The sequence below is a fragment of the Mercenaria mercenaria genome, chromosome 17, assembly GCF_021730395.1.
Source record: "Mercenaria mercenaria strain notata chromosome 17, MADL_Memer_1, whole genome shotgun sequence".
In the NCBI taxonomy this organism is placed as follows: Eukaryota; Metazoa; Mollusca; class Bivalvia; order Venerida; family Veneridae; genus Mercenaria; species Mercenaria mercenaria.
The window spans coordinates 26,957,888-27,029,976 of record NC_069377.1 but is presented as its reverse complement, the minus strand read 5'-3'; the positions used below and the strand labels follow the sequence as shown (position 1 = coordinate 27,029,976).

Sequence of the window (72,089 nt, the reverse complement as noted above, 5' to 3'; positions counted from 1 at the left end):
GACCACAAACTGTCATCTGAAATAGTTCACTCATCCATGGCAGTGCCGCCTGAAATGTGAAAAAAATGCATATATTAGTATTATCAACTGACACATAAATTAACTACATCTGAAAGATGTACATGTACTTGTTGACTGTAATGTCGAGATGATTTGCAAATATACTTTGCATTGTGTTACTGTTGTTTCTAAAACAGTTAAACAAGACTAAATGAACTAAGTTTACTATTCAGAAAAAAAACCTGATATGAATTCCTACATTCACATGAAAATTAGTTATTGATAATTTTTATTTCTCAGAAGATTTCTCTGATATGCATATATGATTATAATGTTTTCATTGTACAACATATTTTTTCTTGTACTGATAAGTAACTTATATAGAACAGAAAAAAAACAACATAAACTTATTAGTAGTTATATTTGTATTTTTCATGGATTAAGGTGATTTTTGTCAGGTGCCATTATTCTACTGTCTGCCTCGCCTATTTCAATTTTGAGGTATATGGTAAAACAAATTGTCATCAACGTACGTTATAGGTATTGGGCCCATACTAACAATCGGCAATTTACGTAAGTTCCGTATGCTATTTCGGCATTCTTCAGGTTTTTTTATGAAATCCCTTGTGCACTTTGAGCTACATTTACCGAACACGTTATCACAGGGAGATTGCCAAGTGGCATTACTGGTCCACGGAATTCCACGTTACAACCGTATCTTTCATGGATGGCCAAAACTGCATTATTCTTACTTTCCATCGCGTTACTTATAATCAGGTATCTCTTTTTTCTTCATTTCATTATACAACTAGTTTGTTTCAATTATCGCAAATTATCCGATATACCGGTATTAAACTTTCTAATCAACACAAAAGAGACTCTCTAAGTATACGACAGGCAATACGCCAAACAACTGTCGGAAACTCCCTTATGGGAAATGAGGGGCCTCCGTGGCCGAGTGGTTAGAGTCGTTGACTTCAAACCATTTGCCCCTCATCGATGTGGGTTCGAAACCTCATTTGGGGCGTAGCATTCTTCACGTGAGGAAGCCATCCAGCTGGCTTACGGAAGGTCGGTGGTTCTACCCAGGTGCCCGCTCGTGATGAAATAGTGCACGGAGGGGCACCTGGGGTCTTCCTCCACCATTAAAGCTGGAAAGTCGCCATATGACCTAAAATTGTGTCGGTGCGACGTTAAACCCAACAAAATAAAATAAACTTATGGTAATGTTATTTAGATATGTTAACATTTTGCCTTTGATGGATGGGCGGGAATAATCATCAGTTTCTAATACCTTTTAACAATGGCTACCGCCAAGAGAAGAAATTTCCTCTTCGTAAAAACTCTATTAGTTAATCAATACAATTGTCATCCTTGTCTTCTAGAAGATTTACTGACGGATTGAAGTATTCGCCAATGTATCTCTTCCTTAGACAATATGCAAACACTTGCAAAAAGTTGAGGTAACGGTTTGCTAACTGGTCTTTATACCAGTACTCGTCCAAGGGTGAAATTTCACACAACTATAAAACTGTTGTCTGAGAAAATGCAGATAATACCAATGATAAAAATGATAATAAGTAGAGATTGTTCTTCACGAAACACGTATGTTTCCCACTACTTAACACGCAGATAATGTAAAATGCCACAAATTACGGGCCTTAAGTCCTAGGAAAATCACTAAACCATAACATTCCAACGATATACACAACTAGGCTTGGCAGTTGTTACTCCTGTGACGTTTGATGGAATTTCAACAAGTGGTATATGAGAAGTATCACAGATATCAAAGAATCTGAAAAATCAAGGGTCATGACGAAAATCATTAAATCAGAACAGAACGATGCTGTTTCACAACTATGCTTCACACTAATCACTCGTGAGGTTTAGTAACAGCAAGAAGTGTAAACTCTGCCAAAAATCCCTGAACCGGAACAATATGCCAATGTTATGAAAAACTCAGAATTGATGTTTCCTGTAAGGTTTTGTGGTAATCTGCCATATGATGTAAGAAAAGTTGCCAAACTATAATAAGATTTGACAAATTAAGGGTCATAACTCCCTTGAAAATCACTGAACCAGAACATGCTCCGACAATACGCATGATACCATTTGACATAGATCATTCCTGTAAGGCTTGGAAATCCTCCCTATTATGTAAGAGATGTGGTCAAAACATTTGGCGAATCAAGGGCCACAACTTCTCGAAACTGAACATGTCGACGATATTCTCAACAAGGCTTTGCAATGATCACTATGTTATGTTTGGTGTAATTCCTCCTGATGGTATCGGAACAAATGTGAAGAAAAGGTAAAATATGACATATGAACGGCAAGAACTCCACTGAACCAGAAAATACTGACAATAAACACAATGAGGCTTCACACTGGATACTCCTGAATCCGCCAAATAATAATTATTATGAGAGAAGCAGCCAAAACATAAATTGATAATAAAGGCTGGTGAATCAAGGGCCATAAGTCCGCTGAAAATCATCAAATCTGAAAACATCTATGAAATGCACAAATAGGCTTGACAATAATAACTCTTGGGAAGTTTGGTGTATATCCGCATAGTGGTGTCGAAGAAGTTGCGTTGACAAACTTTGTGACATACAAACGGGCGGACGGACTGACAGACACATGAACAGCACTAAACTTGTATGCCTCCCTACTACATGAGGGAGACATAATGATAAAACATGAATGAACTAAAGCAGAAATTGAATCAGAGAGTGTCCTAAAGTTATCATTAAAATGGTATTACAAGAAAAAGTAAAGATAACACCCGCGTTCTCGGGACATTCAGAATGAAAATTAAATATTTAAATCAATTGACAATTTAAATTCAAAAGGTATGGTGAAAGGCCTTTCAGGCCGTTTGCTGACTTTGACTGCCACTGTGTTAATTTCTTTTTCATTATTCTAAGACATGCCTTTCTCCAGGTTTCATTACCATCAATGTCTCCAAGTATTTCGTATTCACAGTTTGCAAATGATATTTTCCAGTACATGTTAGCCTTCAGTACTAGATATATCGGCTGACAAGCAACTCGGTCTATCTTCTCTTCCGACAACCATCTTCTTGTATCGTACCTTGGCCACGAGAAATCCGTGACACTAAGTGTTTCACTTGGCATGGTAAGTTTGAGTGTAATATCTACTGAAATACTTGGTCCACCATTCTGTGTGATAGTCAGTGTTATAGCTGGACCTCTTGCTGCCTTGTTCAAAGTCACACCATTACGTCCTGCAAACAGAAATAGTACTAAAATGAATAACAAAGTAATGAATCACTTTCTAAATGAAAATTAGAAAGCATAAAGATGAATTTTTCTTCATTAGTTGGTGCTCTTTCCTACTTGGATGACGGTGGATAAGAGTTAATAGTTGACAATGTTTCGATTTGATTGTCTAAAGCGAAGTAACACATCCATGTTTCTTCTAATTTCTGCTGATGAAGCTAAATGTACTTGTACAGGTGCCACATTACGTATTAATCCAAAGAACGATTTTATGTGTTTATATTTACCAATAAAAAGAAAACGTGTAAACTTATCTTAGAATAGAACTGACAGCAGAGTGTATCTTGTACCCCAATTAAAACAGTTCAAACAAATAAAATGGTGATACGTAATACACTGCATAACATACCATTCACTGCATTACCGACAAAATGATGAAACTCCGAAAGAAGCGGATATGGTAAAAGCCACTTGCGACCTCTTGCAGTGATGTAACATTTTCGAAATCTGGAATAATTGTGTTTTTCCAATACAAACAGCTATGAACCCTTTCTGAATTTCAGGCGGTTCGCGTGTCTTAATTAACTCTCTATCTTCATCTGGGAAATATCGTTTTCCTGTGTCAATCAATGTCGTTAGTTCCTAGAATTTAACATAGATGTGTGTTGGTGATATGCTCCCCGGACTCATTTTGGATGTTTATTTGTTAAGTAAAAGATAAAGTTGCAAAAGCAGTATCAAATTTTGATAAAGAATACAGCGAAGGTAAAATTGGATGTAATAAATGAATTTTATCTACAACAACAAAAACACGACATTTTCATTCTATGAAATATATTACGATGGCTTAGAACGTGTCTATTCTACTAGGTAATCCATTAATAAATCTAAACGCCATTAAATTCTCTCCATTTTATCCTACAAACTATATAAGGTCCCCCATATCTATGGAAATATCTCGTATTTTGACGATATACCGAAATGTGAAACTGAATTAAACATACAGATAGCATAAACACCATTAAATATATATTTCTAGTTCATTTTACAAAACATGTATATCAATTCATTATTGCATAAAACTGCTTTTCTTGTCACTTTTTTTTGGAAAGGAGTGGGATGGGGGTGTTTTAACACGACAGAAAACTCGTGATAACAGAAAGATTCTCGCACTCACGTGCTGTTAAAACGCCTTTTTATATATGATAGTTCCATGGCAAAACGTAAACGAATAATGAAAAAGGAAATTACGTCAACGTAAAAAAACAACTATACAGACATTCCCGCGCGTTTCGGGGACCTTTAATGACGTTGAAAGATAATTTATTCGTTTATTAGATTTTTATGCGTTTTATGCTAGGATAGCTTTAACGCATGTTCTTTTTGTGTTATAACATCTTCAGAATGGCTTGAGCACCAACCAATCCCTCGGGATTCTGTAGATGTTATAACACGAAAATAAAACATGTTAACATTCATGCATCAGTTTGTGTCGTCTCTATAACTTAAAATTAAAATGAAATCACAATGTATCTGGCCATTGATTTAAAACTTTAGTTACATCCCCTTAGAATCAGCACATCTATTTATCTCTATAACATAGCTGTCAATGTCATCATCCATGTACTCACATTTGAAGGGCTCATCTGACAAATGTATTAGTAGAGTATTGACTAGGATTTCAACACTATGATCCGACACGCAACAGAACCTTCTTAATGAGCTTAGGCATCAAATCGTTTTCCATTTCCCCTATCATCAAGAATGCTTTTTTACAGTTTATTTATACGATACTGGGTTTCATTTTTTTGAATAGTGTCTACCTTTACACTCTCGTTGTAAAACTGAAGAACTGTTATAGGTGTTCCGAATTCAACTTTGTCCTTTTATATATTCGAAGTCGAGAAGTGTTGTATTTAGGTTTTTTTAGTTGTGTAATGTCTTTTAGTTGAGCAATTTGTATCATAAGTTGGTTTCCAGTGTATTTCGGTGTAGTTCCTTTTCTAGGTTTCGTATTTGTAGTAGTTATTTGAACTATTTCTTTGTCTAGCAGGTGCAGAATTTTGAGTTTCCGCACGGAGTACATCTGATTGTGACTTTAAGGCAGATTTGTAAATACCTGATGTACATGTCTTGTTATAACAGGAAGAATCTGGACTACTAGACACAGCCGTCGTTGAATTAAACACGCTTGAACTTCTTATTTTCCAGTACTTTTTGTCTTTTTCGGAGTCAGACGAGGATGTTACGTCGTAAATATGACTATCATAAGTAGAATATCTAGTTGTAAAAACTTGCATATCATGCTGTAATAAATGTGTGACAGGGGTTGTATTGTTAGGAGAAGGTTGAAGTTTTCTGATATTGCTTTTAGTTTCTGTTTTTTTTCTCTCTGGTGCTCATAATCATTGTTGATATTTGATTGTGCTTGTACATGTTGTTTAGTGTATTTTTTAGGAGATACAGTGACTTGATTAGGGCTGCTTGATATATTTTTTGAAAATAAAACGCCTTTCTTCTCTTCCGACGTGTTTGTTCGTCTGCTTGTCAAAGCACCAGTGAATATATCATCTTTACATATATGTTTGATAATTTGTGTTTCCTGTGCTTCCATCCGGACTGGTTCACTCAGGTATGACCTAGATGTAGTGACAGATACACTGTCAGTATTACTTTTCTTCTTCGAAGTTTTCCAAGGTAAACTATGATTATCTTCGTTTAATGATTTTCTGGTCACACGCTCAAAAGCCGGTGTCGATTGCTCGTATACGCATGTTCGATTATCCGTCGAGTCATCTGAACTGAGAAGAGAAAAAATTGAAAAAAATGGATTGAAAGTAAGCAGAACTTCATTTTCTAGGAAGTGAAGGCTTCTTCGATAATGAAACGACAAATAAGAGAAGTGTCTCTTTCATGTATATTTTAAAAGATTATTTTTCTTATTAGCAGAATGAAACTAAACATCACATGAAAATCTATGTACAATTGCTTTAAATGTCATTGTTTTCTAATTACGTAAATAATTTACCTATATAATTTAGTATATAGGATATGTCTGTCTGTTTTAACACAATAGACCCGCCCGCTTAGCTCAGTAGGTAGAGCGTTGGTCTACGGATCGCGGGGTCGCGAGTTTGATCCTCGGGCGGAGCGTATGTTCTCCGTGACTATTTGATAAACGACATTGTGTCTGAAATCATTAGTCCTCCACCTCTGATTCATGTGGGGAAGTTGGCAGTTACTTGCGGAGAACAGGTTTGTACTGGTACAGAATCCAGGAACACTGGTTAGGTTAACTGCTCGCCGTTATATGACTTAAATACTGTTGAAAAACGACGTTAAACCCAAATCAAACAAACAAACAATTTAACACAATGGTGTATTATTCAACTGTTTTTGAATCAGAAACCAGGTATTGATATAAGTATGAACTGAGTGTTGATGAATATCCTTTGCAGATGGACTATATGCATACATAAACTATAAGAACTTAGAATATGTTCTTTTTTGTTGCTTTTTTTGGTACAAAGGTAACTTTCCTCACACTGTTATTTCAATTTTATATCTAAATACATACACGTTTCAAGTGTTCATTGGAAAGAATAATTTCTAATAACTGATATTAAAAATATGGAAAAATAATAAATCAATATTATTTGGAATGATATTTTAATGATATAGATTAAAGCGTAATTCTATTTATTTTGTGTTAGATGTCTGCTGCGTGAATAACGCTTTTGCGAGTTTTTCTACATGTTTACCGATTGCAAGAGCACAGTGTATAGACTCGCTGTACGCCCAACCGGAAGTCGCTAAAAACTAGGCGTTCATTTTCATTTTACAAATTTTCGGAAGCTGTCAGTAGTAAGTATTTTTATGTTTTTCTCTAGCTTTTTGAAATAAATATTCTTGTTGTATATATTTTTCAGCGTATGATAAATGTCTCTGCAACGGACAGTCGTTAGATAGACATTACAACTTGAAATTAAAACGTATTTTCACCAAAAACACAGCTGATCAAAGCAAATGACGAAATATTCAGGCTAAAATGCCCGTTATTTTGGAAATGCGTAGGAAATCCGTGTAAAAGCCGCTTCTGAATGTTTCATTATCAATCCATGCGCATGAGTTTATACGTGCAATTATGCATTTACAATTAGTTGTAATGTTGTTTAATCCAGCATGCAAATGAATTGTGCACTGACCGCCTTGTCGCAAAACTTGATATAAAAACTGTCCAACTATTAGAGATTTTCAACTTACTTTGACGCGGACTGCGGACAGCGGACTGCGTACTTACAGTAGGGGTTTTCTCAAAATATTTAAAGTTTCGCAAAAAAGAAAACATAATTAGAGTACATATGATTCTTTTACCTATATGTGTAGTAACTTTTGCCTTCACTGTACAAATTAGTGTATTGTGATATAATTATCTGCTATGAAATATCTACGTTTGACATTTAAAACACATAATCGCAATATTCAGATGTCATCTAAATACTCCGTCGCATTTTACTTGCGCTAAGCAGGCTCTTCAATTATCCGTATGCTTTAACATTTCGTTTTATATTTTGAGACATTTCTGGCGTTACTTAACCTCTGCGCGAATCTAACGACATGTCATGCGAAGTTTCGAACTCACTTTACTATAATACCTTACCTTAATATGTTCATGCATTAAAAATATTACTTGAAACATGGATTTGAAGATAACGGCGATTCCTGGTTTTAATATGTGCCCGTCAATACAATTCCTAGACTATTTTTTCTTAAAAACAAAATAAGAGAGGAGGGATAAGAAAAAATGCGGTACAAAATATTATTGTGAAAAAAAAAAAAAAAAAAAAAAAAAAAACATTCTGAATAAAATGAAAGTCCGTTTAAAGACTTCTGTACGAAAAAGTTTTTCATTAATTTTGATAATTGTATCTACTGTTCGATAAAATAGAAGTTTTATTGAAATATCTTGAATGATTTAGTTCAATACTTTGTCTAAACATACAGGAAGTTCCGTTACATGTATCTTTCAATCCCGTCGATACGAGACCCAGTAAACAACCTTATTTTAGCTAAAACATCACGAATGAGTCGTGTATCAGCATGTTTGGAAATAAACAAAGGAAATACCCTCTTCGTATTTTCATAATCTGATATCAGAATTGCATGTTAAAAGCTGTTTTAAATTTACTATCTTAAAGTGACTACTCAGTATGGATTATCAGTTTCTACAGGAATTTAATCTTCAAGTACTATTAAAACTGGCTGTCAAAATGTCGATCTAAAACTCAGTGGAGACCGAAAATAGTTTTGTGAACATTAGGCATGGGACGTGTCCAAGGTCAAATTCAGATCATATTCAAAAACTGTTTTATGGCCAGTGCATGCATAGAATTGTCAACGAAATTATATTTTTGACACCATTTGAGCAATTCTGTGTGGTCATTTGATACAATCAGCTTAGTAGTCGAGACTACCCTTTATCATTATTGACAAAGCCTTTTTAGTCGAGTACCTTTTCGAACACATGCATACATACATGGTATGTGTGGATACCCGGTGTAACGGTCAGTTTTTTCCCCAGTCAGTTTTTTTCCCCGGGGAAAAAACTGACTAGTTAGTTTCTTCCCCGGGGGAAAGAATTGACTAGTGAGTTTTTTCCTCGGGGAAATAACTGACTGGTCAGTTCTTCCCCCCCCCCCTTCTAGTCAATTCCCCCCCCCCCCCAATCGCAACTGGTTACTCTTGATCATTCTTATGGGGGGAAAAACTAACTAGTCAATTCTTTCCCCCCTCATCAATTTTCCTGGCTAGTCAATTATTTCCACTGTTAGTGAATTGGAACTGGTTATTCTTGGTTATTCTTAACTAGACTGTGTTTTATTTCCGATAGTCAGTTTTCATTTAAATTTCATATAAAATAAGAAATATGTTTCATATTTTGTGTAAATTAAAGAGATGTTTTTAAATGAACTTATTTTAATTTCAGTTGTATTTTTTTATTTGCCTTTTTCCTGTTTCAATTTCTTCTAAGGTAAGGAAATTACTGCTGGTCAGTTCTTTTCCCACGTAGCCAGTACTTGACCAGTAAGGTGGGGGAAGTAAATTGACCAGTCAGTTCGTTTCCACTTAGCCTGTACTTGCTCTGTTAGGTTGGTGAAGAAACTGACCGGTCAGTTCTTTTCCCCCTAGCCAGTACTTGACCTGTCGGGTGGGGAAATGAAATTGAGCAGTCAGTTCTTTCCCCAGCCAGTACTTGCTCTGTTAAGTGGGAAAAATTGACCGGTCAGTTCTTTCGCCCCTAGCCAGAACTTGACCTTTCAGGTGGGAAAAAGAAATTGACCGTCAGTTCTTTCCCCCCTATCATATACTTGACCTGTCAGGTGGGGGAAGAAATTGACCAGTCAGTTCTTTCCACCCAGCCGGTACTTGCTCTGTTAAGTGGGAAGAAATTGACCGGTCAGTTCTTTCCCCCCTAGTCAGAACTTGACCTTCCAGGTGGGAAGAAGAAATTGACCGGTCAGTTTTTTCCCCCTATCATATACTTGACCTGTCAGGTGGGGGAAGAATTTTACCAGTCAGTTCCTTCCCCTCCTAAGCCAGTACTTGCTAGAAAGAACTGACCAGTCAATTTCTTCCCCCTCTAGCCAGAACTTGCTCTGTTGGGTTGTCGAAGAAAATGGCTGGTCAATTCTTACCCCCCAGCCAGTACTTGACCTGTCGGGTGGGGAGAAGAAATTGACCGGTCAGTTCTTTCACCGCTAGCCAGTACTTGCTCTGTTAGGTGGGAGAAGAAATTGACTGATCAGCTCTTTCCCCCCAGCAAGTACTTGACCTGTCGGGGGGGGGGGGGGGGGCGAAGAAATTAACCAGTCAGTTCTTTCCCTACTAGCCAGTACTTGACCTGTCGGGTGTGGAAATGAATTTGACCAGTTAGTTCTTTCTCCCCTAGCCAATACTTGACCTATCAGGAGGAAGAAAAAACTGACAAGTTAGTTATTTCCCCTTAGCCAGTACTTGACCTGTCAGGTGGGGGAAGAAATTGACTAGTCAGTTCTTTCCCCCCCTAGCCAGTTCTTGACCTGTCGGGTGGGGAGAAGAAATTGACCAGTCAGTTCTTTCCCCGCTAGCCAGTACTTGACCTGTAAGTTGGGGAAAGAAATTGACTGGTCAGTTCTTTCCCCCCTAGCTAGTACCTGACCTGTGGTGTGGGAAGAAAGAAATTGACCTGTCAGTTCTTTTCCCCCTAGCATATATTTGACCTGTCGGGTGGGGAGAAGAAAATGACCGGTCAGTTCTTTCCCCCCTATCATATACTTGACCTGTCAGGTGGGGGAAGAAATTGACCAGTCATTCCTTTCCCCTCCTAAGCCAGTACTTGCTCTGTTAGGTGGGGGAAAGAACTGACTGGTCAATTTCTTCCCCAACCTAACAGAGCAAGTAATGACTAGGGGGAAAGATTACTGACTAGTCAATTTCTTCCCCCACCTGACAGGTCAAGTATATGCTATGGGGGAAAGAACTGATCGGTCAATTTCTTCCCCCACCTGATAGGTCAAGTATATGCAAGGATGAAAGAACTGACTAGTCAATTTCTTCCCCCACCGTACAGGTCAAGTATATGCCAGGGAGGGGGGGGGGGCGGAAGAACTGACCGGTCAATTTCTTCCCCCACCTGATAGGTCAAGTATATGCAAGGGGGGAAAGAACTGACTAGTCAGTTTCTTCCCCCACCTATATGCTGGGGGGGGGGAAGAACTCACTAGTCAATTTCTTCCCCCACCTGATAGGTCAAATATATGCTAGGGGGAAAAGAACTGACTGGTCAATTTCTTTCCCCACCTGATAGGTCAAGTATATGCTAGGGGGGAAAGAATTGACCGGTCAATTTCTTCTCCCCATCCGACAGGTCAAGTACTGGCTGGAGGGAAATAACTGACCGGCCAATTTCTTCCCAACCTGACAGTTCAAGTACTGGCTTGGGGGGAAAGAACTGACTAGTCAATTTCCTCCCCCACCAGACAGTTCAAGTATAATGCTAGGGGAGAAAGAACTGACCGGTCAATTTTTTCCCCTACCTTATAGGTCAAGTATAATTATGCTAGTGGGGAAAGAACTGACTAGTCAATTTCTTCTCCCCATCCGACAGGTCAAGTACTGGCTGGGGGGAAAGAACTGACCGGCCAATTTCTTCCCCCACCTGACAGGTCAAGTACTGGCTTGGGGGGAAAGAACTGACTTGTCAATTTCTTCCCCCACCTGACAGTTCAAGTATAATGCTAGGGGAGAAAGAACTGACCGGTCAATTTTTTCCCCTACCTGATAGGTCAAGTATAATTATGCTAGGGGGGAAAGAACTGACTAGTCAATTTCTTCTCCCCATCCGACAGGTCAAGTACTGGCTGGGGGGAAAGAACTGACGGGTTAATTTTTTCCCCCACCTGATAGGTCAAGTTTATGCTAGGGGGTAAAGAACTGACTAGTCAATTTCTTCCCCCACCTATATGCTAGGGGGGAAAGAACTGACTGGTCAATTTCTTCCCCCACCTGATAGGTCAAGTATATGCTAGGGGGGAAAGAACTGACTGGTCAATTTCTTCCCCCACCTGATAGGTCAAGTTTATGCAAGGCGGGAAAAAACTGACCGGTCAATTTCTTCCCCCACCTGACAGGTAAAGTATATGCTAGCGGGGACAGAACTGACTGGTCAATTTTTTCCCCCAACCGATATGACAAGTATGTTCAAGGGGGAAAGAACTGACCAGTCAATTTCGTTCCCGCACCTGACAGATATTAAATAGTATCTTCTTCTCAATTTCTTCCCCCACCTATATGCTGAGGGAATGGAGGGGGGCGGGTGGAGGGGGGAGAACTGACTGGTCAATTTCTTCCCCCACCTGATAGGTCAAAAATATGCTAGGGGGGAAAGAACTGACCGGTCAATTTCTTCTCCCCACCCGACAGGTCAAGTACTGGCTACGGGGAAAGAACCGACCGGCCAATTTCTTCCCCCACCTGACAGGTCAAGTACTGGCTTGGGGGAAAAGAACTGACTGGTCAATTTTTTCCCCCCAACCGATATGACAAGTATATTCAAGGGGGAAAGAACTGACCAGTCAATTTCGTTCCCGCACCTGACAGATATTAAATAGTAATGGCAATCAAACAGAAGTTAAAAAATTTGACAAAAAAAAACATTGTTTAAAGTTACAAAAAAAAGAAATATATAGGTTTATTCAAATGAAAAACAATACCTGTTTCATCTGAAATTTAAATGGAAAATGAATAGACACTTGTATCCCAAATAACAATACTGAAAGAATCCAGTACTTGAAGGGAAAACTTGACAAGGGGGAAAGAACTGACTAGTCAGTTTTTCCCCGGGTAAAAATCTGACTAACTAGTCAGTTTCTTCCCCTATCAGAAAACTAATTCCAAGGGGGGAAAAACTGACTGGCGGGGGAAGAAACTGACTAGTCAGTTTTTTCCCCGGGGGAAAGAATTGACTAGTCAGTTTTTTTCCCCGGGGAAAGAACTGACTGGGGGAAAAACTGGGCTGTTACACCGGCTTTGGGGAACTTGGACAAATATTTAAACTTACGCCGGAAAACTCACGGTATATATTGGTTTAAAAAATTACAATGTAGCCATCTTTTATATCCTGATAACGTGACCGGGAAAACTGAATTAATTCAGTACCGTATTGAAATGAATTTATAGGGTTTGAAATAGTTCAGAATATACATGTATAATACCAAATAAGACACTTTTCACCGAGGTGCATTAAACTGTCACGCTTTGTATCGTGCATATTCAAAATTGTGCGTCGTACAATAGCATTTCAACGACCCGAGTGCAATATTACGAAACTATGTTTCCAAAATCACTATATACATTCTTTGATACCAAATATTCAAATAACTTGTAACATATGTTGTTCTGATTCGCTGATTTTAAAAAAGGCGAACCTCTTGCGGCACAGGGGAAGCGGGTCTGTCTCCTCACCAGGTGGTCATTGGTTCAAATCCTTAAATAAAAGATATGTTGATCGTTGAATAATCAGCCGTTTTCACTGCTAGCGAATACTGGCTAGAACCTGACGAAATTGACTATAAAAGATAAACGGATATTTTTTTAATGCGCCCACGCTGTTAAGAATGCTTGTAAGACAAAATACATATAAATCGGTAATTCAAATATACATTAGAAAGGATATTAATAAATCTTATAACTGTCTTTACTCGGATAGTATTACATGCTAAATATGCCGCTGTTCAGTTTTGCATAAAAATGTATATACAGTTTGAGAAAACCCCTATAGTAAGTTCGCAGTCTGTGGTCAGCAGTACGCGTCGGAGTAAGCTGAAAATCTCTATTTGCAAAACAACTGTACGCCTATTCAATAAAGAAATTACGAAATGTTTGTGCTTATAAGCTCTATACACGGTACTCGTTGAATTGATAAATACTAGTATTAGTTTTGCGTAGTATTTTACTTGCGACAATCAAACAGTATTTATTCGTCTATTTCACCAACGATGTCCTTCTTATGCATCTATATATGCGTGTTTCCGTTAAAATAATACGAGAAAAATATATATTTAGTCCACTCAGTTTGACAGGAAACATTGTTGTTGTTTTTTTCTCTGTACTTTTAGCTCCATTATTTGGAGATTACGGGCGCTATTCTACTCGCCCGGCTTCAGCGTTGGCTTTCTTGGTCTAAGTGTTTCTGTCACATCTTTTTTAGTATTGTTTATATCTTATTGAAACTTCACATAGGGGAACGTTGTGCAGCATACAAACAAAGTGTTTGCAGGGTCTGTGTCCATTATACCAAAGGTCATTTTCAGTTTAAGGGTTTTCGGCTACCTGTGTTTTTCTGTCATATCTGTCATTGATCTTGGTCTTGAACTATTGACCCATTTTCTCGTTTCTTAAGCTAGAACTACTAAATTTGAACCATTTTACGGTATTGCACACAGATTTCAGAACAACCTGTCAATGACCTTTATTTACTTCCTTGTTTTTCAAGTTTAAGCCATGTGATTTGGACAATAGATACAGTTTTGTATACATATCTCAAAACGAACATTTAATGAGCATGACCTTGACTTACTGACCTTATTTGCTTACACTGACCTACAAGTACTTCGGGTAGCATCCATCGGTTTACAGATATCTTGTGTAACTTTAGTGATACTTTTATATTTTGCAGATGGATGACTCCTTCGTCGTCGAGGCTTTAGACACCAGTGTAGAAGTTCACAGCGAGGAGTCTGTTATAAGTCAACAACCCACTGAGCCTAGTACAAGTACATTTACCTGTGACCATTGTTGGAGACCGTATAGAACAAAGCATGGGCTCAAACTGCACATTAAGTCGAAACACAACCAAGAGTTTTGTTTTACAAGTCCTTTGTGTTCAAAAGGATATAACGTTCTGTATAACTACAGAGGGCACTTAGCTTCACACGACAGAGCATTGAAAAAAAAGTGTTGTAAGTGTAACAAAGCTTTCCAGTACAAACAGTCACTGGACGAACATGTGAAAAAAGACCATAGTGACATCAGTTTTGAGTGCACTACGTGCTTGAAGATATTCAAATGTAGGCGGTCCTTCGCGGACCATAACAGAGTCGCATACGAAAAAAGGATTTGAAATGCAAAGTTTGTGGTAACGGCTACAAATAGAGATCAAGCTTGAAGTACTATCAGGAGAGCAAGCATGCTCAAAACATGTAACAGCCCGATCCTTATTTGACTCTGTGCAAGGTTACCGGCTGTTCTGTTTTTAATGTTTGTAACATTTTAGCTGATTCTGTGAAATCATTTGAATCGAGTTAATACTTTTTATTGTAAAAAGCAAAAGATGCTTTAAAATTTTAAATCATTATTTTTAATCTTTATTAGATCCAAGTTTATATCAGTTGATTGTTTTCAAAGATTTTTTTAAGTAAGCTTATCTTCTCTTCACATTGTTTTATTAAAATTATTTCTTATTAAAAACCATTGCCACCTGATTATACTTATTATTTTAATGCTATAATTTAATCAACGTACTAAGCATAGAAGACAGAAAATGAAAATGTCCCTTTGTAGTCAAAGAGATTGAACCGGGATTGAACTGAGATTAAATGTTGATTAACCTGTGATTGAATTGTGATTAAAATGTGATAAAACTGATTAACCTGTGATTGAATTGTGATTAAAATGTGACTAAACTGATTAACCTTTGATTGAACTGTGATAAAATTATTATTGAACTGTTATTGTACTGAGATTAGTTTTGTAAACATTATCATTTTTGTTTTGAAGATTTTGAGATGTTTATTAAATAATTCAATGGAATTTGACTTCGTATTAAATCTCAAATTTGAAAATTGGGAGTTATACACGTTCGTCCGGACCGTAGAAAACAATCATAAAATTAAATCACCCAGAAGTAGAGAAAACATAAAACTTTAACATTGCATACACGTGTTTTATTGAGTGTGTTCATTGGGAGTCCTGTTAATAATCTAACAGCTCGTGTCTGTAACCTATGAAAAGCAGCTCATTGAATTATTTCTTCCCCCAACCTGAGGGAGACATATGGCTTTTGCCCTGTCCGTCCGTCAGTCCGTTGTCACATTTCATTTACGGTCAATAACTGCGGAATGGTTAAACCGAGGATCTTGAAGCTCCAGATGCTTATTGGCCTTGATGTGTAGATGACATTACAGCTTAATTACGTCTTCTCGTAAAGCTTTACCGTTATCGAAAATAATCTAATTATACTAAAAAGTTCACTCTTACACCAATTTATAAGTACTGAATTAAGATCTTCACACTGGGTTTTTAGAAACATAGCCCCCCTCCCCTTATTTATACCTTTAGCTCTGACGGCCATTTCGTGCAGCGAAGCGGAACGTGTCGGCGATATGCACAACTAGGCTTGGTACTGATCACCACTTCTGAAGTTTCGTCGAAATCTTGCTTGCAGTTTGACCTCTGACAGCCGGACAAGCTAAGTTAGACAGACGGACAAGCAAAAACAATATGTCTCCTGGGGAAGACATAATTCCACAATAAGTTTAGCTAAACGCTAGTTTTGTGACATAAGCATATTGGTTTTGAACATATTGGGCTGAATTAAACAACTTGTATGCCTAACATAAATTACACACTGATGAACTGCATGCCGTATAATATATGTCAGTCATATTGTCCCGTTGATTTGCATTTCATTTAAATCACATAATGCCTTGTACATAAAATAACTTTGAAAAACAGATAAAAAATGATTTCTGTATTTGAGCGTATGTCAAAAGTGCGCAAATATGATAATTCTTCAAAAGTTAAACATACTGCGGGAAAATCTCTGTTACTGCAGTTTGTGATAGACAGACACTGGGGACGTCCTCTACAGTGGATGGTGTACAAAGTTGATATACAGGATACACCCTAGCTCTGCTTGTATGCATGTAGAAATCCCTGCAAACGTAAACAAAAATTATATATTTATTATATACCTATATAAATTCTGTAAAAAATCGGCTTGTATTTCACAATTAAATATGAACAGACAGACAAAAAATCCGTATTGTACCTTTTAAATTCCGTATTGTACCTTCCGTATTGTATGCTGCCAGACTATTTTCATTAATATGCACGAACTGACACAAAACAAGAATCAAAATGGTAAAGGTATATAATAAAAGGGTCATTATAACAGTAGCTGGATCTGGGACTTTGTATTCGGCTCTCGTGGATTTTGCAAGGTCGGATCACACTTGGCGCTTGCGCGCCTCGTGAGATCCGATCTGGCAAAATCCACTCGAGCCGAATACTGCATCCCAGATCAAGCTACTGTTATAATAACCCTATTGTATTTCATATTTTTCCCTCAACCAGGTTCAATTGTTGATGTGTGATCTGTAACTTCAGGAAAAGTTGAATCAAAACTGCAGTATTAGTATTGAAACTGGTCCATGACTGTTCTGAAAACGAAAGAAATTCAAAATATTGTTTCTTTTTTTACAGCTGGTTATCATATAACAAAGTCAGAACATTGAAATGCGGGAATGAAAAAAACGTTTTGAATAGGCGTACAGTTTTGCGACTATGCGTACAGTCTGGATCTTAAAACTTGCGACTAGTGGGTCAGAAATGTACCGAATTGTGGTACAGTGTAATCGGCATACATGTCCTAGGAAAACACATTTTCCTGATAACGTGTTTGTTACCATAGAGCAATGCTAGTATTTATCGATGTGTAAGATATATATCTAAAAAGTAGCAAAGGTTTCAAACCTTTGCAAAGCTGAATACTGTATTTCAAAGAATTTATAGTTTCATTACGAACTCAAACAAATATCTAAACGTGATTTGTCTTGAAAATTAAGTATATAAGGAGTTTTATCAGGAAGGTTTGATATCTACGTAAACAGTAGTTCTTAGACAATATGTAAATCTAAAAAATACACTTACTTTATGTGATATTAAGGAAACAAACCAAGAAAATCCAAGCCATCCGAGACAGAAAACATTGTTGTGTTGATTTTTGAACGCCTAGTTTTTATCGACTTCCGGTTAGGCGTACAGAGAGTTTATACACTGTGATGATAAATATTTAAAAATCGAATTTTAGAAAGGTTGCAAACGCTTGTCTTGTTTAACAACTTAGAAAAAGCTTTATATTGCAGATGTACTTATGTCAATGAGATTACCTGCCTGTCTATATTTTCTAATAAATAATAATGTTTAGTAAAGTTTGTTAGTTTAAGCTAAGTTGTTAAATCACAGTAAAAAATTATGTTTTATTTTGAAAATCAACAATCCATGGACAAATTAATGTAAATGTAAATTCAGTGTAACATCCGTCTCCCTCTTCATAGTGATATTTGTGTGTTATTTTGAAATATATTTGCAACTTATGGACTAACAAATAAAATTGTTTATATTAATTTAAAGATTATAAGATTCTTTCACTGGTTGCAGGTGCAGATGGGAATTCCCAGCCTCGAGCGTAACTGTTTAGGCGGTAACGAGGCTCCTACCGAGTTACCACCTAAACAGTTAACCGAGAGTCGGATATTTCCATCTGCACCTATACTCCGTGACAGAATCTTTTTCTTGCATACCGATTTCAAAAAAATAATAATAATAAAAATAAAATCAGTCGATTGGCTTTTTTTTAAAAACAATTTCTAATAACAGCGTATTTAAACAAGGACCCAATGACCATCCGAATCTGGAACTCCCTGTCACTTTATGTCAAATCTAGCCCCAGTCTCAGTATCTTTAGAGAAAGGCTGGCGGTGGTCAATATGTAACCGTATTGCTTCTGTCCTATTTTAACTGTAGCATTCTATCTTTTTTAGCTTTAATTCTCTTAATATTTGTAACATATCATTTTTTCAACAACTGTTTCTCTGACAGCGCCGATCAGTGATAGTCGGAAATCGATGGTTGAGTGAAAGATGTAGATGTAGAGTCATTTACAGCACGAGAGTCATCTTACACCACGAGGTGTCAGATGGATTTTTCCGGCACCGGTAAAAATACCGGAAATACCTGTTTGATAGGCAAGAAACATAACTCTTCTACATATATGTAACATAATAAAGTAATACGTCATTTACAGCACAAGAGTTACCAAAGGTGTAAGATAGAATTTTCCAGCCCAAGTAAAAATACCGGAAATCCCCGTCTGGTATGCAAGAACGAACTATCTCCAAACTTTCTACATTGTACATTCAGTTCAAATGATTGCCAAATAATTTCAACAAACATTGAAACCAAACGAATCTTAATCTTGTGCAAATGACGTATTACGAACTACATATATATGTAGAAGATTTATGTTATTTAAAAAAACGGAATATTTTTTTTTAAATATTTGTCTTTGTAACGTCATGGCGTCTTTCCAGTTTACGCACGTTGATTTCCCACGCTTTGTTTAAATACGCTGCTATAAGAAATAGTCTTAAAAAGAAAGCCGTTCGATTGATTTTATTTTTATTATCATTTTTTGAAATCGGTATGCAAGAAAAAGATTCTGTCACTCGTTATAGGTGCAGATGGGAATACCTGGCTCTCGGGTATCTATTTACACGGTAACTCGGCAGAGCCTTGTTACCTTAAACAGTTACCATCGAGGCCGGAAATTCCCATCTGCACCTACAACCAGTGAAAGAATCTTATAATCCAGCGGATGTTTTTTTGTTGTTGTTGTTGTTTTTTTTTTTTACTATAAAATGCAGATAAAGATTAATTAATCTTTTAGTTCTTTGATTTTGTAGTTAATTTTATCAGCGAATGTGTTTTCTTTATATATATAAAAAAGGAATGATTAATCAATCTTTTTCTATCGCAATACACTGAATGTAAAACGTTTGGAAACGCGAAAGTAGAAAAGATGGATTAATCCATGTCTTTTATTATTTTACATAATTTGAAATGTTTGATTTGGTTTGCTTATGTGTTTTTCAATACATGCAATAGGGATGATTAAATCCGATTCGACAATAGCATTTGTATTTACAAGTTGAAGGGCTGTACAAAGAATGGGCAGACTTATTTATGTCTTTGACTTAATATTTTAGACGGTCTTACAATATTTTCCATCGATAAAATAAAGATGGAGTACCGCCTCGGTAGCCTAGTGGTAGAGCGTCCGCTTCGAGTGCGGGAGGTCGCGGGTTCGATCCCCGGTCGCGTCATACCAAAGACGTAAAAAATGGTACTAGCAGCTTCCTCGCTTGGCGCTCAGCATTAAGGGGATAGTGCTAGGACTGGTCAGCCCGGTGTCAGTATAATGTGACTGGGTGGGGTATCATGCCACGTGTCTACGGCGTGATATTCCAGTGAGGCAGCACTATAAAGTTGGGCATTGTGCTCACTGCTACAAGTAGACACCGTCGTTTATATGACTGAAAAATTGTTGAAAAAGACGTTAAACCCGAACACACACACACACTTCATCTTTTCCTACAATTAATGTTAGCACTGTTTAGTTGAAGTATTGATTTTCTCATGATAAAATGAATGCATGGATTAATCCATGTTTTTTGGTTTAGATTAAACGAGAGTGTGTATTTTAACGTCAGTAATGACATTTTAATAACAGTCTAAAATGAAAGGATGGATTAATCCATGTTTTATATTACAAATGAAGTGGACTTGGAACGAGTCTTGATTTCAGTCGATTGCATTGCTTAATATACTGTTTTGTTGATTGCACGATGGATTAATTCATGTTTAAGATTCTTTTGGTTTTATTATTTTGTTGATATATTTTTTAAATGATTGGGACTGAATGATGGATTTATCCATACATTGTTACCTGCAGATCTATGATAAATATTTAAGTTTTATTATAAAGGCATTATCAGCAGTGAATATTATATTTGCAGATTGATTAATCCATGATTATATGATGCACTTGGAATAAAATCGAAATTATAGCTTGCTTTTATTAGTTTCTTTGCCAATGCATGAATTAATCCAAGTCATAATTTTAGCATTTATTTACAAATTTACCCATTTCCCAAATAGTCCTTCGTTATTTAATCAAGAAAATGACATCCAAAACGGCATATACTACCCCCAAACAGGGATTTTTGTCAAATCCCTTTTTATAAAATCATCAGTTCTTAGTATCAGCAATACTTTTTTCAGGATGTACTTTCGGCAACTTGTCTGCTAGTTGGTCCTACTATTTTCCGTCTTTTTTATGTTGGAAGTCCTAGTTCACTGCATTCTTTACTTATTACAGAATTTCCGTTAATCATTTCATTACTAGTATATGATTTTGTGTTTGATTTTTGATTAGCAAAGATTAAGATAATATGCTGCCTTCAGCACTCAACAAAATGAGTGGAAGAATTTGACGTGTATATTGTCTACGTATGTTAAACCAATGGCAAAATAATCAAATGCTAATCATTCTAGCAAGACTGGGTATAGATATATATTTTTTCCATCTTTTGACCGCGGAAGATCCCAGGTATCTGTTCGAGCATTATTTCAGATATGTGCGGGCAACCGGAATAATCGACGTTCTGTAAGCCAGATGAATGGCTTCCTCACATAAGAATTCTACACTCCAAGCGGAAGCAGATCGGCAATGACAGCAACCTTCACCACTTGGTCATGGAGGCCTCTGACCGTATCTTTATCTAGGTAACAAAATGGGAGTTCAAATGAATAAGATAGCAAGAAACTTGGAAATTTCACGAAAACTAGGTTTTCAAACTTTGCAGCACACCAACAGGTTTAGTTTAAAAAGTGGACATGTTCTGTTATACATATTTGACTATATCCTATCATGCACTCCGAAGTACAGATATGAGAAAAGAGGAATTCGATGAATTGGTATCCTCCGCCGGATGGGTTTGTGGTGAGGAAATTCAATGGCAAAGAAATATATTCGGCAAAATGTTAAGGATGTTACTAAGAAGCAAATAATTTCATTGGTCAGGGTCAATTTAACAGAAAACATATGTTTTAAGTGTACATAATTAATGTATGTTAAGTTGATCCTGTCTAATAAAATTATTTTGAATGGAATATGTTTACTGTAATAAGCTAAGCTTTTAGAATTATATGGAGTTATTTGAAATGTGACCTTGAAGTGTAACTAGAACAAAAGGGCTTACAACTTCAAATGTTGATAAATATTCATGGAAGGTTTGCAAAATTAAAAAAAGGAATGAATTGTTTTTGGGGGTGAGGGTGGGGGGGGGGGGGGGGTGGTGCGTGTGTGTGTGTGTGTGTGTGTGTGTGTGTGCGTGCGTGCGTGCATCGGTAGGGGTGGCCGGGGGTACACAACTTCACATGTTGATAATAAATGTTTATGGAAAAAATGAAAGAAGTTTAATAAAATTCTACCTATTGTTCAGTTTGCTATGTACAAATCTGTGGATTAAAGAGCTATACCTCTGTAGTTACTAAAGAGATCCTGGTGAAATTATGTGTACCACATTATGGTGATCTGAATTCAATCTAAGTTTCATAGTTCTAAGTCAAATATGTCGCAAGTTACGAAGTGGTGTGGGAGATATATTGATTTTTACTCCTGCCTGTGTGTCCATGTGTCTGTCTGTCTCGAATCTTGTCCGCACTTCACCAAACTTGAATGTGTAACTAATAAGTCCTCTGCAGAGTTCGATATCTAGCCAAATCGGCACAGGCACTTCAGAATTATGGCCCTTGAATTACCGAAAACACTGATGCCAGTGATACAGGTCTTGGTGCATGGTTGACTCAGGTACATAATGGAGGAGAAAATTAAGCAGTTGTGCGAGACATGCGCTTTTCTTAAAAGCAGCTCTAGTTTTAAAATATTTAATCACTAGAAACAACTTTTAATTTTTAGAAACAGTCTAGTTGACCTTGACCCCTGTGACCTTGAGCACAGTCTTCAAAAAAAAAAAAGGAACATGAACTAAGTTGATGTTTCTTACTGGTTATTGAACAGATTTTTCCCCTATATAGTAAAAGAAAATTGACGAATGTGACCTTGACCGCCGTCTCTTAGAAAGTAACACATGTACCAAATTTGATCAGACAACTAAATACCTAATTATGGAGGATGTACAGGTCAAAATTCCATAAAGCAGTCATTAAGAATAGTTTAAATTAAGTTGTAAGACCTATTTCTACAATTAATTTAATAAATATAATTAAATTGTGTTAAAATAACTTCCATAGTCAAATAAAATGAAATATGAATATCTTTTAAGTATGTTCACCTCCAAAATTTCCTAATCATGTCTCCCACACCACTTGGGAAAAATATTGATTTCCTCCTGCGTCCGTCTATCTGTCTGTCAAAAATCTTGTCCGCACTCTTAAACATTTCTCATCCGAGCTTCACCAAACTTGAATAAAATGTGTTTGCCAATAAGTCCTCGCCCAAGTTCGATAACTAGCCAAATCAGCACAGGCACTTCAGAATTATGGCCCTTGAATCACCAAAAATATTGATGCTAGTAATACAAGTCTTGGTGCATGGTTGACTCAGAAACATAATGAATCAAGATGATTAGGCAATTGTGGGACACATGCGCTTTTCTAAAAAGGAGCTCTAGTTATTTATAGCACCCTATATAGTTAACACTAGAAACTTCTTATGGCCATAACTCTGGTGTTACATGGTTTATCAGACTGGAATTTTGACGGGCCACATTTCCATATAATGGTGAATATGTATATGGAGTTTTATTTAAATATTCGAAACCACTTCCTAGATATGGCTTCGAACGGATGGACAACACAAAACTATACACCTCCGCCTTCGGCAGGGGATAACAATATTTGTACCCAAAGTAAAGATACTAGGTATAAACCATTGTTTTCTATTTTTTTAAAAAGTGACCCAAAATACAATTCAAAGCCGCTTGCTATACATCAAGTTTGTAATTCTTCAGATAAGTTTGCTGTTCACCAAGTTTGGTGACAGTAAATAAATCCAAACTAAAGTTATAAACCGAAAACTATTTTTTGATGATCATAGTGAGAATAAATTTATTTTTAGTTCTTGTGACCTTAACCTTAACCCAATGGCATTAAAGTGACTTTTTTTTATTAAAAAATATAAAAAGTTAGGTGATAAGTGGGATTTGAAAAATGGCCAATCTATTCCACAGCACAAAATGTAACTTTTGCAAAGCGCTCAAGGGTCATGTGCCATTGTGGAATTTTCAAACTAAGCAGATTAATTAAGTTATGTTGACCTTGACCCCACTAACCCATACACAATTGCACCTAAGCGGAAACCGTTTTTTTCCCCTATTTCTAGCAACAATGATTTTGACTCCAGAGACCTTACACGTAGTCAAAAACTATGTCCTCTGTCTCTATGCAAGCTACCTATATATCAAGCTTCATTGGAATCAGTCACTCCTAACTCAAGTTATTGAGCAGAAATCAAAAGTCGATGCCGCCTGCCTACCCGCACAACGACATTTGCCAGTCTAATTACCTTTTTTTGAAAACCTGATCGTATATTTAACAGAATAACAAAGAAAACTTCACTTTAAAAGAAAAACAAGATATATACAGATATGGACATTTTTATTTATTCATAACATTTTCATACATTAAAACAAAATGATATCAAACAAGTACATTAACAGGACATCCTACACAATTTCTGTATTTACACTAACAGCTATGTATCAACTGAAATTATAATGTGCTTGGAATGTGCAATGCATAATTCAAAGTGTCCAGATGTGCATTTTCACACAACTTTACACCTACGTACGTCCTTAGACAAGACAGTTCATGAGCAGAGCTTCGCATTCTGAAATTTGACTGAAATAACAGGACAATTGTGAACCAAAACACTTTTGCTGATAATTCATAACTAAAATCTGAGAGTTTAATATATGTATACTTTTCAATGTTGTTTGTTTTCTGTAGCAACGATTTTAAGCGGAGCCAAAAAGAAGAATGCTGAGATCAATAGTTGACTTTTACGTACTTACACAAATGACCAGCGTTCACATTTTGATATTTCATTTGTGGGAGAATAAAACGAGAAGCTTAAGATCCGACAAAACACGCAGAAGCTTAGGTGAAATAGATTATTGCACAATTACAAACCAAATCAGCACATCCATTACTGCTCAGTTGTCAAACAATAACTTCTTAAAACAATCTTTCTAAGTTTTACTTACCTTTCAATATTCTAAGACATTTATTTTCAACTATCTTCTCCAATCTCACAACCTACTTGTTTGTAGATTACAGGATTTATATTCTATAAATATTACCTGCTATATAGTGTAGAAAAGAACAAGACCAGTTAGTCATATTACATTACAATTATGATTTTTGTGAACATTTATCTTTACACATTACAATTATCACTTATGTAAAACATTATCTGGAAGCGATCTTGTGCCCTATACTTACAAGTATAGTCTCAGCAAAGATGAAACAATAAAGCTATCTTAGTCAGCAATAATATTTCCTGTCATTCTAACCTACTGTTTAATACTTGAACAAAACTGGGTTGGGAGAGGATCTTAAAATGATGCTACGAAGGTCAATAAATTAGTTCAGCTCTAGTGGACACATTTCAAAGCTTGTAACATACATATTTAAGTGCATCCCAGTAATGTCAGTGCTTTAAAACATAATCAATCTTATCATATTAGACCCGATCTTTTTTCAGTGAACTGGTCATCAACTTCTTTTTCTTCCTGTCATTACTGTTTCATATAAAAAAAAGTATAAAAACGAGTTTAACATTTCAAAACCTTTTAATCAAAACGTATTAAGTTTGAATTTGTATAAATTTCAGAAACTGGAAAAAAGATCATGTTACTTAATACTTCTACAATACACAACTTAGCCGCTGACTGGGCCTTCCTTTTTCAATCACAAATAGTCCGAAAGATATTCCGAAAAAAATGTGCCAAATTAATACTGGTACCCAATTTACCCATGTCAAACAAATTTATCCGATGTAGTGAAAACTCGTTTATTTGATTTCGTTGACAATTGATACACTTATTATATTTGCATTTGATTGTCAACAAAAATTATTGAATCAAATTGAAATTACTGGGAATAAATTTAATGCTCTTCAATAGAATTGATGCAAACGTCTTGATATGCCCGATTACAGTTATCTTTAAATATTGTAACACATTTTACTTTGAAACAATTCAATACACAATATATAATAAAATTATCACTAAACAATCTATATATATAAGGTCCAAACTCGTACACTATTCACATCCTATTACAAATGTTTTCGCAGATAATTTAATATCCTACTATATATATGTACAGAATAACTATTCTATAACATTTTCAGAATGCGCATGTGAGTAGATCAAAATCACGCTTTAGGAATGGCAATCACACGAAGAAATTGTTTCGGACGAACCTTGGTATTACAACGGATTTCAAAGCACAAAGTGTCACGGGATTTTAGGATGATTTCTGCCTTGTGATGAATGGCCAGGAATAGAAAGTGTCATTTAACAATACAAATGAGCCACCAAATAGCACTATTAAAGATCTTATGAATACTAGTACCTACCACTGAAATACCGGATAAAGTACGGAGTCAAAATTTTTAATGATATCATAATTATTTTTACATCAATATTAACCAATATGATAGTGCACTGCTTTAGGTTATGTACAGAAAGGGAGAGAGTAGAACTTTTAGTTATTTTAACTACATTTATATGAAATAATCAGACTGACACAACGCTCTCTGAATGTATTTAAGAATTGTGCGGGTCTGAGAGTATCATTCCAGATGCTACAATGGGCTTTCTGAACTAAACAGTCAGCGTAAGCAAGGAAAATGACCATAAGGTTTTATCTGTTGGTTAATGGGCCCGAAAAAAAATGTGAACAGTCTAGAATCCCACGGTGAGATAACGATTTTACTAATTGTGACATGACCTAAACTACTATAAAGGATAAACCGCAACCAAGTAAAACAACAGAAGAGTCGGTGTGCTTGAGCAAAATGGAATTGCCTGCAGCTCCTCGCATCCTGAGTCAAAGTACAGGCCGGGTAAGATAAGAATTACCTAATGAACTTGTCCATCTTTGAATTTGGACAGCACCGTTTACTGTTAAAAGGGGTGCTTACCAAAAGGAAACTGACGGAATGGCGAACAGTGTAGATCATGATCAGACTGCACGGATGTGCAGGTTGATCATGGTCTACACTGGTCACAAAGGCAGAACCAATCGTGTCTATGCAGCATGCTAAGGATTAAATGCTTGATATATAGTATGGGCCGCACTTATAAAAATTACAGAATGATAAAAACGGTCTATATGCCATTGGGTAGTATGTTATCTAAAAGAATGCTTGTGCGACGATTGGGACATGCTATTGGAATTGCATACATTTTTCCTTTCTGTTTTTTAACGCCGTTTTTCAACAGTATTTCAGTCATGTAACGGCGGGCAGTTAACCTAATCGTTTTTTGTTCCTGGATTCTGTACCAGTACAAACCAGTTCTCCACAAGTAACTTTTAACTTCCCCACTTGAGTTAGAGGTGGAAGACGAATGATAGCAGACACAATGTCTTTTATCAAATCATCGCGGAGAAAATACGCCTCGCCCGGGGATTGAACTAACGACCACTCGATCCGTAGTTCTGCGAGCTCCCTATTGAACAAAGCTGGCGGTCCGCATTTGAATTTCAATCAGGGAGTATAAACCTTATAAGTAAGGGTATAGTTTTAATTTATAGACATTCGTTTTAGGACTGATAAAAGATAAGTACCTATATATTTGTCACATTCACTATCTGTAAAACATTTTTTAAACTGAATTTTAAGAAAATATATTTAGCCTATATTCGCCCAGTTTTTGATACAATGTTCTGGATTTAAGTGTAAACGTATTAAGTTTGTGAACATATTCAATTTGTGAACGTATTCAATTTGTGAATGTATTCATTTTGAACGGTTTACGATTTTTTTTCTACACAGTTGCCGGATTGCTTTTATTCTGATTTCTTAAAAAATATTTGAATCGTCCAACTGTGCTTTGGTATGGCTGACAACACCAAGAGTCGCACCCCACACATAGATAGAGCCATGGCAAATCAAGAAGAAAAACGAAAGGTTACAGAAGGTCTCATAGCTCAAGGAGGTAACTGTAAAAACGGTTTAGGCACATACGTTGGTACGATAGAAAATCAAAAGACATACATGCGTATAAATCTTTATTTTAAAACATTGTTTGCATTTCATAAGACCAATGGAATTTGAATGATAGCTTGTAGTTGGATATGTTTTCTTGACAAGTATTCTAGCATTCGAATAAAATGCATTTTATTCATTATGGAAATGATCAATGTTAAATATATAGCACAACTGTAAAGAAAATGATGCACTAAAATTCAGTATGTGTGAAAATGTAACAGAGGAATTTACTATCGAATTTAAATTGGTCTTATTAAGTACTCCTCCGCACAGAAAATAGTAACGGATTGAAAGTACATAAATAACAGAAACATTTGACAGTAACAGAAATTACCAAATGCAAAACTGTAGAAGAATTCATCCGCAGGTTTCTTTTTAATACATGTCGTAACCCTATTTCAAGGTTTGACAAGCATACTATGGATTAGTTGTATATAGTTTGTTTACTTAAAACAAAATAATCGACAGAAATTCTTTATCACATAGGTCTCATATTTTCATCACGAAGACGTGAAGTAATCCTGTTGAAAAATTATTCACATGTCAGTCTCGCCATGTAAGATTAGAATTCTAATAAATTTCTCAGTGTTCATGGAATTAATATCGTAATGTAATAAAACAAAATATCCGATATTTTTTATTTATTAAAGTAGGCAGATTGTTTAACGCTTAAAAGAATATTACTCCTTTATGACAAAAAAAGATGACTTTTTTTATTTCTATATAATACCATTACTTATATCTAGTTAAACAATAGGAACTTAATAACTTGTTAGTGGCTACATTACGGACAATAAATTAAACCGGCCCCTACATTCCCTAGTAGGCAAATTACCTCCCTTCCAGTTTAAAGATAACAAATATTCCTAAAATTTAAGTTGGTACTTGACTTTATCACTGATTCTATCTACTGCAAATCAAAATTCAATTTCAGGAGCGCGTTTTCAAAAATCATTCCAATATCCAGGCACACAGTCATGCTCTAGTCGGAATTTTCTACGTATTTGTATTTTCATAGTACACATATTTCTGCTTTATAAATGTAAAGGTATCGGTATTACGGGCAATGTTAATTTGTTTCAGAGGCACAGTCAAAGACGGCGAACGCACAGTTTGAGAAAGCAGTTAGGAAAAAACGGCATCGCAAGCGTTTGATGTGCTCTTGCTTTCGTAACTATGACAAATTCTTTATCACATAGGTCTCATATTTTCATCACGAAGGCGTGAAATAATCCTGTTGAAAAGCTATTCACTTGTTAGTCCCGCCATGTTAAATTAGAATTCTAAGAAATCACTCAGTGTTCATGGAATCAATATCGTAATATAATAAAAACAAAATATCTAAAAGTTAGAGTTCGATGTTTTCTATTTATCTGTTAGTCAAAATAGACAGATTGTTTGATGGCTAAAAGAATATTACTCCTTTATGAAAAAAACCAACAGATTTTTTTTTATTTCTATAAAATACCATCACTTTTATCTAGTTAAATAATGGGGACTGAGTAACTTTTTAGCGACGACACCACTGAATAATAGAACTGGCCCGTACATTCCCTCCTCGGTAAATTGCCTCCCTTTACATTGAAATCAGAACGATTTTAGATGATATGATAATTACAAAGTTAAATTCATTTTTTTTAAATCATTTCAATATCCAGGCAAACAACAAGCTTTTAATACATGTACCCTATCCACGGCGGGGAAACGGACACCGGATATAGCCAAGAAAGCGGTCGAGTTTTCCGATGCATTTGTATCGACTAAACGGTTTGATTTTCTTGATAAATTTGTATGATTTTCGGACATACATTTCTGTTTGATAGGTAAGGTATCAGTATTGCGGACAATGTTATTTGTTTCAGAGACACAGTCACAGACGGAGAACGCACAATTTGAGAAAGCAGTTAGGAAAAAACGGCGTCGCAAGTGTTTGTGGTGCTCTTGCTTTCGTAACTATGACGACGAAACAGACAATCAGGAATAAAAAGTTGCATACGCACATTGACATTTCGACATATTCTTCAAGTTATACACATGGTTGTTTTTAAGGCTGGCGGTGATATCATGTCTTTTAATATTTTGATGTTAATTGCGTGTATTATATTTATATTCAATGTAGTATGTTTGTAAAAATATATCCATAACCATCTGTATAATTGAGCCGCACCATGAGAAAACCAACATAGTGCATTTGCGACCAGCATGGATCCAGACCAGCCTGCGCATCCGCCCAGTCTGGTCAGGAACTATACTGTTCGCTTTCAAAACCTATTAGAGACACTGGATCCATGCTAGTCGCAAATACACTATGTTGGCTTTCTCATGGTGCAGCTTATATTATACTGTTTATAAAAAGAATATCTGTATTGGGATTAAATCTTTTTATTTCTTTATTAAATCAGATATTACTTCATTTCATGATTTGCATTCTTAACTGCACAATTTTCAACCTTTAAATATTTTAACAATTCTGTTGGAGAATAGGTCATAGCTAGTGATCATTGTTAAATTCACAACCGACTATAAATAGGTTCTTGCATCTCTTGTGACATACACCGGCAAGGATGTAGCCGAGTCAGAAATCAACGCACACACTTTTTAAAAGATTAGAAAATTTCAAAGCTGTCGAAAATTGTTTTATTTATGGCACAAAGTAGGTACAATGATATATTTGGCAATAAATTTTTGGAATGGTTGCAAACGCTTGTCTTGTTAAACAGTTGCAGCATTTGCATAATCAACCCACTCTTTAGAATGTCTATATTGCCGAGTTCACCTATTTTGGCATGTCGCATGTCAATGAGATCAGTTAGCAACGTCTCTTTTAAGCACTCATGAAAATCAATGGAAGAAAAAATGGACAGGCCAACTGTCCATGTGCATTAGTACAGTTTTATGCAAAAACATCACAAGTCAAGCCTGGGGATAATACACCGGGAAGGAGCAACAACAATTCTATGCTGAAACGATAGTAAAATCAACAAGTCTCATCAGCCTTTTAGCAAGACTGACTACAGATTTTCTTGTTTTTTAGTATCTTTCCGGCTTTTGATGTTGGAGGAGGACTCTATATTCATTACTCGAGGCATTTTTTTTCAGACATGGGCAGTCAACTGGTAGAATCATCAACCTGTGAGTCAGTTGAATGGCTTTCTCACATCAAAGAATTCTCCATGCGGAGTTTCATAACCAACACAGATAGGCGATGGACTGGAAGTCAGCAACCTTCACTTGGCCATAGAGGCCTCTGATAATATATTTATCTTGTTAACAAAATTTGACTACAAATGAATTAGTTAACAAAATGAGATCATGTATTTAACATGATAACAAAAAACGACCTTAAAAAGCATAACAAGATATATACAAATATGGACATTTTTATTTATTCATAACATTTTCATACATTAAAACAAAATGATAATATTAATCAAGTACATCAGTTTAGTCTAAATGTACAGGATATCCTACACAATGTCTGTATTCACTCTAACAACTACATATCAACTGAAACTATAATGTGCTTGGGATGTGTAATGCATAATTTAACGTGTCAAGATGTGCATTTTCACACAACTTTACACCTATCATAAGTCTTTCTAGTGACGGCCACAGACAAGACAGTTCATAAGCAGAGCTTCACATTCCTCTTTGGGGCATGTTATTGGAAAGTATCAAATTAGAACCATGAACTGGGTGATATATGACCATTTTACTTAGAAACACCATAAAAACCAACTAATCCATTCACAAACATTGAAGTACACCACACATTTAGCACTTACATGCAGTTATGTAGTGGTAACATGTTGTGACTAAAAACACAATTTTGCTGGTAACACAAATGTTAATCTATGTATATAATGCATTGATATTTTTTTCAATGTTGCTTTAATTTGAATATATAATGCATGGTTCTTTTGCAACGATCTTAAGCAGAGCCTGTACGACTAATGCTGAGGTCAACAATTGACTTTTACGTTACTAATTAAACACAAAATGACCAGCGTTCACATTTTGATATTTCATTTGTGGGATAATAAAAGAAGCTTAAGATATGACAAAACACGCAGAAGCTGAGGTGAAATAGATTATTGCACAATTACAAACCATATCAGCACATCCATTACTGCTCGATTGTCAAACACTAACTTCTTAAAAAATCTTTCTAAGTTTTACTTAGCTTTCCAAAACATTTATTTCAACTATCTTCTCCGAACTCACAACCTACTTGTTTGTAAATTACAGGATTTATATTATGTATCTGCTATAAATTATGGAAAAGAACCAGACTGGTTATAATACATTACAAATATGATTTGTGTGGACATTTATCTTTACACATTACAATTATCACTTATGCAAAACATAATCTTGTAGCATATAATATCATACGTATGTTAAGTGCATGGGTCTCATGGCCCTATATTTGCAATAGTAGTCACATCAAAGATGAAACAATCTTTACTTTTTGACAATGCTATCTTAGTCAGAGACTATTTTCCTTCATGCCATTCTAACCTACTGTTTAACAGTTTTATAAAACAAAATAATACTACAATAATAAGTCTTACATTTCAAACCATTGTTTGTCAAGGAAGTATTAAGTTACTAACTTTGTATGAATTACAAAAACTGGAGAAAAGAACATATCCCTTAATACTTTCACAATACATAAAATCTGTGACATTTCTTTCTCTCAATACAGGTAATTCTGAAGACGGTACCAATAGATTTTCTTATAAAAATGTGCTAAAGAAATACTGATACACAATATACCCATGCCTAACACACTTCTCAGATACAGTGAAAATTCAATTATTTGAATCTGTTAACTGTATAATCATATTCTATTATACAGACTTATCAACAAAATCAAAACTTAAGTTTTCACTATACGAAATTTCGATCAACTTTTCATCCAAACCTGGAATTACTGTAAATAAATTTAATACTCTACAATATTATCAATGCCACCATCTAAATATGATTATTGTTCTTTCTAAATATTGCAATATATCTTTTATTCTTCAAAGTAAGATATCCGTGTTCAAATTCTTTATGCGGAACGATAATACCACACATGAGTGAAACAATTCAATACACATTATATGATAAAAATTATCACTAAACAATCTATATTTACAAAATTATGATACATTTTCTATATATCCTACAATATACTTTTAGCATTTACAAAAACACATACACTATTCACATCCAATTACAAATGTCTCCACACAGGGAATTTGATATTCTACTATGTACAATATGATCATAAAATATGAAGTATACAGAATGTACAAGTGAGTATATCATACTGAGAAGCCATATGAAGATATGGAGGGATAGAAAGCGTTATCACAATACTAATAAACTACCAATCAGCACTCAAGCAACTTTCGGAATGCAATACATAGTCTTTAAAAGAGTCTGCACCGTAACTAAGAGTGTCCACACCGTATCTTTATTAACAGAGTCCACACCGTATCTAACAGTCTGCACCGTACCTAACAAAGTCCAGACCGTACTTGAAAGTGTCCGCACTATCCATTCCCTTGGAATGCTATTAGACCACCCAAAGAGCAGTAGAAAAAGATTTGAAAACAATAAAATATGAAACCACAAGTTCTTGGTTCCAAATTTTGTGAAGATTCCTAATGAAAGAAGATGGTATTTCCAAATTTCTATTTAACTACAACAAACACAAACACAACAAAAACGATATTGCTGGTAACTGGTATAGCACTTGTAGTTGGATATGTTAATGCAACAGAGGAAATATCAGTCTCCTTGTGCAATGATTGTGTATTTTGTAATTTCTATTTAGACACAGTTTAAGTTTGCTCTTCAATTTACTTAAAGGACTACACAGAAAACTTTCCTTTATCATTGAATGTTTCTCTTATAATTTATCTACTGTTGAAAGTCAGTAACAATTCATAACTAACAGAAACATTCAACGGTAAAGGAAATGCCGGCAGAATTCATCTGCAGCTTTCTTTTTAATGCATGTCGTATCAGTGCCTTATTTTTTGAAAATTTTGGCAAGTTTACTATGGATTAGTTGTACAAAGTTTGTTTATTTAAAACAAAATAATCGACCAAAAATCTTTATCACATAGGTCTCATATTTTCATCACGTCTTGTTGACAAACGTTTCACTTGTTACTCACGTCATGTTAAATTACAATTCAAAGTTAGAGTTCAATGTCTTTTATTTATCTATTTGTAAAAGTATGCGATTGTTTGAGGGTTTCTTTATGAAAAAACACCCCAGATTTTTTATCTTTATAAAATACCATCAAACAATGGGAACTAAGAGCGATTTAAGATAACGAATATCCCTAAAATCGGACTGTAGCAATTTTTTACCGACAATTTGCGTCCAAGAGTCATTTTACTGATGAATTCCGTGTGTACGAACGCGTGTAAATGGATCGAAATTTATTCGTTATTGTGACAAACAAAGCTTGACAAAATGAACATCGTTCAAGGCATGGATTAAAGTTGTGTGTTTTCATGAGTGGCAATGCATAGCCCTGTAATTCACAGAGAGAAACAATGGATGCAACGAAGCGTGTTAAAATTTTTGGGGGTTTTGTAGAGTGAGGTAGTTGAAGGGCCAATAGAGAGCAATTTCCCTGGTCACAGTTATATATCTATTGACCAATCTTTTTGCCCCCAGTGACTTAGGACTATTTATTATGCCATAATAAGGTGACCCACACGTGTCGGACCCCTTTGATCCTACGTAGGAGATACTATGTCCTACGTAGGAGATATTAAGTACTACGTAGGAGATACTAAGTCCTACATAGGAGATACTATGTCCTACGTAGGAGATACTAAGTCATACGTAGGAGATACTAAGTACTACGTAGGAGATACTTACTCCTACGTAGGAGATAGTAAGTCGTACGTAAGACAAATTTAAATCTCTCTGCTGGCACCAGGACGCTTCCATAGGTATCTGTTTTACGGACAATGCTATTTGTTGCAGAGGTACAGTCACAGACGACGAACGCACAATTTAAGGAAGTAGTAGGGAAAAACGGCGCCGCAAGCGATTGATGTGCTCTTGCTTTCGTAACTATGACGACGAAACAGACAATCAGAAATAAAAAACTTCATACGCACAGTGACTTTTCAGCATATTCATCCCGTTATACACATCTTTGTTTTAAAGGCTGGCAGTGATATCATGTCTTTTAATATTTTGATGTTAACTACGAGTTTTATATTCACATTCAATGTAGTATATACATAAACATCTGTATAATTGAGCCGCGCCATGAGAAAACCAACATAGGGCATTTGCGACCAGCATGGATCCAGACCAGAGTGCGCATCAGCCCAGTCTGGTCAGGAACCATACTGTTCGCTTTCAAACCCTATTGCATTTAGGGACACTGGATCCATGCTAGTCGCAAATACACTACGTTGGCTTTCTCATGGCGCAGCTCATATTATAGTGTTTAAAGAATATTTGTATAGGGATTAAATCTTTTATTTCTTTATTAAATCAGATATTACTTCAAGATATTACTTCAATTCATGATTTGCATTATAAACTGCACAATTTTCAACCTTTAAATATTTAACAATTGTGTTTTAACATACATGTGTTTGTTATTTATCCCCCCGCCAAAGGCGAAGGGGATATTATTAGAAATGCTCTCCGTCCGTGCGTCCGTCCGCAACGAACTTTGTCCGGAGCATAACTCTAAAAGTACTGGAGGGATTTTCTTCAAACTTCATACACTGATAGAACACATTGGGAGGAAGTGCAATGTGCAAGAACAATAACTCTACCTTGCCTATTTTTTTAGTTATTCCCCTTTATCTTATTTTCTTAAAAAAATTTGTCCGGAGCATAACTCCAAAAGTACTGGAGGGATTTTCTTCAAACTTCATACACTGATAGAACACATTGAGAGGAAGTGCAATATGCAAGAACAATAACTCTATCTTGCTTATTTTTTGAGTTATTTCCCTTTATCATATTTTCTTAAAAACATTTGTCCAGAGCATATCTTCTTCATGCATGGAGGGATTTGATATATCTTGGCATAAATGTTCACCACCACGAGGCGGAGTGTCATGCGCAAGAACCAGGTCCCTAGGTCTAAGGTCAAGGTCACACTTAGAGGTCAAAGGATACAAGAATGAAAACCTTGTCCGGAGCATTTCTTCTTCATGCATAGAGGGATTTTGATATAACTTGGCACAAATGTTCACCACCACGAGACGGAGTGTCATGCGCAAGATCCAGGTCCCTAGGTCAAAGGTCAAAGTCACACTTAGAGGCCAAAGGTCAGATACAAGAATGACTTTGTCGAAGCATTTCTTTCTCATGCATGGAGGGATTTTGATTAACTTGGCACAATTATACACCATCATGAGACAAAGTGTCATGCGCAGTTCCCTTCTTTAGAATTACTTCCCTTTGTTGTTACTTTAAATAGCTTTTATTGTAACTTTTTCATTACTAGTCGTAGGGAAAAATCGAGACCACTTTTCTGTAGTACAACATGCATGCTACATCCAATTTTGAGGTGTATTTTGACCAATCTCTACCTGGTAAAGATTTTTGTGTGGACTTACAATTTTTTTTTAAGATTAACTTCCCTTAGTTGTTACTATAAATACATGTGTAACTTATATTGTAACATTTTTATAATTGACCGTAGGGAAAAAACAAGACCACTTTTCTGTGGTACAACATAGATGTTACTTTCCAATTTTAGGTGTATTTTAAGGTATCTCTACCTGGTAAGGAGGTTTTTTTTTGTTGTTTTTTTGTGGACTTAGAAAAACAAAAGACTTACAATGATTACTAAACAACCACAAAATTAAAATTCCATTTGCAAATACAGCTGCTAGAGTAAAGAAATTTGCTGTGACGGATGTATATTTTGACATTCTGGCCCTCTTGTTTCCTGTTAGCTTTCCATTCCTTCTTTTTACAGTAGCCATATAGAAAAACATCATAGCTATACTGTTCATGAAAATTAATAAAATTTAGCAGTAAACCACCTCACCACTGACTTATTCTTTCTTCCACATCTTTAAAACCCCTGATGCGGACCACAACTAAACGGTTCTTCAAAGCTTTCCCCAAAATTAATACTTTCAGACACTTAACTTGCCAGGAACTTTAGCCTTCAATTATAATATGCCTGGCGGGGGGATTAGCCATGTCTAACATGGCTCTTGTATTTTCATGACAGTGTTCTGTTAGAGAATAGGTCATAGCTAGTCATCTTTGTTAAATTCATAACATACTATAGTTTCTTGTATCTCGTGACATACACCAGCATGTAGCCGAGTCTGAAATCAACGCAAACACTTTTAAAAGTTTAGAAAATTTTAAAGCTGTCAAAAATTGTTTTATTTATGGCACAAAGTAGGTACAATGATACATTTGGAAATAAATTTTTAGTTATGAATGGTTGCAAACGCTCGTCTTGTTAAACAGTTGCAGCATTTGCATAATCAACCCACACTTTAGAATGTCTATATTGTCCAGTTAACCTAATTTGGCAAATGTACTATGTCGCATGTCAATGAGATCAGCTGACAACGTCTCTTTTAAGCACTCATGAAAATTAATGGAAGAAAACATGGACGGATAAACTGTTAAAGTGCATCAGAACAGTTTTATGCAAAAACATCACAAGTCAAGCCTGGAGATAATACACCGGCAAGGAGCAATAACAGTTCTCCCTATGCTGAAACGATGGTAAAATCAACAAATTCTGAAAGCCTTTTAGCAAGACTGACTACAGATTTATCTTTCCGGCTTTTGATGGTGGAGGCGGACTCTATATTCTTTACTCCACGCACTTTTTTCAGAAATGGGCGGTCAACTGGTAGAATCATCAACCTGTGAGTCAGCTGAATGGCTTTCTCACATCAAAGAATTCTCCATGCATGGTTTCATAACCAAAGCAGATAGGCAATGAACTTGAAGTCAGCAACTTTTACATGGCCATGGAGGCCTCTGATCATATGTTTATCTCGTTAACAAAATTTGACTACAAATGAGTAAGTTAACAAAATGTGATAGTGTATTTAACATGATAACAAAAAGCAACCGTAGAAAGGATAACAAGATATGTACAGATATGGACATTTTTATTTATTCATAACATTTTCATACATAAAAACAAAATGATAATATTAATCAAGTACATCAGTTTAGTCTAAATGTACAGGATATCCTACACAATGTCTGTATTCATTCTAACAACTACATATCAACTGAAACTATAATGTGCTTGGGATGTATAATGCATAATTTAAAGTGTCCAGATGTGCATTTTCACACAACTTTACACCTACCGTACGTCTTTCTAGTGACAGCCACAGACGAGTCTGTTCATAAGCAGAGCTTCACATTCTAAAACTCTTTGGGGCATGTTATGGGAAAGTATCGAATTAGAACCATGAACTGGGTGATATATGACCATTTTGCTTGGAATCATCATAAAAACCAACTCATTCATTCACAAACATTGAAGTACACAATTAAGACATTTAGCCTTAAGATTGTATGCTTTCTAAGCATCTATGTGCAATTATTTGACTGGAATAACAGGAAAATTGAGGGCCAAAAACATCTTTTGCTGATAACCCATAACTAAAATCTAAGCATATAATGCATGGATACTTTTTAATGTTGTTACAATCTAAATATATAACGCATGGTTCTTTTGCAACGATCTTAAGCAGGCAGAGCCTGTACGACTAATGCTGAGGTCAATAGTTGACTTTTACGTATTTAAACACAAAATGACCAGCATTCACATTTTGATATTTCATTTGAGGGATAATAAAAGAAGAAGCTTAAGATACGACAAAACACGCAGAAGCTGAGGTGAAATAGATTATTGCACAATTACAAACCATATCAGCACATCCATTACTGCTCAACTGTCAAACAATAACTTCTTAAAAAAAACTTAGCTTTCCAAAACATTTATTTCAAGTATTTTCTCGGAATTCACAACCTACTTTTTTGTAAATTAAAGGATTTAGGCTCTATACCCAACAAAACAAAACACAACAAATTACAGTTATTAGGCTTTTTAATTATAAATAGTTTAAAAAAAACTTGTTTTTCTCACCTCTGATTTGTACACTTCAGCAATTTTTACTCTGAACTTCTTATATCACCATCAATAGTTCCATTATCCTTTTTTTTTAACCAGAACCCCTGAAATAACACAACATTAATTTCTGTAATGATCTTCGTAACACATTGCTGATTAGGTGACAACATGAAATAATATGGATATTTAGATGAATGTGGGAAACACGAAGCAACTTGTTTGGATTAAACCCTTTTAGTGCGACAATGACCGTTTCGTCCATTATGTCGAAATACCCTTCTATTTGGACAAGAAACACTTTCAGACGAAAAAAAACAACATCTTCAGCAAAGATCAGAAATTCATAAAGTACCCTCAGCGGTTTGAATAAGACAAAATCCCCATAGTCTATCAAGTATTTGAATAATTATACATCTTCCATACCCACTCCAGTATAATCAAAGCCCCAAAATTCATTTTTTCGTCATTTTTTTAATTCCTTTTCGTTGATTATATCTTTCCAAAGTGTACTTTTTGTGTAATACTATTGAGGAGAACCGTTTAATGATAATGTTAGAACTCATAAACTACCCTTTCCCTACTATTAAATGATCATGTTATATGTATGCAAAATTATTAAAAATACATGTATAAGTAAAAAGAGCAAAGAATATATGAAAACTAAAGCCGTTGGATTAGATTTACAAAAGAATACAAATTGAGTACAATGTTGTTACTGCTAACTTTGGTTTCATATGAACCTGAGCAGAATCAAATTATCCTGCTATGACTTTAGTTGCTGTGTGGTGTGTTTGTCTTTGTACGTGGGTGTCTGTGCTGCTTTTGTAGGGTTGCTGCGTTATTTAGAACGTGTCTTGTCCCTTTGAACATTCCTTCTTGCTCCACTTTCCCCCAAACACCCGACCCATTTATTTACCCCTTACCCCTTCCCCCGTTTTTTTTTCTGTTATTTTGCATATAATTAAAATGTACTTGTTGGATTTTTAAGCAACCCGTCTACAATAATTTTCCATTTCTTTTACTTGTTTGCCTTCTTTGCGATGCATGGCTCTATGGCTGTGTTTGGGGGTGCTCTGTGCTTCCAGGAAATCTACCCTTACCTTATATCTTTGATAGAAAAAAAGACGAAACAATAGTAGGAACAGCCACTATAACAGTGCAATTACTACATATCAACGTTTCATTCCAATTTCATTATTTCAAATGCAAGAGATAAGAAAGAAGAAACATCTAAGATATATATTTTTGCTTTACCAAACTCTGCCTGACAACATTTATCCGCATCTGAAAGTTGGATACAGGAGCAAGCATATGCATACCCCAGGCACGAAGATATGAGTAGTGCAGCAAAATACATCATGACTGTTTGCCTCGAAAATATCCTGTGTACAGAAAAGGAACTTAATGCTCAAATATTCAACAGTAGTTTAAAATACGTTTTGCTTAATGATGATTATTCAATGGCAATGGCTAATCTTAGTTGTAGTGTTGAAACGTTATTGTGGAAAGTTTGGATCGAACTCACCTGTCTCATCCCAAATAATGGCGAAAACTTAAGGTGCTCTTCTAGGTGATATTTTAGACACCATAATAGAACCACCGACGTAACGCTCGCAAAAAGCAAAATGGAAAACCGTTAGTGGTAAAAAAAATAAACAATATAAGAAAATGTGGTAAAACAGATTATTTTTCATTGTTCGGCATGGACAAATTAAATCTCCAAAAACATCGTTCGTTTTTAAGTTTTAAAGAAAAGAAAAAATTAAACTGTGAAAGTAATTACATTCAAAAAGTAATATTTTGTGAGAACTGTTTTATTGCAGTGAAAAATTAAACTAAGTAAGTAATTAAGAGCAAAAAACTCTTAGGCTAAGGAAAAGTAACTATGTTATTGACACTTCGTGAAAGTGTGTAAGTAATCACGAGGCTTTTTTGACAATTGTTAAGCAGTGGAAAATGAAAGAAGATGTATCACAGTAAACATGTATATGGCTGGAAACATTAAAGAACGACTCAAGACTCCTAAGCAAAGTAAAAGTGAAAACTAAAGCTACAAGCAAAAGAACTTTTGACGGCAATAGGTTCCAAGCACGCAATTAAAATACTTCTTAAAGTACTCAGTCCACAAATAAACAAGTTCTATATATAATCTATAATAGTGCTATTAGGGTATATCAAATACTGATGCCTGATAAGCTTATATAACATTGGTATAACTTGAACGTGTATTGTCTACTGAAAAAGAAATAATAAATTACATGACAAAAATATTATATAGAGGTAGAAAGTTTTACTTTATAGTTTTCAATGATACTTCAACAAAAATCAACTTATTGCAGTATATCATTTCGTAGTCATAAAAATGACGTAGTGATTCATGCATATATTATGGTCGTCTTATTTACTAATTCTTGTTCAGAAGACACAACTCTTTCAATGATACAATACCCGCCCCCCCCCCACCCCCACCCCCATCCAAACAAAAAAAACAGCAACAAAAACATGGGATACCAGGCATAGAAATGTTACCTATTTGTGGATCGGATGCTTTATAAGTATATCTGCTGGGTGTATTAAAAGTTGTTTTGTTAATTTATTTAGGGTCCTTTAAATTGAAATTTTAAGAAAGAAAGCTTACTTGCTGGATTTATTAATCACTGACACAGTGTTGTCAAAACAGTACTACAAAAAATGTGATCCCTTCCTCGCAAATCCAAAGTATCTACTGAAGTGGTGAACGTATTTATAGTTACACTGTAAGGCCACATCAAATTAATGATAGATTGTTTGGTAAACTTTCAAGCAAGATGTAATAAGCAAGTGAGCGACTTTTTGGTAGTTTTTTCTCTTTAGTTTTGTGCTGAGTACATTTTACTTGAAACCAGATAAACCATGTTTCTCAAAGTTGAACCTTTGTCGTGGGCGGATGGTCGGGTAGATGTATAAGTGGCATTGGATTATTCATTTCCGTTCTATAACTTAGCTTTGGAATGCGATATAGAAATGTAACTTAGCTCAACGTCAGCATAACTTACATATAATCTGTATATGACTTTGAATATTCCGAGATGGCGCTGTGAACGTTGATTGCAGCGGACGGGTAGTGGTTCTAAACATAGTCTTAAAATTGCTGATTGGTTCTTTTTTGGTAATAAAAAGCAATCTAGAGGACACTGGGTGAAGGCCAATGTCACAGTTGCTAAATATAAAAACAAGATATTATTGCAGAAATCATATAAATGTGATTTTCGATTTATCACTTTTGTTAGGACTGACATTCCGTCACCAACATAAAACATTTATCCAAATATTCTAGATTGACAAAAAGCAATAAAGAAGATATTTTGATGCATATAATGAAATAATAGCAGAATCGGCTTGAGTTATTGATAACTGAACAAAGATTGTTCTTTTAACTTATTATCAAAACATTGGATCTAACGTGTGAATTTTTATTTTTATCTTTGATTAGATCTACTTCGGTTTTGAAATGTTGTGTTGCTGCCATAAAATGTATCTCCATACTTTGAATGAAAGTTGTTATTTCGACTTCTTGGAGTGAGAAGTCAATTTATTGAATGTTGTAATGACAATGATCTCTGGATGGAGGGACAGGCGGGCGTGCAAACAGATCGACTGGCGGACAGGTTAAAATGGCAACTTTATACAATTCGAAAGTGTTTCGGGAAGCATAAACATATACTTTAAAGATATGTCTCGAAGAGGAAATCTTTGATGCCGACGTTCCGACGAACGAAATGTCGCGTTTGGAGTAGCCTAATGATAATTTCACAACAATATAAATAGATTTGATCTGATATTACTCATCTTTACTTATATTCTCACTGTATACGCTAGATGATATCTAACGTTTTACCAAGCAGTTGGGAAACCCACTTTCCATATGCTACCAAAAGATTTAATCAATGTCTTTTCAAACCATTTAACTACTTCGGCTGTTGGTGTCTCAACAACGTCATATCAATTTATTCCTTATGATGAAAATCTTCTTACATCACATATGTTTAAATACAAAATAAAGGATCAACGTGAACATGAGAAAAAAGAAAATTGATTCTGACCAACAGCACAAAAGGACTATGTCAACAGAGACACGTGATGATGATAAAATCAAGGTTATAAAATTGTATTGTTAAAGTTTGACCATATGGTGTGTACTGATATATTTTTATAAAGCTGTATGCAATACAATACATAGATAGATACCCAATAAAAAAAGCCACGTTCAAAGAAAGAAGCCCACCCAAAATGAAGTCCCATTGCACTTTATGTATGAGCGTGTGTTCGTGTTTTTGAAGGTTATAGAAGGCATTCATGCATGCGGACCAAACATATCGGTTCGGGAAAACTCTTGCTTCTTCGTTGTTATTTATCAAACTTCACCCTGAATGGTAAGGTATGCTCTTGGTCCATTGCCTGAACTTTAAAGAACCCAAGTGTGTATTATTTTCAATGTTTTCAGATTTAAAAAAAAAATGCATCAAATACTATAATATGAATATGACTCATTCTAACCGTCAGATGTAGTGCAACTACAAATGTAAATAAATGATAATATATTTGAAATGAAATTGAAGCTATCGTGAAAAAATTTTCCATTGTAGAAGAGTTGTTTGTAAAAAGTTCAATGTGCAATAATTGCACATTCCACTTTGTACTAGAAACTTAGACAAAGCAATACCTGTAATAACTTGTGGTCTTATTTTTTGTGTTGATTTCTCAGTGTGTTTGTAAACGGAAAATATTTCTGCAATCATTTAAGAGCTCGCTTTTCTTTTGAATAATATTTAGCTGCGACATGTTCTTCAAGACCATGTTAGTACAAAAGGGGTTCAGGTGTGTGATTTCATATAAAAATACAGATAGCTATTTATGGTACTTATAAAGTGAATAAGAATAGAAAACAACACTGTTGAATGCGGCGCGTTACTGATCTTTATTTTATGACAACAGTGGTAAGAATTCATACAAATATATTATTACAGAATTAACATTAAGTATTATACGACTGTTTGAATGTGTGTCATCAAATATAGATAGTGTAAAAAACAAAGAAAACCTACATATAAACTGAAATTTAGTAAAAATTTATTAAATTCAAAAGTTCCAACTCTTTCAAAAACATTTAGAACTAATTGTTCATAAATTATGAATATCTAAATAGTAAAACTTTTGATACGGTCCCCCCACCCCCATGTCATTATAGTTAACTAGCTAATTATATATTTTCTAGTAAGAAGTTGCAAACTCATCAAATCGCCTATTAAAATGACATAAATTATCTTCTTTATTTCTTACAGAAACTTTACGCATCTTAATAAAATATTGTTTCAAAAATAATAATATATTTATGATATTATATTCAATTTTGACTCATATAACATTAGCAAAAGGTATATATATATAAAACATCATTGACACACCTGGTCAGATTACACTCGTGCAAACTCCTCTTGGGATCCAGGGACTTGTTTCACAAAACTTCTTCGTTGAAGTTCGTACCGTTTTCGTATAAAAATCGTACGGAAATTTTAAGAAGTTCTTACGCCTGTTTCACAAAACAAAAACTTGGGAATGTAGGAACTTTTTTCCTTGCGAATTTTTTGCGAAAATGCTAATTTTACTCTGCGTGCCAAATCATTTCTTGTATACATGAAGAAATCGATAATCACGACAAAAGCAAGCAATAGCGGGAACGAAAAGAAACTCTATTGGAACATAGAAAAAATTGACGTTCTACTATATGACATAGAGACAGAGAAAAGTGTGCGGTTTGGCTAATTGAGTGGAACTATTTCAGCTGACCAAAAGAAAACGTATTGTACGCAAAACCTGTAAAGTTAAAAGTGTAAGTAATATCATAAGTCTTCAAAAGAAAATATAAAGATAAGTGGACAGAGAGGGACTTAACAAAAAAAACTGAAAGTGGACCAAGAGACCCTGGCAATAACTTACCGAACAGTGGACCAGATAATAATCGACATAATTGGTACCGTTTCTGTGAGAGGAATTCCGTCGGGCATTGACAGTAACTCAAAGACACATTTTAACGCCGATGTAGATAAGGGGTCAATAGTTCATATTTCAGAGGCCGAAGGTCATTTAGGAAGAATTAAGAAACAGTATCTCATTTTGTTTGACCTCTTTCTTTCATTTTAAACTAATCAGCTCATCATCATCATTTTCAGTTACCGCCTGACTCTAGAAGAGTATACTCGTTATTAGGGTATAATCATTCATAATAATATATAATAATTTTGACTAGTGACCTGTCAATGTATTCTATAAAAGTGTATTACATTACTCCTTGTAAAAATCCCTTTGTGTTATTGACAGGTCTATAGTTCATACATAATATTTTCTGGTTAAAGTCATATCTGAAAAAAGTATGAAAATCTTATTTTCTGACGGCGTGGTACTAAAGCACTAATTGAAAGGTTTGTCGGTCAATAGTACACATATTGACCGGCAAGCATTTCCTAAGTTTATATAATTAGCACTCCGTCCGAAGCGCTGCAAATCATCCAATAAGTCATTTATCATATGACAACAAAAGCTAGAGTCATACAGCTTTTTATATAAATGATGGGACATACCACCTAGAATTTTATATTTTGCAATATATACACCCAACACTCTGCTTGCTGCCTGGGATAGAAATTTTGATATTATAGTCTAAATGTTCACTTAAACCAAGCCAAGATATACATATTTGTCAACAATCTTCAACATTTTATGATACTAATAATAGTATCGTTTAACATAATGAATTGTACTTTCACTTATTTGTAAACATAAAACCAGTCTGATTTGATGTAGTTACAAGTTCTATGCATTGGGCCGAAATTTTGATATTATAGTCTAAATGTTCACTTAAACCAAGCCAAGATATACATATTTGTCAACAATCTTCAACATTTTATGATACTTATGATAGTATCGTTTAACATAATGAATTGTACTTTCACTTATTTGAAAACATAAAACCAGTCTGATTTGATGTAGTTACAAGTTCTATGCATTGGGCCGAAACTTTACTATAAAATGTCGCGAAAAGAAGGTTTTGGTCTAAAGTTATGTTATGAAGCCTAATAATTTTTAAAGGCTGCCATTTTCAGAAAATCATAAGTAATAACCATATAAACATTAATTGTTTCCCATTTCGAAGTTAACAGCTGGCTTTTTTCGTTCGACAATTACTCTTTGACAGTCAATATTTGATATGAAGCATTTCGAAAATAGGATTTTGCACTAACTATTTGGCATTAAGCATTTGGCAATAAGCAGGGCGCTCCCGGCCTTTCAAAGGCATTACTTGACAAGCTATATTAAAAGACTATTTGTGATTATATTTGCAATGATACTAATGAGGTTACGACTTCAATATGCGTATGTTTAAATGGATAATTCAAGAGAAAAAATATACACGTGCATGGCGCGGCGCACTAAAGCATTTATAAAACGATTGATTGATAAAATTTACGTCACGTTGAACTTTTATCTTAATATGCTGTTTGTTAAATTGCAACATTCATAAATACATTAGCACAAAGATGACACATATGTCTCCGATACTACTTCGTGCGCACGATTTCGAGATAACGAGCGCATGTATTACTTATAATGTACGCTGATATTACTTATTACTTATTATGTTCGCACAAAGAAAGGAAATCGTACGAAGTTGTATGAAACAAGCCCCAGACCTGCTACATTACAGCCCAAAGTGTTATTCATAGCCATCATGGTTTTCCCGTGTTAATTTTGTCATTTAAATTCAAATTCTCTCTGTGAAATTGACGGTTCGACGTGAGCATCCACTAGCCTCAGGCGAAAACCATGATGACATCTTCCGATAAAAGACGCCCGAGTAAATTGATGAATGTCAGTCAGCAATATAATACTGAACTTGTTCCACTTGTCCATGTTGTCTGTGTAAAAAGTGGAGTAAACATAATTTATTATCTAAAACAAATACTTTAAAACAAGACTTCTAAAACTTCAGTGCTAATCTGACTACGAGAAATTCAAGGTAATTGGTCATGACATGTCGACTAGACCAGCTTCAACAAGCGCTATCCAGTCACGTGAACCTATTTCGGGCGGTTCATCTTCCAGCATCCTAAAGTAGTCAACGTCTTCAAACATTGCATCTCCACCTCTGTTTTCTTCAAACCAATCAAGGTCCTCTCTGTGGTCATCAAACAGCGAAAGACTTTCTCTGTACTCTTCAAACAAACTAAGGTGTTCCCTTTCGTCGTTGAAAAGCTCGAGATAATCACTTTCATCCTCAAAAAGCTCGAGATAATCTCTCTCTTGATCAAACAGCTGAAGATATTTCCTCCCTTTGTTAAATAGCTGAAGATATTCTCTGTTTTCGTCAAAAAGCTCAAGATAATCGCTTTCTTCATCGAATAAGTCAAGATAATCTCTTTCTTCGTCGAATAATCCAAGATAATCTCTTTCTTCGTCGAATAGTCTAAGATAATCTCTTTCGTCATCAAAGAGTTCAAGATAATCTCTTTCTTTCTCGAATAGTCTAAGATAAACCCTTTCTTCATCAAATAGGTCAAGATAATCTCTTTCGTCGTCGAATAGTTCAAGATAATCTCTTTCTTCGTCGAATAGTCCAAGATAATCTCTTTTTTCATCGAATAATCCAAGGTAATCTCTTTTTTCATCGAATAGTTCGAGATAATCTCTTTCTTCATTGAATAAATCAAGATAATCTCGTTCCTTTTCAAAAAGCTCAAGATAATCTCTATCTTCTTCAAATAGTTCAAGATAACTCCTTTCATTATCGTAAAGCTCAAGATAATCTCTTTCTTCATCGAATAGTCCAAGATAATCTCTTTCTTCTTCGAAAAGGTCAAGATAATTTCTTTCTTTATCGAATAGATCAAGATGATCCCTTTCTTCATTGAATAAATCAAGATGATTCTTTTCTTCATGGAAAAGTTGAAGATAGTCCTGTTCTGCTCTAAAAAGGTTCCAGTATTTTCTTTCATTTTTTAACAGGCTTTGATATTTTCTTTCTTTTTTAGATCCAGACCTCTTATTTTTTGTTTGCAAAAGCTGAAATATCAAAACATATTGAATCAATGAAAACTGCATCCAGCCTGCATAGCAAACAATAACTTTAGATTTTGTAAAAATATCGACTGACTGACTTTCTTTTCGTCAATATTGTTGTATTGTTACGAAGTAGAAAATTAAAAGACAACAAATCATATACGCAGAGGACAAGAATTTCAATGACTGCTTTCTTGATTATTTGAGCATCAATGATGTTTAAAGAAAAAATGAAAATGACACATTAAAATTATCGAGTATATCTCATCTGTAAACGCTTTTTAAATACTAGAATCTGTGTAAAAAGCAATGATATTTACTATGTACTTTATGCTGCATTGATAAAATCATTTTGGACAAAAATATCAGAAATTTACCGATATAAGTCTAAAACATTTGAGCAAATATTTTTTCGTATAATATTAATGTTACGTTACCAGACATCCTCCATATTTATGGATGTGTCGTATGACAAGTAAAATCTTAAAAGACACGTTAGACATAAAATGCGTAAATACAATTAACAGTCAAGAATCGGAAAAATATTATTTCGGTTATAAATCACAAATGAGCTTTCAAAAATAACTAGAAAATGGAATCTTTTTAACGAATCTCGGCGGAAAATACAGCTCTTCTTGTAATGAATACGAACCGGGTTGCATGAATCATCGAATTTTCTTTTCCTCTGACTTGCACGAGAAGCTTTTTCTCTCTTTGATTTTCCCATGGCTGAAAATTTTGACACCTGAAACCAGATCAAAAAGTAATATCATTATTTTGCTTAGACTCATAAAAACTTTTTGGTAGCAGGTTTTCAAGTGATATCATCAAGAACAAAAGCTGTCTGGTGACAGCGCGCTCGACTATTCGAAGAAGTGACGGAAGTATGGGGTAACCAGAGATTTTCAGACAAAAAGAAAGATAAGACAAAAATGAAAATGTATTTGTTGATTTGGACAAATCATGCACTGTGTGGCAATGTCCGACCATGATGGTAACAAAGTGTTAAAAGTTTCAAAGCAATATATCAAACAATTTAGACAGAATATAGAATGGTATGCGAAACTTAACTAATTTCTATGTCAAAAGGGCCCTAACTGAGCTTAAGTCCTTGTCATACTTATGAAATAGAAGAAGTGGACTCGACAAAAACGAAAATGTTGAGGCTCGGTTTTATTGAGTATTGCCTACATATTATGTAGACTTTGATGGTAAACAAGTTGTAAACGTTTAAAAGCCATATGACAAACATGTTAGGCAAAATATGGACTTGTATGGAAAGTTTAACTGATTTCCAAGTCCTAAAAGGGCCATTATTTCGCCAAAATAGCTGACAGGGTTATGTACTAATGCCTATAGATGGAGTTCGTGAAAACAAACAAGAGTTAAAAATTTCAAAGCCACATGTAAAATAGTTTTGACAAAACATGTACTTATACCAAAACTGAACCAATTTCAAAGTCCCAAAAGGGCCAAAATTCAGCCAAAATACTTGACAGAGCTATGTACTCTTGCCAAAAGGTAGAGACTAATATAATAAATAAAGGTTCAAAATTTCAAAGCCGCATGTCAAATACTTTTTACAAAAGATGGACTTGCATAAAAACTGAACCAAGTCCAAAAAGGGCAATAATATAGCCAAAATACTTGACAATATTATATGTACTCTTGCCTACAAAAAGTGTTCAAAGTTTCAAAGCCACATGTCAAATAGTGCTTTACAAAACATGGACTTGTACGAAATCTGAACCAATTTCTAAGTCCAAAATGGGGCAAAATTCAGCCAAAATACTTAACACTATTATATGTACTCTTGCCTACAGGTTCTAATAAACAAGCGTTCCAAGTTTGAAGTAAATATCTTTGATGGTATGCAAGATATTACCATTTCATAAAAACTTAACCAACGCCGGTGAGTAGTATAGCTCTCAACCAGATGGAAGCCACAGGTTCCGTCAAATTTACCAACATTGTACGTTTCTACATCCAAGAATCGGGACTTCAGTTTGTTTCTCAAAATTAAACAGCCAATGTCATATCAAAATTATACCTATTGAAACGCATTGTAAAACACATCTCCCCATAACAGCATGTTTACAGGCGGTAACAGGTGTAAACATCAGTAAGAATAAAACCTTGGCCTTTGACCTAACGACTCCTAAAGGCTAGGGTTTACTTTCTGACCACAGCTAAACAAAACAAACAAGCAGAATCTATGTTTTTTAAAGCAAATTTCCTCTGTCGTAAACGGCATCCTGTATTATGACTCTTGTGCGTATTGGACAACATCTTTAAAGCCCTCCGCGGTAAAGTTTATCACAGTATACATACCCGGGTCATTTTGGAGGGTCAGATCTACGGTATTAGAGTACAGACAGACTTGCAACTTGCCAGGAATATCCCTAGATGATTGATCGTTTGACATGTGAGGTAAAAATGTTCAAAATTTGTTGTAAACACTTTGAATATTGGCCCGTCGAATATTATTTTTGCATTACTTAATAAACACCCAGTATAAACTTTATTTCGTAAAGGCAGCGATTAGGATTAGTTATATGATACTGTCAGAATAATTTGTAAATCTGATATATTGATAACGTAACACATAAGCACAGATAGTGATTGACTCCCTTTTCATGTTGTCGTTGCTATAATTATTGTTGAATTGCTGTAATTAATAGAATTTGGGTCATTTGTGGCTGATTTGGGTTCATTATGTGAATGACTGGGTCCCAGCTTCGCACATTATGCCATATACAAAAATTAAAGGGAACCAGATATTTGATAGAGCAGGTACTCGTTGTAAGACACAATGTATAAATTTGGACCAATCAGAAACAAGTTCTAAAAATAGCACGTCTGCTGGGGTATAAATAGGTAGATGAATGATAGAGAGTTCATTCAGTATCCAGCGGTTGAAGAAGACACATCGAGGATTCAACTAATAATTTATCCCAGTACCTTGAGAAGGAGACTATTGCAGTTACCCTGTCAGGGCGGATAAATTATTAAAAACAATACTTTGGAAGTTCTTAGACTAAAGAAGAGTAGCAGAATTTCGATAAGGTTTCGAGCTATAGGGCCAGCGCATAGGAGTTTTACCTTAAAGGTAATTGAATGCTATAGACGATAGCATGTATAGGCTGAGCATCGGGAAGCTGAGACAGAGACCCAGAGTTTGGTATCTACTGAGATAGTAGGAGAGTTCCAGCTTATAGACGGTTCAGCATTATTGGCGAAGTACAGCCAAGGCATCGGGGATAATACCTTTATGGTAGTTGAATGCACATATGATAGCATATAGGCGCTGAGCATCCAGGAGTCAGGGCAATTATATAGAGTTTGAGAGGACAGAGGCCGAGCATCTATGCGATAGGACTCGTATGTTGTTGATTCAAAGACATTGTCTGACGGGAACTTCAACAAAAGACCAGTCAAGTATAGAGTCTCCAGCCTATAGGAGTTTGAGCTAATCATTTTTAATTGAAGATTATTAGTTTGAAAACATTTAGTGATTTGCCTGATCCCTGAAATTGCCTAGCTCATAATAAGAAATATTTACGAATCATTGGTACACGAATCATTTAGGCAAGGTAGCCAGAGGAAAATTCTATATATGAGATTTTTTGGTCTCACCAGCTCTACGTTTTAACAAAGGACAATCTCAATCGTTTGTCAGCTAGTCTAAGACATAGTCACCTTAGCGATTGGACCCAACCATTGTTCAAGATACTAAAGGCGTAGGCACTTCCCTGGGTCATATAACCAGTATCCTGACAATTTGGGGGCTCGTCCGGGATCTATATCAAAGGAGGTACAGAGACTAGTGGTTGTAACGTTTTTTTTTGGTGTACCAGAAAGCGCTGTGACTGAAGGTAGTCTGGGTCACATATAGTTGAATTTTAGAGTTAGTTCCAGCCTAAAGCTTAAAGATGAACTACGATAAATGGGTTGAGATGGGTGAACGTATGGGTCTCTCAGGTTCAGAGCTATAGAGTTTGTGGATAGGAAAGAGAAGGAGTACACGGAACGCGAGGAACGTATGCTTAGACGAGATGAAGAAAGGCGACGTCATGATGATGAACAACGTAGGTTTGAGGCTCAAGAAGCTAAGGAAAAACGACTTTTTGAGCTTGAACAGGCCGAGAAGTTACGGCATTATGAGGAACAACAGGCAGAAAAGAAAGATTGTTTGAGATTGAAGTTTAGAGAAAGAACGGATTGTGAAAGAGCATGAGTTGGAAATACTACGGATAAAGGCTGATGCCGGAGCTTTGGGATCTGATAAAAGCACAGAGCACTGAGTAGTAAGACACTACGACCGAGACTCCCAAAGTTCGAGGAAGTAAGGATGATATGGATGCATACCTCAAAGCGATTTGAGCGGTTTGCAAAAAGCCAGGGATGGAAAGAAGAGACATGGGCTGTGAGCTCAGTTCATTACTTACAGGAAAAGGCCTGGACGTATACACAAGCATGCCTCCAGACCAAGCCAAGACTATACGGCATTGAAGAAAGCAGTTCTGAAGCGTTATCAGTTAACAGAAGAAGGTTTTAGATTGAAGTTCAGGGAAATGTAAGCCAGAGCGTGGTGAAACTGTTTTCAGTTTATGGCAAGGCTGGACAGGTATTTCAGTCGATGGACAGAAATGGCAGAAGTTGACAATACGTTTGAAATGCTGAAAGACCTTATGATCAGAGACAGTTCATCCAAACATGTTCCACAGACCTTGCTTTGTTTTTTAAGGAAAGAGTTGCAAAATCGAGAGCTGAGATCACGCAGTTAGCAGAACAGTACATTGAAGCGCATGGTGGTACTATAACCTCGAACAGGGTTTGAAAAATAATTCCTCATCCAATAGGCCACACAACGTATAAGTATGACACCTTCATCTCAGCCCCAACAAAGAGAAAGGCCAGCTTTTAAAAAGCCTGTATGTTTTATATGCAACAAGGAAGGTCATATAGCTAGAGAATGCAGAGACCTATCCAAGAGGAAAATTAGCGTGCTGCTTTAGCTAGTAGGGGATCCTATGAGGAAAGACAGAGAAATAGGCATGGCATGCAAGATTCTACCCCTACAGACTGGAGAAAGGACGGTCAAGCGCAGAAAGACAGACAGTCGGATGACAGAAAAGTTGCAGCTCAGTTATAGAAATTTATCATTAGATGACGAACGGTTAAAAGACTGCATAGAAGATGGACGACTTATGTTAGCACATGGAAAATCTATTTCGGTCATAGCAAGCACCTGTACCATTGATTCAACAAACGGTGAAAGGAACTTAATATTGAAGAAAGGATATATAGGTGATAAAGAAGTTCAGGTGTTGAGAGATACAGGGTGTGAGCTGGCGGCTGTCAGGAAAGATTTTGTATCAGAGAATCAAATGTTAGATAAGAAGTATCTTATGGTTGCAATTGATGGGCGTACAAGGATAGTTCCTTCAGCAAGGATACAGGTTGATACACCATATTTTACAGGGGAAGTTGAAGCCATGGTGTTGACAACTTTGATCTGCGACTTAGTTATAGGAAATATAAAAGGGGCTTCTGATAGACCAGACATTAACTGGAGTAGTAGGGATGGAGAACAGTCTCCATCAAAAGAAAACATTGTTGCAGCTGTGGTAACAAGAGCACAGGCTGAGAAAGAAAAACAGTCAATAAAACCTTTGAAGGTCACAGAACCTAAACATGATGAACTTAATGTCGAACGTTTAAAAAAAGCTCAGAAGGAGGACAATACCTTAGGAAAGCTGTGGCCGTATGCCTCTGATAAAAAGAAAATGAAGACAAAGAGTGGGTTTACATTTATGTACGAAGTCAAGAAGGATGTATTGTATAGAACCTTCGAAGAAAAAAAAGGCTGTATTATCAAAGAGATAAAGCAGATTGTAGTTCAATTCAGAAAAAGGGTTATGTCTTTAGCTCATGAATCAATAGTTGGAGGACACCTATCAATAAGAAAGACAGTTGATAGGATACAAACAAGTTTTTACTGGCCTGGGTTAACTAGTGATGTCACAAGGTTTTGTAGGTCGTGTGATATATGTCAGAAAATGATCCCAAAAGGAAAAGTTAGAAAGGTTCCATTGGGAGATATGCCAATAATGGAGACACCATTTCATCGGGTGGCTGTGGATTTAATAGGACCTATTGCTCCTATTTCAGAAAAAGGAAATCGGTATATTCTTCCCGTGGTCGACTATGCCACAAGATATCCTGAGGCAGTTGCATTACCTAGGATTGAGACAGAACGGGTGGCTGAAGCTTTGCTAGATATATTTTCCAGAGTAGGATTTCCATCCGAAATCTTAAGTGACAGAGGAAGTCAGTTTACCTCACAGCTGATGGAAGAAGTTTGTAGGCTGATCAGCCTGAAAACAATTGTTCACAACTCCGTATAACCCCAAAAAGCAATGGTTTTTGTGAGCGTATGAATGGTATTTAAAGAGTATGTTGAAAAGATGTGTCAAGAAAACCAAAAGATGGGATAGATATTTATCAGCTGTACTGTTTGCATATCGAGAGGTTCCACAGGCAAGTACAGGATTCTCACCATTTGAACTTCTCTATGGCAGGACAGTCAGAGGACCTATGCAAGTACTTAAAGAACTTTGGACTGAAGCTGAAACCACAGAAACGAGAAACACATATGAGTATGTATTAGACTTACGGAATAGGCTGGAGGAAACATGTAAGGTAGCTAGAGAAAGTCTTCATCAGCACAAGAAACGTACAAACAACCATTACGACAAGAGTGCCAGAAAACAGAAATTTAAAGGTCGGGGATAAAGTGCTGTTACTTTTACCAACTAACCAAATAAGTTAATGCTTCAGTGAAAGGACCTTATGAAGTAGTTGATGTGGTCAACAAAATGGATTTTAAAGTAAAAGTCGGTGACAAGATAGGGCTTTACCATATCAATTAACTCAAAAGTACGAAGAAAGACAAGATATTTTTGCAGGAAGTGTCGCCGTGATCGAGGCCGATGTTAGCACAGAGGGCTGGGGTAGTTGATGACGAAAATTTGCTCGACCTTGTCAGAATAGGAGGTCAGAAAACATATGAAAATGTACAAATTAATCTCATTTGTCTGAAAGCCAATTACTGAAATTAGGTCGGTTATAAAACAATATCAAGACATTTTCACAGAAAGTCTGGAACGACGAATCTTGTAGAACATAAGGTCGAACTCACAACCATAGAACCTGTTAGAGTCAACAGTACCCCATACCATATGCGAAACGTAATGAGGTTAACCAAGAGGTTCAACACATGTTAAACGCTGGAATTATTGAACTGCCACCTCTGCATACAACTCCCCTATCGTTATGGTGAAAAAGAAGATAATACAAACAGATTTTGTATTGATTTTAGGCGGTTGAATTCTATAACTAAATTTGATACGGAGCCTATGGGAAATGATGAAGATATTCGGTCAAAACTTCATGGAGATAAATTCTTCACAAAATTAGACCCCAGCAAAGGTTACTGGCAGATTCCTGTCGAGAAGCAATCTAGGCACTTGACAGCCTTCACAACATCTGAGGGAAGTTTCCAGTTCCGAAAAATGCCATTTGGTATGATAAATTCTGGTGCACATTTAATAAAATGATGCGAAAATTATTGACAGGATGCAAACATGCTGACAATTATGTGGGACGAATTTTAGGTCACACCATAAACGTGGACACACTGTCTCAATGTTACAAAATATTTTTAAGAGGGTTAGAGATGCAAAGCTTACACTAAAAACCATCAAAATGTCTCATAGGATATGATAATATTTCATTTACTGGGCATAAAGGGCGGAAATGATAAGCTGGAGATGGAAGATGATAAATTAGAGCGTATAAAGAATGCAGAAGAACCTAAGACTAAGAGACAAGTGCGGAGTTTCCTTGGCCTAAAATGGTTATTATAGAAAATTTATAGCATCATACTCCGAAGTTGCAGCACCACTGACCGACTTAATCAAAAAAGGGAAACCTAATACTGTAGTATGGGAAGAACAACATGCCAAAGCTTTTCATACTTTGAAAACCTGCTTACACAAGCACCTATTTTACGGTTACCAGACTTTTCACGACCTTTTATATTACAGTGTGATGCTTCAATACTGGGGTTGGAGCAGCACTTCTTCAGAGGTATGAAGATGGACAATTTCCCATAGCATATGCCAGTAAGAAATTGCTCCAAAGAGAAAGGAACTACTCGGTAATTGAAAGGGGAAAGTTTGTCAATAGTTTTTGGTGTTAAGAAATTTCAGAAGTATTTGTACGGCAGTGAGTTCATCCTGCAGACTGATCATGCCCCATTGAGTTATACAGAAATGTAAAGTAGAAAGCTCAGAATTATGAGATGGGCATTGTTTTTGCAGTGTTACAGATTCAAAATTGAATCTATTAAAGGTACAGAAAATGTATGCGCTGATTATTTAAGTAGACAATAATTGATTACTTGAAACAGAATATGATGTGACTGATTTTAACACAAAAAATCAAGAAATAGTAAAAAAAAAAAAAAAGATTTGTTTACAAATTATTCTTCATGTTTATGAAAAACTTAGAGTATTTTCTTGAGAAGGGGGCTATTGTCAGAATAATTTGTAAATCTGAAAATATTGATAAACGTAACACATAAGCACAGATAGTGATTGACTCCCTTTTCATGTTGTCGTTGCTATAATTATTGTTGAATGCTGTAATTAATAGAATTTGGGTCATTTGTGGCTGATTTGGGTTCATTATGTGAATGACGGGTCCCAGCTTCGCACATTATGCCCTATACAAAAATTAAAGGGAACCAGATATTTGATAGAGCAGGTACTCGTTGTAAGACACAATGTATAAATTTGGACCAATCAGAAACAAGTTCTAAAAATAGCACGTCTGCTGGGGTATAAATAGGTAGATGAATGATAGAGAGTTCATTCAGTATCCAGCGGTTGAAGAGACACATCGAGGATTCAACTAATAAATTTATCCCAGTACCTTGAGAAGGAGACTATTGCAGTTACCCTGTCAGGGCGGAAAAAATTATTAAAAACAATACTTTGGAAGTTCTTAGACTAAAGAAGAGTAGCAGAATTTCGATAAGGTTTCGAGCTATGGGCCAGCGCATAGGAGTTTTACCTTAAAGGTAATTGAATGCTATAGACGATAGCATATATAGGCTGAGCATCGGGAAGCTGAGACAGAGACCCAGAGTTTGGTAATCTACTGAGATAGTAGGAGAGTTCCAGCTTATAGACGGTTCAGCATTATTTGGGGAAGTACAGCCAAGGCATCGGGGATAATACCTTTATGGTAGTTGAATGCTACATATGATAGCATATAGGCGCTGAGCATCCAGGAGTCAGGGCAATTATATAGAGTTTGAGAGGACAGAGGCCGAGCATCTATGCGATAGGACTCGTATGTTGTTGATTCAAAGACATTGTCTGACGGGAACTTCAACAAAAAGACCAGTCAAGTATAGAGTCTCCAGCCTATAGGAGTTTGAGCTAATCATTTTTAATTGAAGATTATTAGTTTGAAACATTTAGTGATTTGCCTGATCCCTGAAATTGTCTAGCTCATAATAAGAAATCATTTACGAATCATTGGTACACGAATCATTTAGGCAAGGTAGCCAGAGGAAAATTCTATATATGAGATATTTGGTCTCACCAGCTCTACGTTTTAACAAAGGACAATCTACATCGTTTGTCAGCTAGTCTAAGACATAGTCACCTTAGCGATTGGACCCAAACCATTGTTCAAGATACTAAAGGCGTAGGCACTTCCCTGGGTCATATAACCAGTATCCTGACAGATACGCTTAGGCATTTACACGAGTTTATGATATATACTATCTTGATGGCAAGTCGAAATGAAAAATTACAGCTCAAAACACTAACACCACTATTCAGCGTTATTGATTTTGGAATTTTGTGATAGACACAATACTTGGCGTAGGTACATCGGGTAATAGGGTTTGAAACAATAGGGGTAATTTTATGACGAAAAGCTATTATATTGATCGATAACCAAAGTGACTACCGACCTAGGGATCTACCGACCAACCGGCAATGAGCAAAATCATATACTCACTCTTCTTAGAAGGGGGACAGAAGAAGATAAATGAAGATTTGCCTATAAGGAATAATCTTTGAACACCTCCTTGATATAGATGTTAAACAGAATAAAACATAAACCAGATTGTCAGCACACGTAACAACAAAATAACAAATATCAACAAATAAGCATACCTCAATACTGAATGTAAAGACGACTTATTGTCTTCGCTAAATCCATATTAAAAGAACGAAGCAGAAAGGCATATTTGATAATCATAACAGTAACAAAAATTTAACAACAGGGGTTGTTATAGATGTTCGAACTCCCAATTGGTGTGTTGCGTGCATATATGGTGATGGACATTGTTCTATCTTAATTGGTGTGTTGCGTGCTTGTATGGTGATGGACATTGTTCTATCCCAATTGGTGTGTTGCTTGCTTATATGGTGATGGACATTGTTCTATCCCAATTGGTGTGTTGCGTGCTTATATGGTGATATACATTGTTCTATCCCAATTGGCGTGTTTCGTGCTTGTCTGGTAATGTATATTGTTCTGTCCATCTTTGTGTGTTGCGTGCTTGTCTGGTAAGGTACATTGATCTATCCAAGTTTGTAGGTTGCGTGCTTATTGTTCTATCCCAATTTGTGTGTTGCGTGCTTGTCTGGTAATATTTCTCTTTTCCAACTTGTGTTTTGTGTATTTGTTAGCATAATGTTTAATGGTAGTCTTAGGGAGGTATTTTTATTGTATGTAGCGTTTCTTGAGAATTCCGTTGTTTTTTTTTCAATTTGAAGAACAATAACACATATTGACAGCAGTTATATCTCCGAATATTTTATGTTACTCATCTCGAAACTTTTTGATTAGTCCTTTCTGTTTACATTGCACTTGATATGATAAAATGATCAAACAAATCGGAGATGGAAATATGTGTGGGGTATTTGTTATGGGCAGATATTGAAAGATAAAATTGAATGAGCATTTCTTATCAACGATCAAATCGTTTTACTTTTTATTGTTCGTTATATAATCAGAAAGTCTACATTATGACGTTATGACTCATTACTAACATGTACATATCAATGATATCTCCATGTAGAGTCAACACAATTAAATATGCAAATAAACGTACTGCAGATATGAATATTTAGCTATTCAAATGCAGTGTTCGTTTGCCTTAATAACAAACAAAACTTATATACAAAATAAGCAATTAATTTAGTACTTTTAAAACCGATTTTGTAACGTCGACATACTAGATTTGGCGCCATAAATGCGCTATAAAATAGTGTTTCCCTATTTCATGTACTTTGTTACCTAACAGACATATTAGAATCGACATACTTTGTAGTAAAACCATTTTTAATATATCTTAACAATACGAATCAGTTCTACGCCACGTGCCTAATTCACTCGGGATACGCTCACTTGATATTATTCCACTGAGCGTATAAAATCTTATATTAAAATGTGGTTCTGCTCTATATAATTTCTTAAATCTTTTTATGAATAATTATGCCTATTTTCTTCAATTCTAATATGAATAATCATGACTAATTCATTCAATTCTTATATGAATAATCATGCCTATTTTCTTCACAACACGGTAATATTGACGACAGGGTCTCCCATTGGTCTAATATGTGTTGAACGTATTTGAAAACTATTCCATTTCTAATCTATGATTTCTGGCAAAAATTATTTGGAATGATGCGTGTGTGTTTGTTCGTTTGTTTGTGTGTTCGGGTTTAACGTCTTTCTCAACAATTTTTCAGTCATATGAACGACGGTGTCTACTTGTAGCAGTGAGCACAATGCTCAACTTTATAGTGCTGCCTCACTGGAATATCACGCCGTAGACACATGACATGATACCCCACCCAGTCACATTATACTGACACCGGGCTGACCAGTCCTAGTACTATCCTCTAAATGCTGAGCGCCAAGCGAGGAAGCTACTAGTACCATTTTTTACGTCTTTGGTATGACGCGGCCAGGGATCGAACCCACGACCTCCCGCACTCGAAGCGGACGCTCTACCACTAGGCTACCGAGGCGGTTTGGAATGATGCATTTTGTGGGACAGTTATTCATGTTTTACCGTTGGAGCATTTTCATGAAAAGTAAAAAAGAACATAACTGCCGGACTAGGGTAACCGAGTTCAAAGAGAAAAAAGTGCCCAAAAATGATGGTCAACAGGTATATTTCTTGCAATTTTATGATAGGCCTTGGATAGTTCTTCCATCCTGAGTAAGCGGTATCAAAAGTTTATATGTTAGGGAAAACCAATAACACAACACAAAACATTACAATATGGGCCTATGGAAAATGAGTTGTTTCACTATGACTTAGATAGATGGATCTTTATTTTACCTCCAATATTGAAGATTTGAACATATGTACAAACACATTCAACTTAGTATACATATATCAATGAAGATACGGAATAAAATTAAATGAAAAAATAAATGAAAAAAATAAATAAATAGAATAATAAACAATGAAAGGTGGCTGCCCATTCATATTCAGCTTAATTAATTAATATGTATCCAAAATCGTCTAGTAGCGAAACCGAAAAAACTAGAACTATTTAGCGTTTGTCATCAAATAAACTAAATATCACTACAACACTAACTTTTAATGCACGAAGGAAAGTGCAAATAGGCAGAACGTTTTATGGATGGCGTCTATTAGCTATATTTGACTAATTCTAAAACGAAAGATAACTAGTACAAGAATAACATTTAAACTACCAAAAACTGTACCTACAAACAAGTCAAAATGTATTCTTTTTGACTGAAATTAAATTAAAAAAAAAGAAATATTTCTTATTATGTTAGCTAAGCTGGACAATATTTTAATCCCAAAATTCAAATATGAAAATCGACAAAACAGAATATTGCCAACCGTACAAATAAGAGCACGGGTCTTTTCTTATAAGTGAAACCAATGGAAAAGTCAGTAACAGTGCCTGACATTCACTGTGTTTTATATACCTGGGGTAAAATGTTCAACAAGGACCTGCCTGGTGGTTCTTTGCAAGTGGTTTATTGCTCGGGTTCTGGGGTTAAATGTTCAGGATGACCGACACCACTTGCTTAATAATTTTTAAGGAAAAGCCAGGATTCCTTATAAAACCACTTTCTGATATTTCAAAGTTATCATAATACCAAGTGCTGTAATAATAAGTTTAATTATTATCACACCACTTAGATTATAAATAGGAAAAGTCAACACATACGTAAAATCAAATGAAGACACAAGAGTAAGTCCAGTTTTATAAATCTATTAAAGTCCACTCTTAAACACACATTCACAACTAGAAAGATCTAAATTATGTCTACTAATAAACTTCTACAATTGATTTATACAAAACTTTCGCAATTTCCTTAATTGTGCCAATATTGTCAGAAAATTCCACAACTTTTCCAAATAAAATGCACATAAATTTCAGTATACACTTAAGCGAATAAATTGAACATACAACTCCAAATTTTTAATTTATTCTCCAATAAACATAAAGTACAAAAAGTTCCTAAAATTGGCTCTAAATTTTCAATAATTGCCAATCCAAAAAGAAGTGTTAAGTCCAAAAGTGTAAACTAAAAGAGCCAAGAAATAACTGATAAGCCCATATTTATAGAGAAGCGCCAAAAATGCTGCAATCTGATTGGTCAATAACATTTTCCCAAATATGCAAAACTTTTCTTAACATATGCAAGAATTATAAAGAATGTCATTTAAAACAAATTACGAAGAATGATTTAAAAGTACTTGAATTCAGTGTCAAAGACTTGACAAACTAATTATCCCAAAAATATCCAATATGACCGTCAAAATTTGGTGTTCACATCTGAAGTTACAACACACTAAATAGCTGTTCTTCTTTATTCTATATAAAATTGATATATTTCCAATGGCCGCAGCAGGACCCATTTTAAATTCTGTAACTTGGATTTTATTGAAGTATATTGTCAGTGCTGAATAAAAATCAAAAGAAAAGTGGGGGTCATGTTTGATGCAAGAAAATATTTTCACTCAAACACACAAACTGCAAAATCAGCTAAAGAATGAAACCCCAAATTGTAGTGGTGGTGTATGATCTAAGATTTCATGACATTATCTGTCGTGTTATTATTTCATTATGAAAATGCTACCTACATCTGTCATGTTATTTAAGCAAAAAAAAAAATCCAAAGAAAATAAGGAAAATAGCTCTACAGAGCAAAAAATCTGAGGACTATTTGAATCCGCCATTATGCGACTACCATTACTTTTCGCGCAATTTTCTATTTAGTGTCTGTATGCCTTTAAGAAAAACTTTTTTTGTCTAAGATAGTGCCATTTTCATTTGAAATGTACAATCAACCTAAATGTATAAAAGAATACAAGGTTTTAGCTTGATATCAACAGGTTTTATGGCACTTTCAGTAACATAAGGCGAAACGTCAGATAGCGACATAAATTTCAAGCAGTTATCCTAACTGTAGCCTAGTTTTGCTCTGTTTTGTCATTTTCTACTCTGATCTGCATACAAATTACGCATTTAAACAGTTAAATATGTTCAATTTTACCTCTGATTGCCATAGGTACGCAATCTTTAGACTGTAAATATGCCGTTTTTGAAAAATATACACACAAAACAGTGAAAATGTGATATTTTGGGGTTTTATTCTCATTTACAGCAAGATTGCAATAAATTTGTCATTTTGTATCAAATTCTAATCAAAGTAGCCCATTTCCACCCTCATCTGGCCATTTTTCAATTTTCACCAATATTCCCTTTTAGGTTACAACAAACTAAAAAACTGTTCCTCTTTATATTCTATATAAAATTGACATATTTCTAATGGCCGCAGCACACATCAGGACCCATTTCAAATGTCTGTAACTTATATTTTCTTGAAGAATATTGTCAGTGCTAAATAAAAATCAAAAGAAAAGTGGGGGTCATGTTTATGGTGGCATATTTCTGTCACGAGATAGCTAGGTAGCTATTGCGATACTTTAAAGAAGTTATCTTGATAAAGCGAAGTTTTCTGAAAAGATTATCTAAATAGTTAAAAGTTTACTGGAAGTATTATTGCGATAATTTACATTGGTATCGCGATATTTTTTCGTAAGTGCCCACAGTTGCCATTTTTTTAGCAAGATACAATGTAGCTATCTCTATACTTTCAGCGATTTTCTTGATATATCCACCTTTTCTGAAAACATTATCTCAATAACCTCAAGTTTCTTGGAAATAAAAATCATAGCTTGATAACAATAATTTATTGCGATAATAATTTCATAAAACATGCATAGCTTTTCTCAGATGTGGGATAGTGCGTCACCAACAGTGCGCGCAACACTTCCCGATGTGGCTTTTTTATGTCAAAACATCTCGATTCGGTAAGTAAACATGCGATTATTTCATTGGTAACGAGTAGATATGGAAATGACATACAGTCTAAAGTACCTGCATGTGTCTTTAGTTTATCACTGACGTTTGCAATTTTCAAGAAAGTCTTCCATTTAAGAGAACATTCGAACACAATGCTCTTCGTGGAAACACTTCCTCGCCCACTACACCATATTATATCGCATGAATATAGTTTTTATGCATTTCTAACGACTCAATGCCTTGACGGGTGTTCCTTTATTGCAAACAGAGGTCAGTGATACCTTGATTAAATATCGGAATCTATAATTTCCAAGAAATAGGTAATATAGAATTTCTCCTTCCCGGTTCACCAGCTGAAACGATGCACTTCCCGGTTCATCGTGTTGGACTTAATTGTACTTTTGAACAACTTTTCAATTTATTTTGACGCATGGTACCAGTAAAACTAATATTTAGCAATGAATGTTTGTGTCAGTAATAAACAGTGCTGGATGAAAGCATTTCATTTACCTTGCAAGGGCTATGTTTTGACACATTTACTCTTTCTTTTCCAGATCACAATGGAAACACCTGAGATATCCCGTAACTGTTTATCAGAATTAAATTATGAAGCTAAACACGTGGGGTTCAGTAGTTTGATATATATGGACAGATGAACATAAAGTGCTTATATTAATTCATTTAATCCTCGGGAATAAATTACACGTCAAAAATATCAGAATTATAGAAAGCTCAATAAAATATGTAAAAAGATCCTTTGGAAGCAAAGAATGCAACCAAAAAGAATAATAGCAGACTCGGTTTGATGAAGTCTGTTCATGAGAGGTAATGAAATGTGCAACACCTCTCACGCCCCCTAGCACCGGCTAAAGCGGAACTCTATTTCACATAATTATGTTGAATGGACTCCATGATCCCAATGGATCATAAAATATAACAACACTGAATCCAAGTACGAGGAGACTTTTTACAGCCGCCACACGGCACTTAAAGATTGCTGTTGTGATAGTTAATAAAATCTATAAAAAGTTCCTTTGGAAGCAAAGAATGCAACCAAGAACAATAATAGCAGACTCGGTTTGATTGAGTCTGTTCATTAGAGGAAATGAAATGTGCAACACCTCTCACGCCCCCTAACACCGGCTTAAGCGGAACTCTATTACACATATGTTGAATGGACTCCATGATCCCAAAGGACGAGAAAATATAACAACACTGAATCCAAGTACGGGGAGACTTTTTACAGCCGCCACACGGCACTTAGGGATTGCTGTTGTGATAGTTAATAAAATCTGTAAAAAGATCCTTTGGAAGCAACGAAGGCAACCAAAAAGAATAATAGCAGACTCAGTTTGATTGAGTCTGTTCATGAGAGGTAATGAAATGTGCAACACCTCTCATGCCCCCTAGCACCGGCTTAAGCGGAACTCTATTACGCATATGTTGAATGGACTCCATGCTCCCAAAGGACCAGAAAATATAACATCACTGAATCCAAGTACGGGGAGACATTTTACAGCCGCCACACGGCACTTAAAGATTGCTGTTGTGATAGTTAATAAAATCTGTAAAAAGTTCCTTTGGATGCAAAGAATGCAACCAAAAAGAATAATAGCAGACTCAGTTTGATTGAGTCTGTTCATGAGAGGTAAAAACCCACTTTTTGTGGATGTTTGTGAACATTGTCGGAAATGAAGACCACAAACGTAGATCTAGTCGTTGTTTGAGATTTACTCACTCCTGAAAGTATGTAGCAATATGTGCAGACACCGTTTAAAACAGCTCATTATTACGTGTGACCACTACCGAACTATATTTAGCCATGAACAGCTTTTGTAGACGAAACTGAATGTGATTTTGCGTGACTATGATGCCCTTCAAACAATTGTGATTTTTTTTCATAAAAAAATATTATTCATTTTGTCTCGTCTGTCTGTGTTGAAATCGTAGAGTCTTGTCAGTGCCTCTCCTTTCTTCTAAATACCACTTGACAGATTTTGATGAAAGGTAACAGCAGCATCAAACTTTGTATAAAATGTAGTTGACAGCACATGCTCATAACTGATAAAACACAACATTGTGTAGATATTCTTGTTATCTCTATGTTTCGGTCAATAAACGTTCATAGATTATACAAACATATTGCCACTGTATCATTTTTTGTGTGATTTTAATGAAAGTTACTAGAATTACAAGTGTAGTTGCGCAAAACTTCAACATTTTCCAGTTTGATGGTTTCAAGAGAGTTATTATATTCTGATTTTTGTTAATTTTGAAGCATAGGCAGTGTATCTCCTCTTCAACCACTTTATAATTTTCATAATACAAAAACATGTACAAGGTGTATATCAAGGCAATAATTGGTTTTAACGGTAACTTATCAATAACATTCAGAGCTTTCTTTTCCATGTTATTCCTTCCTCTATATATGTAGACATATTCTTTGACATTTTTTCCACAGAAAACTGTGTGGATGAAAACAAACGGCCATTTAAAATAAAACACCTTTAATTTCATAATAGCCATGTTGTTTAGGGTATTGTGCATTTTAGAATATGTGATAGTAAATTACCTTTTTCTTTCACAATAAAATTATCACAGAAGTTTTATGATTATTTTAGGTTTCCTTGTCGTGTCTAAATATTACCAATTGTTGAGAATGCGACGTAGAGATGTACACTACATCTTGATCGAAGAAGATTAGAACATAAAATGTGGAACGAATTTGTCAGTTATGCGATCTTAATGAAACTGAAGGTGAATTTCATTTTCTTAAATGTTGAGTTTATAAGGAATTACGTCCAAAGTTCATGTAACGTTATCATTATACTCATATAATTGTGTATAATTTTTAGAATTGCTACAATCAAGTAATAAATCTACTTTCGTTGATTTGTGTAAATATATAACATTAGTTGATAACAAGAGAAATGAGTTATTGCTATGTCTTGGAAGTGTATGTGCATATGTTTGCGTAATTACGGCTTCAACTGTGTAAGGGTTTGAATAAAAAAAAAAAACAATAAAATTACTAAATTTAAATAATCTTTTATACAATAACATTTTCAACAACTGAACAGTTTAAGAAAAGTAAAATAATTTACATTGCAAGTAAAATTGCTCTACCACTGTTCAAGCTCATTACGAGTTTTAACATGTGCACTAAGATTTGCCAGCAAAATCTGAACATTTGTCATTTTTAAATCGTGAACCACTTTCAATTCAGTTGTGTAGATTCAATCGATGTCCCTTTCTACTGAATGGTAATTAAAATTCAGTTGCATTCACTCTTCTTCTTTCCAAGCGCACAGCTAAAGCCCCTTTAATAAGAACATTTCGTTGGCGCGGTACAATCGTTTCTCATTTTTCCCAAGCAGTTGTGATGAACACGTGGTTGTGCATTTAAAATAACAGCACATGATAATAATGATAGTAATTTAATTATATAATTTTTCTTTAGTTAACATGATATTATCAACGCATGTTCTTATTTGTCTCATCGAGTCTTGCCTCAAATTCGGAATCAACACCAAAATACTCGACCATTTTCGATGATACACCATATATATTTATCATTAACGAATAATTAGAGTAACAAGTTAACTAATGGTTTCCAAAATACTTTCAAAACTTTCTATTTAAGGTATTGGACCCCTAATACTAATGTTAAAAAATGGCATTTGCTTGGTATCTTCTTAAAGTTGACCATGTTTCGCACTGTATTGCAATCTTTTAACAACTTTACCGTGCCGTTTTTTTTTATAAATTTTGTTTAATTTATGGTATTTCCTCAAGCTCAAGTAGAGACGAATTTCAAAGTGATGGCCACTGTCCAAAACGTTTGCAGATAATTCATTTTACCATTTATTCTGATAAAAGAAACATCAACATATTGGTAAACAATTATACAACACAAAATGAAACTGTCAATATAATTTTTTCCAGGGTGCCTCAAGTAAACGGATTTAATGAGACAGAATTCTAACTCCAACATTGAAAAATTAAGGTCGAATCCTACGGGTCTGTTTTGAATTTTGCCCACTACATTTAAAAATAACCTTGGGGCAGAAGTGAAACCTACCTACATTTTTACACAATATGTAATCTAAAGAGTGAAGGCAAAATGGAGAACTTCTACCGCATGTAACTCAGTATTTTTAAAGATGTCTAACTCTACCCCTTCTGTTTCAGAGGTACATTCACTTTGAACAGCAAAAAATCGCTTATCAAATGAAAATTTTCCGCTTTTGTACCATAAATCAATAATAAGTCTTAAAAGAATTAAAAACTTAGTAGAAAAAAAGGGGAAAAAATAGTCCAAATGGGGCTTGAACCTACGCACCGCTGAAAATTGCAGTCAAAGTAGGTTTATTGTAGGAATTGAATACAATGTACTCTTCAAAAAGGAGGTACTCTATTACGGGTCTAATACCTTAAGTGGAAACTAAATGTTGTGATGTGTTGAAGTCCTCTGATTAAGATTTATCAACTGTAAAATCATTGGAATTAATCAGTTATTGATATCCATACCTTCAAATAGCAACCGACATGGTTGTGTTTGGTACGGAGACCTAGTTGAAATCCTTGTCTGTGGTAATTCCGTTAGAGGATGTTCTCAACTGTCCGAATATAATACGTCAATTATGTCATTCATGCAAATTAATCCCCCAGCAAGAATTTTAACATATATAATGACAATTCCATTGATGAAGACTTGAAGTGTTGTCTCCTTTTTCTTATTTCATAATGCTAAAATAACAAATACAGTATATGGAAATTACAGAACATATATCATACACGTGCACCTTAATAGTATACATGTATATATAATGTTCAAGATGTGCCTCGTTCTTTCAATATTATCTTCAAATGCTTAAATGAAGTTTACGGACAATCTAGTGCAAGCACTTTTACAATTAGTTACTCCAACTAAAAGAACGTTCAGGCAAGCGTGATCACAATTACATGAGCGCCATCCCGATTTTAAACATGCTAGAAATTGGTGAGCAGGGAAGTACACCAAATCAGCTTGTGAACCGGGAAGGCGAAATTTTAGTTTACTGATTTCCTGGAAAGTTTTGATTCCGATAACTAATCAAGGTATCACTGACATCTGTTTACCATAACAGAACACCCGTCAAGGCTTTGATTTGTCATAAATGCATGTTATGCGATATAATATGGTGTATCGGGAAGTGTTGCGCACACCTGTTGATGACATACTATACTACCCCTGTTTCTGGAAAGTTTAGAATATTATTGTGATAGCTACCAAGTATCTCGAGTCAGTTTCAAGCACTTAGCGCGAAGCTTTGCGCTAAAATATTTTCAGGAAACAAATGAAATTACGGAAGCGTAGAAGGGTCTCCATTTGATGATACGTTCGCGAAAGTTGACTTATTTTTATTCACTTTGATCAGATATTGTAGCATAAGTCAATTAATTTAATTCACAAATATACAAATCTTATGGACATTGCACCTAGACTTTTCTTAATATGCTTATGTTTTTGTCGAATCGATTTGTTATGTTTTCGTTTAATGAAATCATTCAGTCTTTTTGACAAATGTTTGTGGAAAATGCATTTTGCCTTTCGATATGACACAGTTCGAAAAGTGAGATGTTTAGCAACAATTTATAGCAACAATTCGTCTAAAAGGTGACACCAAACCAGAGTCATTAAACACTCCATTGACAGCTCTAGCTTCCTCAAATGTGCCCAATTCCACTATTCAGCATTAAGAATAACCAAGGGCACTGTCTCGTCTGATGGCACTTATAATATTATTTTGATAATTATAATCAGGTCGCAGTGTTTTCCGGACTGGTCTACTGAAAATAGAGAATGCAGACTCGAGTGTAGATTTCCATGCTTCCAATTTTTGACTGAATCTTTGGCCTATAATTTAGTATAAATGAACTTTACCCAAGGTACCAAGGAACCAAAAATGCACGAAAATACAGTACATTGTTCTCTTTGAAGGCTGCACATTTAGCAGGTTTGTTATGCTTATCTAATTATTATGCGAAAACAAGTTTCAGTTACGGTGGCATTATTATTGACCCCGGTGACTAGAATGCGTGCCTCACTCAACAAAAGCTTGATATGTACAAAATTTGGATGGAACATCCCATTTGTAAACAAATGCCCTTTATAGTTAACATTATAAAATTACAAAGGGCATTATTCTTGTGCAATGCCGCATTTCCAAATGGCACTTAGATATGAGGTAGAAAAACAATAAAACACTTTATAAGAACTATATGTATTTAAGTACAAGGGACATAAACTCGTCTTCATCTGACTGAAATAAGCATGATCACATTTTCTTACCACAGTTAGCATTTCTACTACATCTTGGGCATGGCTTCAGATGGACGGAAACTGGAATAAACCACTAAATTTGTATTATATATAAATATACTAAGGGCGATAAACATTGTCTTTCTCAGACAATCTGACTAAAAATTCAAGGTGGCATGTCCTTGTAGCAATAAAAATTTCTACTATATTTTATTTTTATAACTCCAAATTGTGTCTCAAATAAGGCTCCAACCGCACTGAAAGACGGACGACGGACGGACGAACAACCCAATTTATCCATACCCTGTGGGGAGGATAAAAAAAGCAAATGCAATGTTAAAGTGTAAAAGCTCTAAATATTGAACGTGTGACTTAATTTGAAAAATGTTCGATTAAAAATGTACAAAATGTTAAACTGAGTGTTTTTCTTTGCAACAAGCTTAAGTCGAGATGTTAGAAATAATCTCTTCAACGCGAGTATTTTTAGGCGAGAAAGGCAAATATCTACGGAAGCTTATTAGGGCCTCCACTTATCTAAAAGTTTCGCGTCAGGTGAACTTGTGTCTTTTCGTTTTGAACAAAAACATCTGATGAAGGCGTGATAATTAATACGTTATACGTAAATGTTTTTAATCATTACGCATACTTTTTTATCGAATTGCGTGAAATATTTGTCAATGCAATTACTTCTACACGTCTAACTAGATCTTTCAGCGAAGTCGTCAAGAAACATAACAAGAAGATAAATGTATTTGGTATTTCAACATAATTTACTCGACTTGTTACATCTTTTTCTCGAGAACGTTTACTTTAAGGCGATATAATTATGCATGTCACGTGATATTTATACACGTCAGGTTAAAAAATTGCCTATATTGGTCTTGTCTGCACAGTGATGGTTTCATTATGTCTACGCCAGAAATATTCTAGAGAGACATATTGTTTTTCCCCCGAGTTGTCTGTCTGTCCGTCTGTCTGTCCCGACGTGCCCACATGTAAATTTGGGGTTAGCGTTTCTGTTGAATTTGACATTCTGAAGTTGTGGTCATTCTGGGGTTAAATTGGTATTGGGGGGTTAAAAAATAGTATTGTGGGGTTAAAAGGATCAAAGGAAGATAATAGGTAATATAAGGGATTACCCCACAAATCCTGTAAGTTCGTCCGTCTGTCCTTCACAAATCGTGTCCGGGCTGTATTGTTTAAATCCCTTAAAGGATTTTCAAATTACTTGGCACAAATAGTCACTGTAACAAATCATGGAGGCTGGGGGAGACATGCGTTTTTGTTACAAAAACCCTTCTTGTTTGTGAGTTGATTTTAACTAAACTTGCACATAACTTTTACCACCAAAAGATCTTGTTTCCTTTCTTGAACCAGGCATATCCCATGATTGACTCGAGAGTTATATCCCCTAAAAGGGCAAAACTTGTCTAATTTGTGGTCTTGTCTGCACAGAATTATTGTTTCATTTATGATTTTATTTTTCAGCTATATTTCAATATGAACATGTGAAATTTCATAATAACACAACAACACTTCCCCCTCTTCCACCCCCCCCCACATCACAACCCCCTCCCCACACTGAGGTGATCTCTCCCCCCCCCCCACCCCCAACTAAAAAATCTATTGTTCAGCTATATTTTCAATATAAACATGTGAAAATGTGAAATTTCAAAACAACAGTTCCCCGCATCCCGACACCCTGCACCCCCTCCACCAGGGTGACATCCCTCCCCCAGTTATTTTTTTTTATTTTCTAGCACTATTTCAGTATGAACATGTGAAATTTCAAAAGAGCACTTCCACACGCCCCCGCCCCCTCCCCTCCTCCCTCCCATTCAGTATATATGATTGTCCTTTTTAGCTCGACTAAATATATCAAACACTATCAAAGCTTTGATACTAGCTAGATCAATGTAATTTTGTATGTGAATAGAGGGCAATATGAAATTATGAACAACACTTTGTTAAAATTCATGTTGCTATGGCAACAGAAATAGTCAAAATATAGTTTTCCCATATGGATCCTTTGATGACAAAAAATTATAGTGGCTAGGTTAATGTAATTTGGTATGTGAATACATGGAAATATGGAGATTACTATAGGTTTACTCTCCATCTGTCTGTCTGTACATCCGTCTCACAATGTTTATCTCGAAAATCACGATGTATACTTTTTTTCAATTA

General features: G+C 35.4%; 2 protein-coding genes across 2 annotated transcripts; one reads left to right on the top strand and one right to left on the bottom strand.

Annotated features, from left to right (window-relative positions):
* Positions 1-27,487: 27,487 nt before the first annotated feature.
* Positions 27,488-30,631, top strand: LOC123536355 (uncharacterized). The gene is made up of 3 exons (XM_053529311.1): positions 27,488-27,877; positions 29,014-29,100; positions 29,793-30,631. The coding sequence occupies exons 1-3, from the start codon at positions 27,778-27,780 to the stop codon at positions 29,912-29,914; spliced, it is 309 nt and encodes a 102-aa protein (XP_053385286.1). The 5' UTR covers positions 27,488-27,777; the 3' UTR covers positions 29,915-30,631.
* Positions 30,632-46,915: 16,284 nt separating this feature from the next.
* LOC128550370 (eukaryotic translation initiation factor 3 subunit A-like) lies at positions 46,916-48,881 on the bottom strand. The gene is made up of 2 exons (XM_053529310.1): positions 48,793-48,881; positions 46,916-48,143 (listed from the first exon to the last, which is right to left on the bottom strand). Exons 1-2 carry the CDS (start codon positions 48,865-48,867, stop codon positions 47,109-47,111), a joined length of 1,110 nt encoding a protein of 369 aa, XP_053385285.1. The 5' UTR covers positions 48,868-48,881; the 3' UTR covers positions 46,916-47,108.
* Between the last annotated feature and the right edge of the window lie 23,208 nt (positions 48,882-72,089).

What these genes read in the sequence shown, in the direction of transcription:
- LOC128550370 (XM_053529310.1), bottom strand. Translation starts at nt 48,867, where the DNA reads ATGGGAAAATCAAAGAGAGAAAAAGCTTCTCGTGCAAGTCAGAGGAAA. An exon ending in TCGATGATTCATGCAACCCG is followed by an intron (nt 48,144 to 48,792) that starts GTTCGTATTCAT and finishes TTGATATTTCAG; the next exon opens with CTTTTGCAAACAAAAAATAA.
- LOC123536355 (XM_053529311.1), top strand. Translation starts at nt 27,778, where the DNA reads ATGGCTGACAACACCAAGAGTCGCACCCCACACATAGATAGAGCCATG. An exon ending in AGGTCTCATAGCTCAAGGAG is followed by an intron (nt 27,878 to 29,013) that starts GTAACTGTAAAA and finishes AATTTGTTTCAG; the next exon opens with AGGCACAGTCAAAGACGGCG. An exon ending in TTTGATGTGCTCTTGCTTTC is followed by an intron (nt 29,101 to 29,792) that starts GTAACTATGACA and finishes TATTTGTTTCAG; the next exon opens with AGACACAGTCACAGACGGAG.